The sequence below is a fragment of the Papaver somniferum genome, chromosome 4 (assembly GCF_003573695.1).
Source record: "Papaver somniferum cultivar HN1 chromosome 4, ASM357369v1, whole genome shotgun sequence".
NCBI lineage: Eukaryota > Viridiplantae > Streptophyta > Magnoliopsida > Ranunculales > Papaveraceae > Papaver > Papaver somniferum.
Window position 1 is genome coordinate 138,582,891 of NC_039361.1, and position 59,253 is coordinate 138,642,143.

Below are 59,253 nucleotides of genomic sequence, written 5' to 3' on the forward strand. Positions count from 1 at the left end.
TCATAAGTTTATTTTCAATAATACCCAATTTAAAACGTTAAAGATTGTTTATATAAATAGCGCCAGTAAGGACAGGAACAGGTACCTTAGTGATTTTCAGTTTGGGTTTGGGGTTCCATGCTGAGGTGAAGCCATTTTTCACTCAGTCAACCGTATTCTGAGTGAGAAGAGTACACTTACTTCAATGTCTATGTTGCTGGTGGACTTTCGACATGCCTTTAATCTTGTTGATATAACTACTATGATACTTGATTTTTGCTACTCAAATCCAGCTAGGTTGTATTATGGTGCTACCACTCTCTTTTCAGCACAAGGCGTACAATAAGGAGATCCTTTTGGGCCTCTTCTCTTTGCTTTAACTCTGCATCCTGTGGTTTTAAAGATATCACAGTCTTGTAACTTAGATTTACAGGCATGGTATTTAGACGATGGAACCATCATAGGTGACACGCTCATGATTTCCCAAGCTATGCAGATTATTAGAACTGAAGAGAGGTTTGTTGGGCTTGATCTTCTTAACATCCAAAAACTGAGCTTTCTGGCCTACAACCAATCCGAGGAGTGCACCGAATTCTGTCTTTCCTTTATACATTCATAGACCGAATGTTAGGGTTAAGCTCCTTGGTGGCCTTGTTAGTTCGGATCCCAACTTCTGTAGCCAAAGGGTCCTTGCTCGTGTCAACAAAACTGTGCATTTGATGGAGGCTATACACAGATTAGATGATCCTCAATGTGAGCTACAGCAGTTACATAATTGTTCTGGTGTCCCAAGGATTTATTCACCTACGTACATCTGCTCCAGCATTTGTGAAATATGCGCAATCTTTTTTTTGATAGCTATCTTTTTAATTTTGTTCTGTAGTTGGTAACCGGAGATGGACTAGGCTTTGGTTGCCTGCAATTCCATATTGCTTCCTTATTAATCAAGAAAGGTGGACTTGGTTTGTACACTATGAAAGATACCATACAATACTGTTATTTAGCTTCTTATTATAAACTCAACATCTACAAGGTGAAATATTACGCAACTCTGAATCTCCGGTAACATATATTCTTGCTTTGGATACATTTTCTTGTGCCTATGGTTTTGATCCATCATCTTTCTGCGTTGATGAGACTTTCCACATCCCATGAGTAAATTGACAGTGTTATACTTCGACCCCATGATAAATGAGATGCCCAAAAAGTGCAGTATGACCAAGCGTGACCTGACACTATGGCAAAGTAACAAGACTAAGCATACACAAGATTATCTGATAGCCATCCCAATTGATAACTTAGGCGAGAAGATTGGGTCTCGTCAATTTAGTGTTGTTCTTGGATATAGACTTAGAGTACCATTATTTGTTAAAGATATTCCCTGACCCTGTTGTGGTAAGGATATGGATGTTTTCGGGAATCATGCCCTACACTGTGCACACGAAGTTGGTCTTAAATTTCGACATGACCTCGATCGTGATACCTGGTTGATGTCTGTTTCATAGTTGGGGTACATGCCAAACCGAGGCATCCTTGGGATTCCTTTCTAACGACGGTGGAGAAGCTAGACCTGCTGATATCCTGGTCTACAACTGGGAAAACTGACGTGATACTTGTTTTGATATGACTGGTGTTTCACTTTTCATCGTCAATGATCTGCAACATTTTTCCCTGGGGTGACTGTGTCTCGTGAACGTAAGCGAAACAAAGTATATTTTCATCAAAAGTTTATTATATCTAAAGTTTATCACCAAATTTTTCTTTAAAATTCAAAATTAATTCTACATACACGCAAGTAAAAATGTAAAACTTATACATGAAAAGTAACTACATGAGTTTAACAATCGAGTGGATCCAATTACGAGAATTATTTGGTTTTATATAGATTTAATAACCATGTGTAATTTGGTAGCACTGGCAGCAACATTGTATAGATGTTATTTGCGTTTCAGAGATAATGATGATCCTTTTTTTTTCTTCATAAAAGAGGCAAGCCTCATATATTCATGATTAAAGGGTTGATTCAAGATCAAAGTACCAACATTATCACATGATTTTCTCCACAAAAACTAATTATGAGAATCAACTGATTCTACTAATCTAAGAAAACAAGAACAATGTAACATGAAGTTTTTCTACAGAGAATCAAATGCAATTCTAGAGTTTCATCGTCATGATTTAAAATCCAAAAAAAACAGAGGAAAATAAACCAAAAAAACCACATGAGATGAACTCTAAAACGGGACCGGCTGAAAAAAAAAAGCAAACTTAAATCTAATAACAAAAGGGTAAGTGAGATATATCAAACTCTAATAGCTAAAACAACAGACTTAGAAAAAACAAGTTAGTTAGGGTTGAATCTAAATTAATTAGATTCATGACAAAAATTGAAAGGAAAATGAAAATGCTGAAATAATATAGAAAAAAAGTAGAAATTAAGATGGGTTGAAGTTGTCCTGCTCAGTTTGCTAAGGTTGTCGTTGGAAGTTTTTGAGAGAGATAATGATGTTCCAAACACCTCATGGCCCATAAATAATGATGGAACTTTGTTTGTTCTTAGCCATGTATATCTTATCACTTTCCATTGCACACATTTTCACACCAAAAACACTGATCATGGGTTAGAATTAGAGTCAAAATGGGTTCCAATCCCAGATAGTATTTAGGCATGGATAACACATGGTCTTCATGGGATCTATCATTTCCAAAAAAAATAAAATCCTCAATTTTAGACCCGGCGTTTAGTTTGTATATATGCAATGCTGCACTTAGACTAATTAAATTAATCGGCTTGCCTCTAAGCGCTTTCTTTATGACAGTTCTTATGGTAATATGCAAGAAATTTTATTTTTTTTGTCAATACACGTGGATGATCAAAACAGGTTCTCCACTGTGGAAAGTGTGATCAGAAAACAAAACTTGTTCGAATGGCACCATTATTACCTCTGCCCCATTAGGTTTTTCCTAGCAAAAAAAACATATTAATATAATATATCCGGATTTATAAAGTTTATATAATATAAAGGTGGAAATTTCTGAGGAACCCAAATTTGGTTTATCTCTCTTCCATGAACCCATCATTGAGATGGGATATATATGTAGCCCAATATGTAAGGTCAACGACTAAGAACAATAGTTTAGATTAGATTTACTTTTTAATGTTTGAGTATTAGACTAATTTAACCTTAATTATTCAGGAATTGTTAACATAAATATTCAAAAATAAATAAATTTGTTCAACGAATTTGTTAATTTGTTATCATACTTCTCGCCAATTGAAGTTATTCCCATTAACTTTCGGCTAGTTAATTAGTTAAACATATTCTGGAAATTTGAAGATCCATGATATCACTTTTCTTCTCTCATGCCTCATGAGTTCGTTTCTCTTTTTCTCTCACGAGTTTGTTTCTCTAGCTAGAACAACCTGATGTCCTCACCAATTATTATATTTTTTTCTCATTAGATTACGTATACTCCTAATTATGAAGTAGATTACCATAGTCGTGGTGTTCAGATTACACCTTTTTAATTCATTATTCATTTTCATGGAGTTTTTTTTTAATTTTGTGGTATCTAGAATTTCTTTTATTTTTTATGTTTTACCTTGAATGTACATCGGTGATAATTATGATTTTCAGGAATATCACCTACGGTAATAAGTGGAGTTTTTCCTTTGAAATTTTTACCAATATGTGAAAACTAGAATATCACCAATCTCGCATGTGAAACCTTGAGTTTCATCATTGGATGTTTCACATGGTGATAATCGGACTTTTTTCTGGGGTGATAATTAATGTTTTAATTGGAGTTAATTTAGAGTTTTTTTTTTTAATTCAAAAAGTTGTTTTCATTGATCTAAATATGTTAGTTACACATGGTAAAATCTTCCTTTACCCAGTCCAACATATACTGAGAAAGATTAGCAATGTATTCAAAATCTACCTGATCAGTTCTAGTTTTTTTTGCTATTTTATCAGCTAGACCATTCTTTAACCTATTAACTGATTGACAAAAGTAAATTCATGACCCTGTAATAAGAACTTAATATCAAGGCAGTTCCTTGGTTCATCCAGTGAACACAAAAGGATTGTTCATTTATTGACTTCACTATCAGATTTTAGAATAACTTTGTTGTATCCTCTAGCATTTGTCCATTCCACTGCGAGTTTCATAGCTAAACATTCCAGCTGCACCACCTCCTGATCAGCTATCATTCCTCCATTAAAAAATTGTCCTTTGGCTCCAAGGCATTGACCTGCAAAATTCCTTGCTATTAGTACTATGCTCCCTGTGCAATATATCTTATCAAAAGATGCATCAATATTGATTTTAGTATAGTCTCTATCCGGTGGATCCCATCTGAGTGCTTGCACTTGAAGATTAGTGATAGAAACAGTATTACTACTGTGAATAGCTTTATAACTTTCATCCAGAGAAGCAATATTGCTTATGGAGATCATTCTGTTTGGTTTGATATTCTGGAAAACAACATTACATCTATCTCTCTAGACTATCCATAATGTAATCATAAGAAAATTTAGTTTATGCTCTTTATCAGCAGGAGAGTTGTATCCTTGATGAGCCCATGTATCAAACCAATTTAGAATCCAATGCAACAAGTCACCATGAACAGTTAGAATATTACTAACATTAACATTTACTCCAAGCCATATAGACCTAGCATAAGGACACTCTAGGAAAAGATGCTCAGTTTTTTCAAAAGTTGCATTGCAAAAGATACATTTAGTATCTATTTCATGCTTATATCTAAAAAAATTGTCCCTAGTTGGTATAATGTTCTTAAGAGCCTTCCAAACCAGCAGTTTTACTTTGTGAGGAGTTCTACATTTCCAATGGGCTTACACTAGTAACAACCTGAGGAACAACATCATCATTATCATAGTTACACAGTACTTTATAAGCGCCTTTGACAGAAAAAATTCCTTTTCTATCAGGTAACCAGATTAAAGTATCTGAGCCACCCAAAGGGACCTGCATTGACAGAATCTTATTCGCAGTATCATTAGAGAAACTATCCTGAACAAGCTGAACATTCCAAGTTTTAGCTCCTGGTATGAACAGATCTTTAACAAAGGTAATAGTGGAAATATTTTCCAAATTAACTGGCTCGGGAGGGTGATCTAGTCCTATGATCCATTTATCCTGCCAGATTTTAACTTTATTTCCACACCTAATGGCCCAAAAACTATTATCCTTAATAACTGTTATGCATCTGCAAATACCTGTCCAAATCCAGGAGCTATTATCTTTGAGTTTTTCTAAATGAAGGAAATTATCACTCTGAAAGTATTTATCCTGAAGAATTTGTATCCATAACTCATCCTCTTTTGAGCTTATTTTCCAAACTAGTTTCATGATTAAGGCCTTATTAAAATTTTCTAAATTCCTAAAGCCTAAGCCTCCTAGTTCCTAGGCTTAATGTGATTTGTCCAGGCTAAAAATTGTATACCCTGGTGACTATGATGACCCTACCAGAAATTTCTATGTAAAGTATCAAGCTTATCAATAATGGTTTTAGGAATCTTAAAACAACGCATTTGGTAAGTAGGAAGAGAATTCAAAACAGACTTGACTAGAGTAGTTCTACCAGCTAGATTAACACATATACTTACCCAATTCTTGAGTCTAGCTTCAAATGATTGAGCTATAAGATTAAGCTTTGGAGTGACCCATAAACAAATGAGAACCTAAATAGGTTTCAGAGTCATTAACCAGTTTCATATTAAGCTTCATAGCTAGATACTCACAAGCACATGGATTAAGATTACCACTGAAATAAACACAAGATTTGTCAAAGTTCAAAGTTTGACCAGAGACACTACCAAAATTATGCAGAATATTCAAAATGTTATCAATATTTTCCACACCAGCTTTGGAAAAAATGAGGATGTCATCTGCAAAAAGCAAATGAGAAATGGGTGGAACTCTTCTTGCCACTTTAATACCTGTAATAACTTTGTTATTCTCAGCAATCATTAAGCTTCTAGATAAAAATTCCATTGCTAAAATGAATAAGTAGGGATACAATGGATCAACTTGTCTAATACCCCTAGTTGGCATATACTCTTGACAAGGTGATCCATTCAGCAACACACTTATGCTAGTAGTATCAATACATTGAGGAATTAGATTGCAAAAAGCATCATTGAAACCAAAATGAGACAACATTTTTAATAGAAAAGACCATTCTAATTTATCAAAAGCTTTAGAAAGATCTAACTTAAGAGCCATAGTACCACTTAATCCTTCTTTTCTTTTCATTGTATGAATGATTTCATGAGCAATGATGATGTTATCATGGATAGCTCTACCAGGCACAAAAGCAACTTGGTATGGAGAAATAAGCTTTTTAAGACGTGGCCCTGTTGGCTAGAATTTTTGATACTATTTTGTAAGAAACATTACACAGTCCTATTGGCCTAAAGTCTGATGGCTTAGTAGGGTCTTTAACTTTCGGTATAAGACAAATGTAAGTTTTATTCAGGCACCTAGGCATATGACCAGATTCAAAAAACTTTTAAACAACATCTATAACATCATTTCCAATAATTTGCCATTAAGTTTGATAGAAACCAGTCTGAAACCCATCTGAGCCAGGAGAACTCCAGGAAGGCATGGATTTAACAACATTAAAAATCTCATCAACAGTAGGTATAGCAAGCAAAGTGATATTATCATTATCATTGATAACCTGAGGAATATTTTCAAAATTTTCATCAGTATGAACATGATTACTAGTACTACCAATAGAACTAAAGTGAGTAGTAAGCAAGTTGGATATATCCTCTCTATCATTAAGCCAAACACCATTAGAATCACATAGAGTGTTAATTTATTTCTATGCATTCTCTTGTTAACCAAAGAGTGAAAATACCAAGTATTGTTATCCAATGTCATGAACATGTTTGTCCCTGGATTTTTCCTTATAGAAACTGGTTTGAATATTATACCAGTTTTCTAGATCCTTAGTGATAGTTTTCACTCTAGAGAATTGATTCACAGAATTAGGATCATTTTGGACAGATTCTAACTCATTTCGAAGATTAAGAATATTTTTTTGGATATCATCAAATTCCATTATGTTCCACTGGGAAAGAGTTGTCCTAGCATTTTGCTGTTTATACTTGAATTTATAAGAAGGACTACCATTAACATACACATTCCAAGCATTTTCCATTTTTTTTTTAAAGTATCATGCTCCATCCAAGTTCCAAATAATTTAAAAGGTTTCCAAAGAATCCTAGGTATAGGATCAGTAATTAAAAAAATATTGCAATGATCAGAGGCAATGTGGTTAAGATGAACTTTAGCTTGAGGGAAATCTAGAAACCAATTATTATTCCCTAAAGCCATATCCAATCTAGATTTCCTAGTTCCTGTGCCATAACTATTACTAGTCCAAGTGTAGTCTTTACCTTCATAACCTAAGTCTAGAACACCAGAATTCAACCATATTTTGTATCCAAACATCTGGACTGCTATTATTCTTATGTAAGTGAAAATTAAGGTCCACAATCACTATCCAAGGCTGAAAACCCTCCTCACTAAGGCTATGAATTATTCTTCTTAGGATCATTATAGGTGGAACCATACATGAAAGACACTAGGACTTCAGGTTTACTTGGATCAATTTTAATAAGAGCATGGATAATATTATCTGCAACACAAACAATATCACAAGATATTCCATCCTTCCACATAAGAATAAGACCACCTGCTCTACCAATTCTATCAATACAATCATAGTTGTGGTAATGGACTGATTGAGCTAGGGAAATCATTCTAGAAATATCTACTTTAGTTTCACACAAAAATATGAAATCAGGGCTCTGGGATTTCACAAGATTTTGGAATTGTTGAGATGTGGAATTGTTTGCAATACCCTGGACATTCCAAGACAACAAGTTCATGTTGGAGAAATAATAATTGTTAGTGAAAATAAAATAATTGAAATGCTTAGCAGAAAATAAGGAAGTAACTTTAAAATAAAAAAGTAGTAAGAGGAACCTGTTTCTCCATATCAGTGTTATGACTTTGTTTATCTCCAGTTGTGACCATGAGAGTATTCTGGATGGCAGTGTAGTTATCCAAGTTGATATATTGAGAAGAAACTTCATTATCATCTGCACCATTAGTCACATCTTTATCAACTCTGTGTCTTTTTCCAAGTCTGCTATCTTCTAAATCTTCTGGCAATTTTTGCTTGAGGAGAAAATCCATATTAATGGGAATTCCATCTTTTGGAGGAACAAAAATTGTTGTCTTGACAAATTTTTTCTGATTCTTCTTTGGAGCAGAAGCATTATTAGATGTAACAGTTGAGATATTTTTTCTTATGTGATTAGCCTTCCCAAAAAAATAAGGTTTTTCATGTGCTTTAACCAGATAATTTGCAGCCTCTTTGCAAGCAACTTTACAGTGTTTGATTACATAGCATTCAAAACAAATACTGCTTGGCTGCCTCTCATAGAAAAATTTCTGCCATTTAGTAACTCCAACACTAGTGATACATTTCACTCCCCTTCTTAATGGCATTGATAAATCCACATTAACACAGACCTTAACAGGATCACTTCCAATAGGTATTGCATCTTTTGATTCAATCCCAGAAACTTCCCCCATAACTTCTCCCATTTTTGTTACAGATGCAACATTCATATGCTCTGGAAGAAGGTATTTTAGCTGAATCCTAAACATCTGAAAACCCCAGTGCTTCTCAGTATAGACCATATCAGGAATATAGTCATGAACAACCAGAAGATGCTTGTTGATACTCGATGGTCTTTGCTCAATAATTGTGTTCAACAAATCCCATTTACTGAACTTGAAAATCATGAGATTTGGTTCAACTTCTACTATCCACACATTTTTTTCTGTCATAAATGGCCAGGTGAACTTGATAAAATTCTCCACAGTTTGGTAATTCATTCTCCCTTCAATAATAACCTGTCCAATAACACTTGTTTCCCAGTTGGATTCAACTTCATCTTCTGCATCATTAGCTTGTTGAAAGACCACAACCTCATCTGAATCTCCAAGCTCTAGAGTGGCTTTCTTAAACTTGTTAACCAAATTACCAAGATTACTTGAATTTTCTTCTTCCATTTTACATATGTAATTAGGAATGCTAGGGTTGAGATGTAGAAGAAAAGGTTTAGGATTATAGGTTTTATAAAGAGGAAAATCCCACGAGATAAATTGACAGGAAGAAAATATATTCCGTCGAAAATTAAGGTAACAAGATGAATGGGAATAACTAATATTTTGGCAGTCAAGATAACTAATTTTAGACCGAGAATCTTGCAAATTATGGTAACTATGACAGCTATTGAGTAAACAACCAAAGAAAAGGAGGAAACTAAGGAAATGACTGACTTTCCTTATTTGACTACTGATTTGAATTTTGAAATTGTTTGAATTCTACAAAATGAGGGATTTGATTTGACACAGCGATTTAAAACGGTGTAGAGGCTTCTTTCCACATATCAACACCGAAACCATGGATAACAACCCTTCAAGAACCTCCAACCAAAAGCTTTAAGAAATACTCTGCATACAAATCACAACAACAAAATAGGCAAACGCCATTAGAGACATAACAAACTGCATACACATGATGGAGAAAACTAAAAATTAGTTACTCATGATTCAAAAAAGAACTCTAATAAAGTTGAAAATTTCGAATAATATAGCATGCTTTCAAAATGAGAAAGGAGAAGATTAAACAAGATTCAATGAAAAATTTTAAGATTTGATCATTAGAATTTGAAAAATTTTAAAAACTGAGTTGACTCAGAAATTCGCCCCATCCGCAGAGCACCCTCAGAAACTGGTCTCATAGACTTGCGTTTCTAGATAAAGCGAGTTATTTCAGAGTTGTGAATTAGAGTTTTTCGGTTTTTTTTAAAAGAGAAGTGATATTTTGAGTTTTTTTCTTTCTAAAATTAATTCGACGAGGGAATAATTTGGGAAAGGATTTTAAGTGAGTGATTTGAGGTAAGTTATTTAGGGAGAGCTTTTTTAGGGTTTTAAGTGAGTGATTTCAGGTAAGTCATTTAGGGAGAGCTTTTTTAGGGATTAGATTTAATCTTCCTTTCACCGTTTTTTTTTAAATTAATTAATTTCTTTAATTAGGTAAAAGGTTATTTTAGGAATCAAATCATATTATATCTAATTATGGGTTCTTAATATATATAACTTTATCGAGGGGTTTTTGATATACAAAAATATATAATTGGGCTAGAAAAAAAGTCTCCCTAATATAAAGTGATGTTTATTATAAAATAATTATTCAAAATGCAAAAGTAATAATCATAGAGTAATGGGAATAAATCTAGAGATATCTTGTTTAAAACTTCTCAAGGATTTTACGAGATGCCTCAATAGAAGTTTTTCTTTCTAGTCTCCGATTTCGACTAACAAGTGTTGGTATATGACCAGAAACTGAAATCTATCAAAACCTAAGGTTTATGATCAACAACTCTTGAATGGTTTTATATCATAAGAGAAAACCTTAGAATAGACAAGAGGTGAAAAACCTAGATTACAAGTTGTATAATCAATCACGAAGATTTAATTCAACTTGGCTTTGTGATCCCCAATACAAAGACTTTATGTCACTCTTGTTCACGAAGAACAGAAGACATGGAAACAACCTGCAAAGCTTACGCCAATTTTCCAAAGGGGATAAAAACTGTGTAAACTCACGAGCCCTTTATTTATAGTGAAAAGTTAGCTTGAAAACAAAGGTAGGGTTTTGACTATTTTCCTTTTTCAAGACTCTCCTAATTATAAGATTCTTTTCTAAATATTATGCATAATTAATTAATAATTAAATAGCAAATATTTATTTATATGAATGAATCATATTCTAACTTAGGCAGAAATTAAAAATTATCTCAAACACTTTAATATGATAATCAAATATGTTTGGAATAATAGCCATCTTGCCTGCGTGACGTATTTTATACCACGCGAATAAATTTATCCGCTTGTTCATCCTTTTTTTAAATTTGTTATCTCAAAGTAGGAATAAAATAGGCAAATCTAAAACTTCTCCATCTCATAAATTGCACTTACAGACTAAGCATTGACGATAGTTTTTGTTTGTACATTGTACGGTTAAGAAAGAGTTGGTGTTTCTCGTAAATGCAGAACTACTACGCATCTCGTAAGTCATGCCGACAGGCACAGTGAAATGGAACCCGTCTCAACCAGGTGGTTTAGTAGCGGGTTTAATGTGGATCTCACTCCACTGTGTCTATCGGTATGATCCATGGGATTCATCGTGGGGGAGTATAAATCATTTTCCTTTTCAAAAGTGAAAGTCAATAATCCGTTTCCAAAATTTAAACGATAAAACCAGTTTACTGTATAGATATCCTCGTGACATTTAAAAAAATGGTTCAAAATAGGTGAGAGAGAAAATTCAAACTGCTGATCAAAATAATTCGCAATGGAACTTTCTAAGTCAACATTTTCTAGCATGCATGCCGTGAATACTCATATCTTTGCGATATAACATATTAAAATCTGTACTTATCAACGTAATGAATTTAATAACATTTGAATGAATGTACCTTTCAACTTTAAAGGTTTCAAATTCTCTATATAATTATAATGTACCATGTGTGTACTTCTTCTGTATCTCTCATTCCCTTTTCTAAGTCTAAGAAACAAAATCCTTTCAGACCACTAAACATGAACATGATTCGATCAACAACACAAAGCAGTTCATCACTAATACTACTTTATGCCTTCCTTTTGCTCTCCATTTCGTTAGTAACTTCATCAAGTGAATATGAAGATGATTATAACTTTCTACAATGTCTTTCTCAACATTCTGATCCTTCTATCCTAACCTACACTTCAAAAGACTCAAATTTTTCATCTGTTTTATTTTCCACCATACAAAGTCTGAGATTCTATTCACCTGCAATTCGAAAACCTCGAGTTATAGTTACACCCTTGAAAGAATCCCATGTTCAAGCATCCGTTATTTGTTCCAAAAGACATGGTTTTCAGATAAGAGTTCGAAGTGGAGGCCATGATTACGAAGGTCTCTCTTATGTATCTGATGTTCCATTCGTGGTTGTCGATTTATCTAATCTTCGTTCCATCAAAATCGATGTGGAAAATAGTACTGCATGGGTTGAATCTGGCGCAATAACCGGAGAACTTTACTATAGAATTGCCGAGAAAAGTCGAAATCTCGGATTTCCTTCGGTTTTTTGTCCTACTGTAGGTGTTGGTGGGTCGTTTCAAGGAGGCGGATATGGTAACATGTTGCGGAAATACGGACTTGCAGCTGATAATGTCATTGATGCTCGAATTGTCGATGCCCAGGGTAGAGTTCTTGATAAAGAATCCATGGGAGAAGACTTGTTTTGGGCAATTCGAGGAGGTGGAATGAGTTTTGGGATCGTTGTTTCATGGAAAATTAGACTGGTGTACGTTCCGACTAATGTAACTGTTTTCACGATTAACAAGAACCTGGACCAAGGTGCAACCAAGCTTGTTCACAGGTGGCAAGAAGTTGCGAGTGAACTTCCTCATGAACTCTTTGTTAGAGTCAGTATAAGTGTGGTGAATTCTACTACCAAAGAAGGGCAGAAAACTATACTAGCTTCGTTCCCGTCGTTGTATCTTGGAAACACCGAAAATCTCCTAGCAGTAATGAAGGAGAGATTTCCAGAGTTGGGTTTGGAAACAAAAGATTGTGCAGAAATGACTTGGATTCAATCCCAACTCTACATCAATGGGTTTCCAGTTAATGGTTCTCTAGATATTTTATTGAGCAGAAATCAAGTTAAGCGGTACGCGAAGATAAAATCCGATTATGTGAAAGAACCCATTCCAGAAACAGGATTAGAAGGATTGTGGAAAAAAATACTAGAAGAAAAAAGCGTTGCAAGAATGAATTTCAGTCCTAATGGTGGAAGAATGGCTGAGATTTCCGAATGTGAAATTCCATTCCCACATAGACAAGGAAATCTATACAGTATTCAATATGTCGTGGGTTGGGAAGGAGCCGGTTCCGAGGCAGCTGAGCCACATATCCGTTGGATGAGAGAGTTGCATGAATATATGACGCCTTATGTTTCTATTTCACCGAGAGAAGCGTATTTGAATTATAGAGACATCGATGTCGGTCAAAGCATAAATGGTACAGCTACTTACTTGGAAGGCATGGTATGGGGAAGTAAGTATTTCAAGAATAATTATGAAAGATTAGTACAAGTCAAGAGCAAAGTTGATCCAGAAAACTTCTTTCGGAATGAACAGAGTATTCCTGCGGTTTCATATTAATTCCGGAAAGAAGAAATTCAGTTGGCCATCGTACCTCCTTAGAGCATCTCCAATGCAAGGGGTAAAGGTCTTAAATTAGTATGACATCTAGGATTTAAGACTTTTTGCACCAAAGTTTTATCTCCAACGCAAGGGTGGGGGTCATAGAAAAAGATGACATGGTTTATTGGGGGTAAAGGACAAGGTGGAAATAAGACTTTCTTCATGACCCTAGGTCTTAAGTCCACATCATCTTTTGTCTCTTAATTTAATTAAAAAGTGTAAGATAGTACCTTGTAGATTGGAGATGAAAATTAGGTAGAGAGTGTTATTTTTATTTTTATTTTGTCATGTAGTGAATGACCCACAAACAAAAGGTATAAATAACATCTCCACATAGGATGACCTTGACCTCTAACATTGGAGATGCTCTTATATAAGAAAAATAATGAATAAAAATCTCTAGTGAATTTACCATGTAATTGCTATTGCAGTTCAAGAGATAAACTTGTTTATTAAAATCTCAAATTTTGCATATTCAATGGAATTAATCAATTACAACAAGTTTATCGTATTCCCCTCCAGAGATTGCTTTCTTCATCACAGACAATGGTTTCAAGTCATTCATATCTCCACCTTCTAAAAACAAACTCAACATATTCTTGGAAAACCCACTCACCATTGCAACACCTTTCTGTTCACCAGTCACCAGGGTTGCTCTTGAATCTCTCAAGTTCCAAAACACAATCTCAGGAACAGATATAAACCCTCTCTCTTTAAACTTCCTCTGTATAGTTTGATAATCTGTTTCCCAGTGGTTCTCCGAAGCTTGATCGAATTCCATATCACTAAACACAAACACCCTCTTTATCATTTCATCGTTTTTTAAGTTCCCGTCAACGGCTACTTGCAATATTAAGTCGAAAACTTTCTGGAAATCTGTGGACATTCCCCAATCCATCCTTCTCATGAATTCTGTTTTAGAACGTAAATCATCGCCTTCGATTTTGTGAAGTTGAGGAGTTGTACTGAATGTGATTACATTGCCTTTCCAGGGATCTTCACTCATGTCGGAGATTAACAGACCAAGGGCTACACATACCTCCATTGGAGTTCCACCCATACTACCTGACACATCACAAAGTGCAAGACAGTCTTTTAGTTTTCCTTTTTTTGATAAATCATTCACCATTCTTTGCCATTGAAGTTCTGCAACATCACAACCTGTTCCCTCTGTTACCGTCAAGAATTGATAATAATAATTTGGTGTGTTTATTCTTATTCCATAAACATATATTTATACAAGCCAAGACTTGGGACTCAAGGAACAAAGACTTTCCTAACACACACATATAATTCCTTTTCCTAAACCATATCTAAGACTGTCTATCCGAGTCTTAAACAAATTCCACCTTTAAGAGACTTATATATGGAATACTTTCCATATCAGTCTCAGATACGTGTCTTAATACCCCCGGAGCATGCAGGTCACAAATGCCCATCTTGGACAAAATTCCATGAAACTGAGCTTTCCCTAATGATTTAGTGAAAATATCCGCCAATTGCACTTTGGTAGGAGTGTAAGAAGGTGATATAATCTTCCGCAATGTTGCATCCCTGACCAGATGACAATCCACCTCTATATGCTTGGTACGTTCATGAAAAACTGGATTTTTAGCAATGTACAATGCTGACTGACTATCACAAAGAAGACTCATTCCTTGTGTATGTTGAACTCCCAAATCTCGGAGTAATTCTTTTAACCATGTCAATTCACACGTTGCTGCCGCCATCGAGCGGTATTCTGCTTCAGCTGAACTACGTGACACAGTGTGTTGCTTCTTAGTCTTCCAGGACACTGGCGATTCTCCAAGAAGTACAAACCAGCCTGTTAGAGAGCGCCTAGTTAGAGGACAACTTGCCCAATCTGAGTCACACCAACCTCTCAAGTTTAGACTACTATCCGAGCGCAGCAGAATTCCTTGTCCAGGACTCTTCTTCAAATATCTAACCACACGCAGTGCGGCTTCCCAATGCTCCAGTCTAGGTTTTTGCATAAAATGATACAAAGTATGTACAGAGTAAGCAAGATCTGGTCTTGTGACTGACAGATAAATTAGACGTCCAACCAGTCTTCTATATTTCTCCACATCATTGAGCAACTCACCTTTTGCCAAAGCAAGACGATGATTCGTTTCGATTGGAAATTCCGCAGGTTTTGCTCCCAACAAACCTGTTTCCATAATAATATCCAACGCATATTTTCTTTGGCATATGTAGAAACCTTGTTTACTACGAGCCACTTCCAAACCTAGGAAGTATTTTAATCTTCCCAAATCTTTCATCTTAAAACATTGACCCAAGTATGTCTTAAATTTTGTAAGCTCAACTAGATCATTACCTGTAATAACCAAATCATCAACATACACCAGTACATTAAGTTGCATCTTTCCCTTAACCATAGTAAAGAGAGAATAATCTGAGTATGATTGACGAAACCCATAATTCTTCAATGCGGCTGACAATTTTGCAAACCAACACCGGGGAGCTTGTCGTAGACCATATAAGGATTTTTTCATCCTACACACCATATTCGGATTACCCTTGGCAAACCCAGGCGGTATCTTCATATACACTTCCTCCTCCAAATCTCCATGAAGAAATGCATTATGTACATCCATCTGATGCACTTCCCACTTTTTAGCCGCTGCAACGGCCAGAAACATACGAACAATTGTCATCTTTGCCACTAGTGCAAACGTTTCATTGTAATCTAATCCTTCAACTTGATGATTTACAAAGATTACAAGTCTCGCTTTTAATCGTACCAACTTCCCGTTCTCATTATAATTTTCTGTATAGATCCACTTGCTGCCTAGTGCCTTTTTACCCGGCGGTAACTCTGTCAAATCCCATATACCTTGTTCTTCCAATGCTCTTATTTCTTCTGCCATTGCTTTCCTCCATCCTGGATACTTCATTGCTTCTCTGAAACTTTTAGGCTCAGACTTTGCATTTAGCGCTGCAAGATAAGTTTTATGTACTGCAGAAAACCTATCACAATTAACATAATATGTCAAAGGATAAGGTGTACCTGAGGACGACGATTGTGCGGAATGAGGTTGAGATGGACTATTTTATCGAATGGTGTGCGTCAAAAATCCTTTGAGCCGACTAGAAGGAACCTTCTGACGCTTACCCTTACCCATCTCTTCTTCTGCTGTCACATCTTTGCGACTACCAACATCTTTTGTAGCATCGACATCCCCTTCAGTCGGTTCTGGAGTAACTTCTTGTGTGTCTGCGACCGCGTCTGCGACCTCACCTATGCTCGTGACTGAGCTATCCTCATCATCGCTCCAACTCACATCTGGACTGGATGGATGAGTCCCTGTCACAGCACCTTTTGTATCCGTCTCAATCGAGTCTCCATAACTCGACAGATCCTTGACAGGCGAAGCATTAGGACCCGACTGTCCTTTCTTATTCAAAACACTTTCCATATCAGTCTTATATGGAAACTGATGTTCATAAAACCTTACATCTCTCGACACCAGGAATTGTCTTGTGTCCAAGTCATAAACTTGCCATGCCTTATTACCAAAAGGGTAACCAAGAAATATACATCTTCTTCCTCTACTTGAAAACTTATCTCCTTTACTACTTTGATCATGCACATAACACAAGCATCCAAACACCTTCAACTGATTATATGGAGGTTGCTTTCCAAACAATATCTCATAAGGAGTTTTATTGTTCAGAATAGGTGTAGGTGTACGATTAATTAAGTATACTGCAGTCAGTGCACATTCTCCCCAAAACCGTATAGGCAAATTCGCTTGAAATCTCAAAGCCCTTGCCACATTCATTATATGCTGGTGTTTTCTCTCAACTCTTACATTCTGTTGAGGTGTACCTACACACGATGTCTCAAAGACTATCCCATTAGTCTTGAAATAAGCACGCAATGCATTAAATTCAGTTCTATTGTCACTTCTAAAAATTCTGATTTCTTTGTTAAACTGTCGCTTTACCAGAGCAACAAAATTACGAAATATTAATTCAACCTCAATTTTACTCTGAAGTAAATATATCCACACACCTCTTGAAAAATCATCTACTATTGTCAGAAAATATTGAGTTCCACATGATGAATTTATCTTATATGCACCCCATAAATCTATATGAACTAACTCAAAAATACAGTTTGATTTACTCAGACTCTTAGAAAAACTACTTCTACGATGTTTTGCTCGTGGACAAATATCACAAACATCATTATTCTTCTTTATTAATCTACTCACTCCTTGTAACTTCTGTAAAAAAAATTCTGAAGGATGTCCCATTCGTCTATGCCAGAGCTCATATGTATCTTCACTCACGGCCATAACTTCAACCTGAGGCACACCACAGAAAATATATAGTCCACCTTGTCTCTCGGCCACTCCAATCATCCTCCTCGTCAACCGGTCCTGTATCAGACATAAACTATTAGTACATTGGATAATACATCTCATCTCATCAATAAGTTGTGTAACAGAAATTAGGTTACAAGTTATCTGAGGCACATAAAGTACGTTATCAAGTCTCAATCCACCAGGAAGAATCACAGTCCCTATTTTCTCAGAGTACGCATATTTTCCATCAGGTAATCCAACGGAACATTCCTTAATATCCCTTACATTTAACATGTCACGTATTTCATACGTGACATGGTTTGTTGCTCCTGTGTCAACAATCCAAGAAGTTTTATTCTTTTTACCTTGTAGATGTGAACCAGACTTTCTTGAGTTTAAAAACTTCATCACCTGCTGAACCTGTGCTGCTGTAACTCCCACCAGTCCTGATACATCGGTTGTCAACGCACCACCAGATTGATTTGCTGCTGGAATATGCAAGTTGTGTGCACGAACAGTATTACCACCTTGTCCTCTGCCACCTCTTCCGCCTGCATAACCAGTACGTCCTCTTCCTCCAGTTCGACCTCCTCTTCCACTTTTTGTTCTATCTACCCACCATTCAGAGTATCCGATAATTTTAAAACACCCATCATCAGAGTGTCATTGTCTGTTGCAATGCTTGCAGTGCTTAGAAGGATCATAGGCGCTATCTAGCATACGTTGATCAGCTTGTACTTTGAAAGCCATGATATTGTCTTGTACATCTGCAGACACACCTACATCTCCAATTCTCAGACGCTCCGAGTTGACAATTGTTTGATACGCAACGTCTATTGACGGGAGTGGATCCCTAGCTAACAGTTGTTCACGCACATAACTGTAAACAGAATCCAGGCCAATCAAAAAATAATGCAAGAAATCTTCTTCTCTTAATGTACTTACCTGAGTTGCAATATTACAAGTGCATAGTCCACACTTGCACTTAGGTATCTTCATATAAGTCACCATCTCATCCCATATTTTATTCAATCTTCAATAATATACAGCAACTCCCTCTGTTTTCTTTTGCTTGCAATCACTTAAAGACACTTTTAGTTGGCATATTCTTGTTCCACTCACAACACAAAATCTTCTCTTCAAGTGTGCCCATAACAGACTCGCATCATCATAGTCTCCTAAAGTTGATCTGACTGATGCCTCTAATGTATTACTAATCCTTGAAACTAGCATCGAGTGAACTGCTATCCAATCTTCCAACTGTTCTGGTTCTACAGGTTGTTTGATGGTTCCATCAACAAAACCAAATTTTCTCTTGGCTATCAACGACCTCCGTATGGCTCTAGCCCATTCATCACAATTAGTTCCTCTTAGAATAATTGGCGTGATGATAATTCCCGGTCCATCACTAGATCCTAGATGATATACTGGGTTCTTCTTTTGTATATCATACTCCACCATCTTCCCTTTGGATGATTTTATTTCGTCACCCATCTTTTAGGGTTTGAACGTGTTTTTTTTTTTTTTTAGGTTTTGTAACTGGCTCTTGATGCCATGTCAAGAATTGATAATAATAATTTGGTGTGTTTATTCTTATTCCATAAACATATATTTATACAAGCCAAGACTTGGGAGTCAAGGAACAAAGACTTTCCTAACACACATATAAATCTTTTTCCTAAAAACCATATCTAAGACTGTCTATCCGAGTCTTAAACAAATTCCACCTTTAAGAGACTTATATACGGAATACTTTCCATATCAATCTCAGATACGTGTCTTAATAGTTACGGACTCTATAATCTCATGAGGAAGTAATGCCCTGCAATCTTCGCATCTCCTCTCTTTACACTCTCCAGATACTTCTTGAATCGTTCTTCGTCGTGTTTCATGAAGATTTTCTTGTAGTTCTTCATGGCAACAGAGGCTACTCTGTTGTATGGCAGTGATCCCCACTTGTTCGAACCAATGTACACCTCTGGCAACTCTAAAGCTTTTCGAAGCGGGACGAGGAACTCTTTCCTTAGACGATCGCGAATTCTGTACGCATAGTGAGCTTCTTCGACTCCTTGGTATTCTGGATATGAACTGCCTGGGTAAACTCCTCTGGCAATGCTCTCACATAATAGAGTTGACTTATCGAAAGAAGAGTCCAGTGATGGACACCATTTCGAAGCAAAACTTATCTTACCGAGTTCGCCAGATTTCTTCAATTGCAAATCAGAAATTAAACACTCAGCAAAGAGTTCCGAGATTCGGTCGTGTAGGAATCTGTAATCAGGATCGCGTCCATACCTCTCCAGAGCTCTTCTCAGTATGGAAATCTTTTTCTCCTGTCTCAAGATTCTCGCATTTTCCTTCTCCAGTACAGCCCTTTTCTTCTCTGCTAGAACCCTCTGCGCCTGAGGCGCCAATGTAGATTTCTTGATTCTGGCTTTGGGTGCGACTTCAATTTTGTAATCAATATAAAAGCGCCTTCTTTTGTTATTTTCTTTCCAGTCTCTTTTGCTTCTCGATTTCTTTCTCCTAATTCTCTCTTCCTTGACAAGTTTTCGAACTTCAAGACCTTCATGAAGTCTATATAGAATTTCAGGCAAGTCTTTAAAGTAGCCGAATTCAGCAAACGATCTCAAATTACAAGCAAGGGATTTCGGATGGTTTTTGTGAAGCCATAATGCAGCTCCATAAAAACTTTCCCTATCCGACTTTCCAGTTCCTCTAACTCCTCTCAAGTTGCCTATGAGCTTCAATGTTGTTAACGCATCGTGCTTCCAAGCAAGTTCTAACCTGTGAGTTAGATTTTCACATGATGTATCAGGAAGAATATGGAAGAAGAAATCAAGTAATGGATTTCCTGTGGAACCATAAGTAGCTGATCCATTCTCAGTCCACTGAATTTGTGGTGGAGTCTGAGTATGAGCTGAATTGAAGTTGGCTACCATAAGATCCATAAAAGAAGACTTTGAAGATGAATCAACTGCATGATTTTGTGTTTGTGGAGTGATGGGTTTGTAGATTTCTGGAGGACCAAGGAGTTGAACAACTGCAGAAGACATTTTTGTGTTAGTCGTCGAACTTCGTTCTGCTTCGGCGATGGTATGAGATTGATTGATACCTCAAAAACTTGACTGTGTTTCAGAAATCTCTGTAATCTGCTTTTAAACATGATAATATCCTTGGGGTTGGGGTGCAAGGGTCTTCGGTTCATTATTAATGAATTAAGCATTAAAAAAATGAAATTGACTTTAGAAAATGCTTGGACACCAAGAGTTTTGTCTGGCTTTCGAGGAATTGTTCTTTGAAAACGTGGCTGGGTCCTGCCGGTGAATAGTCTGTCAAAAATGTCAAGACCATGTTCATTGCATCCCATGTTTGATTGAAATTCTATATATGAACAGAGTTTTTCCAAGCGATCTGGATAATTGGAGTTTTTGGTTGGTTCAGGCCCGAACATTTTTTTTGTTTTTAGTAATATTTTCAAAATTTTACCAGTAAAATTTGTAAAAAATATTTTAACCCACAAATATATATCTTGGCCAATAACAAACAAAAATATTTATTACCTTTAACAATTATAAATCCTACAAAAAAATCTCACAACATTATAAAATATATATACTAGAAATATATTGAATTCTAATTATAATTAAATTGAAACTTTTAAATAAAAATAAAATCACATCAAAATATACGTCATTCATCATGATTTCATCAAGAATAATTAATCGATCACAAAATTAAAAAAAAAAAAACAATATCCATCGTTCGATTACACTTTATTAATTAATTAATCCTAATTACAATTCAAATCTATTAATAATTAAACTAATTCTAATTGCAATTTACAATTAAAATTCCGATACAAAAAACTTGAAACAAATTTAAATCAGCAATTAAAGTACAAAATCAAAATACATGGAGTTGTGAATACTTACCAGTTAATCGTTGCGCGCTTTCTTTTCCGCACAAAAACCCAATTATCAACCCTATCAAGTAATTGAAATACAAAGTCATTAATATAAATCGTGATGGACACATTAATGATAATAATAAAAACTATGAGAACGAAAGGAAAAAACGTTAGTAAAAACAGCGATAGACGCAAGTTTCAATATTATTTTTCTTATTATTGCTCATTTTATAAAATAAATATAAAATAATAATAATAACAACAAACTTTTCCTTATCGGGTAAAATAAGAGTAATTTTTCCATAAATATATATGATGGCTATCCATAAATATAAAATTGTATAAATATTTTGAAGTGAATAAGAAATATTATTTATTCGAGAATATTGTGATATTATTGCAAATTTACTTAATATTATTAATTTAGAAAATATTGAGTGCACCAAAAGATACGTTAACTAGATATAATTGGAAAAACTTTAATACAATAGTTAAGAATTTTATATATTGTGATTTTCATGGCTTGAGATTGCCAAAAATAACATAAGGGGTAAATACAGCAAGTCAAAAGTATAGGAATTTTGGATATTTAGACGCTGAATTATATCATATCCAAAATAAATTTTATTTATTTACGGGTTTAGTTATTGGTGTCACTATATAAAAGCATTCGATCAAAATGTCAAATCCAGTTTTTCTCTCCGCTTCTCTTTTTTAATTGTTTTTATCTTTTCGATCTATGTTTTGTTGTCTGATTTGCATCTATTTTGTTTTGCAGAATTTCTTTGACAATGCAAATGTTATTTTTGCATGGAAAATTTGGTATAATCTCTTTGTCTCTATTAAATTTTGGTGTATTCATCGAAAAATTTGTATAATCTCTTTGCCTTTTTTAATTCTTGGTGTATATATATGTATTACAGGAACCAAATCTATTTATTAGTCAAAATAAACAACCCCAAAAGGACCCAAAAAAAACGACATGCGATGAGAGAGAGGCACCACCAAATGTTCTTTCTTCTTATCCTTCTTATTTTTGACATTTTGATGTGGAGCCATCACATAGGTGAGTCTCAAGGCCATATTTTGATGTGTTTTTAAGCTACCAACAGGATTGTTTGATGGTTAGTGGCTTGCAGATATTGTTTCATGGATTGTGCTAATATGAACATAAATTGTTTTTTAGACAAATATATTGCAACTAATAAATTTGGATATCCAAAAATCTAATATTATTTTCCATAAATAAAAATTAAATTAAATTAAAAATTTTCTATTAGTAAAAGATGCTCAATATTTTTTAGCCAAATATATAAAGATGCTCAATATCTTTTAGACAAATATGTAGCAACGAGTAAATTTGGGAATCTAAAATCTGATATCGGCGGATATTGTTTTCTTATACAATTTTTCTTATGCAATTTCTAGAGTAAGGGTGTAAATTTTTCTCATGGAATTTCTTGGTATGGCGAATCTCTATATAAAACGCTTGAAAAGAAGCAAAATCATGGTATATGTTCTTCATTATTGATTTTGTTCTAACGATTTTTGGTTGGTTTTATTTGCATTAACAATCTTTGATTTTTGCTATTGGTAAACTCAAACCCTTTTATTTTTTGGATCTTTTTTATTTGAATACAAGCCCTAACTCTTTTGTTTTATTGTTTTATTTTGCAAGTACACTTTTTCTTTGCACTTGATGAACAACAAAATTCTACCGGTGAACCCTAATTCTTTTGGTTTACTTATCTAATTGTTTTTCTTTCTTTTTTTCCGCGGGAATTTTTATTCTTATAATGGTTTCTTGACGTACAACTTGAGCTCTAATGCTAGCTGAAAAATCATGGGAAAATCTCATGGTAAAGAATTATACTTTTGTTGTCACTAATATCCATTATTTAAAAATTCTATCCATTTCCTTTTGTTACTCTGCTATTCAACACAGTTATTGCAGCTTCTAAAATTTTCATTCTTATGGAGATACTCAATCCAATGATTGTAGAAAAACCTCACAAAGTTGTTGTCGATGCAAACTTTCATTCTAATATTTTCATTATTTGTTAGTATTTCTATTCTTACTTGGTTGTTTATGTTCTTGAATATTTTTGGTGGTTGCTGCCAAAGGATATATAAACCACAATGGCTTAGATGGTTACATGGTGAAGGTTTATGATGGATATATTTAGCGGTTGATCGATTACAGTGTATTAACCATTTGATACCAATTTCCTCCCGTTTACTTGACACCATAAATTAATTGATCAAAAACAAACAAACAATGCATTAGTGTCATTTTCCTTGCTTAAAGATGGAGTGCCAACCATGCTACTTCCTTTCTTTTTTGAAGCATCATGTTATTTCCGATTTTTTTTTCTTTGTTGTGATTGGGGAAATTACAAGTACTCTCACAATTTATGTGCGTAACCAAAATATGTGAGACAAAATATAAAGAATTGTAAAAAGGATAAGTATAGTTAAGTTTTAATCAGACAAGATTGTAGTCAATCACCATCTAGCATCATTGATGCATGTAAGACTGGGGAGACAATACATGTCATCATATTCAAGTCAAATTTGATTAGGAAACCATATTTAACTCACCGTAACATGCATATGCACCATTACAAGCAAAAAATTCTACATACGCCATTGTTATTAATTAAATTTCTTCTCCTAACTTTTACATGTATTTAATATTTTAAACACAAACATCCAATAATAGCCTTGCCGTATGAGCTTACATCCTTGTCGTATGAGCTTACAAATGAGAATGCCAGGAATGAAACCTATGTACGTCCCAAATTGTTTTCTCTATCGATCTCAGATTGATTACTAACAAATAATTATGTCTTGATTTGTTTACAAGGGCGCATCCCTTTTATCATTTCTTGTTTCTAGCGTACGGAACTCAAGATCTTCTTTATTATCTCTATTATATTTGTTCCATGTACATGAAAAAATAAATAATCAAGCCCTTCTTTATCTCTGATAGTTATATGTCGTGTATATTCTTTTTTCCCCTTTGATTTACGCAATGAATGTGTTGCATAAAGTAATGTGTAGTAGCTTTGGTCAATTAATACTCTTTGATTTCCATGGGTGAATTTTCTTTGGTTTCCATGGGAGAATATACTTTCAAATGAATTATTCTTGAGGCATGTGGTTAGTAGAGGTTGATTCAAAAATAACCACGTCTCTTAAAAAGGACAAAAGCTTCAATCCAGCGCCCTATAAATACGGATCATGCCCTATATATTTGTTCCTTAGTGGTGTTAGATGATTAGTAAAAGGTTATTTGAGGCTTGAATAGACAATGACTAAGAGGTCCAGAGGAGTCACTGACATTCACTTTGTTAAATCAACAAGTACTAAAGATTATACGTGTAAAACATATTGAAGACAATGCTCTCCTAATTTCTTACTCTACCTACAAGATCCATCAGATATATGGAGGTCTTAATTGTAACCAGGAACTAAGACTACTGTTTAAATTTCAAAGCTTAACTCTTTATAAGTGTAACTCTTCTCTTTGGATCAGTATGAAATGCGAGGGTAATAGATCTTAGGGTTAATCGTCCAAGTATAAAAGGGATTAGACGAATAATTAACACACAATTAAGCAATCATATGATAAGTTGCAGATAAAGGGTCATATGGACCATCTCCCTTAGAGCGGAAAAACCAGCTAAATATGTACAGAAACAGCACCAAAATTGCCATTATGATTAGGTCAAAAAATAATAATTTTATATAGCATTTTTTATGAAATGTCAAATTTGTATTTTTACAGTTTTATTAATATCTTGTGTTATAAAAATAATAATAATTCAAAAGGACGTGTTAAGTTGGAATTCATCTTTTTGATAAAATAATATGGCTCAAACAGAGAATAAAAGGAATAAACAATAAAAAAAATAGTGGTTTATAGATGTATTTTTACACAATTTAAGGATAAGGCTAAAATGGATTAAGTTTATGCACAAACATTCTTATTTTGTCTGAAACTGGTTATAAATTTGTTATCATGTGTTTCTTTGGTTATAAAAAAAATATAACGAGCTCAAACCGGATTAAATCTCTACAGATAAGAAAAAACTCATCATTTTCTAATTTAGGGTTTTATTTTTCTTTCTTAAAATTAGAGTGTGGTGCCATTAGTGATGATCCAAGACAATATCTAATTTTGACTCCGACCTCTGGCGGTCCAATTTGAAAGTACCCAGACATAAGTTTTACTTAATTTAACTCATAATCGTACTGAGCTGTACATACACTGATTTTATAACAATTCAATTCACACGGGAATTCACACATTTAAGATACATGATATTATATTACGAGAATTCACGGATTTAAATACGCTCGATATATATATGGAATGCACATACACACAGTATGTGTACAATGGTAGCGATATATGGGGTGTGCATGCACTTATATGAAAAGTCCATTATATAAATATCTTAACCAAAAATATGAGTGTGTTAATAGTCATTATAGGTATCCTGGTTTTGATTTTCAATGGAAAGATATAGGCATGTTCCAGAAATCTAGGATTGCATTTCACCAAACAAATACTATGCTCATAATTTTCTTATAATTATCTTTAGATTTTTTTCCCACTTTGTATTTGGTTTTATTTTCTCTTTTGTTACTTGAATGTAATTTATTCAATGTCTGATGACTTACATATAAAAATACTTTTTCATTGAAGCATCTAACATTAATTTTAAGCAATTTAAAGAAAAGGAAAAACAAAAGAAGCTCATTAAACCTGCATAATACAATCACTTTTTCTGATGGCCGAATTATCTTAGTAAAACATCAACGTTATCGAGACGAAGAAATTTGAAAAAAAATCAACCGGCTGAAAGAGTTTTGAATGTATCGTGATCTCGGAGAAACTTCTACCGATAAAGTAAAGGCATATAATGATTGCATGGACCAAAACAGGCAAGAATATATTAAAAACAAAAGTATTAGCTCCAAAAAAATTTAAAAAAAAATATCAAAATTTGGAGAAAAAATATCAAAATTTATGAAATCGGAATAAACATTTTTGCATGTGATAATGTTGTACCGCAAGCCCTTGAATTTTTTTCTTCAAATTAGTTGATTTGTATTTAATTTAATTAGTTTATTAAATGTTTTATTAGCTTTTGAAATTATAAGCTTATCAAAATTTGTATTGTTTTTTTGTTAGTATCTTTTATTTTTTTAACAATATTAATTTTAAAATGTGGATCCATTATATGATGCGAGAAACAGGACCATGCATAGTAATCTTTACAATTTTTTTGGAGGTGGTACTGGTATGGATGCATGTTTGAGCCAGAACAGTGCATTGAAGAGGCTGGTGATGGATACATTTTTTTTTTGTATTTGCAGGATTTGTTGCATTAATTTATTTATTTTTTACATAATTGTATCCCCAATTCTCAATGGATTTCAATCTTCACGATTTTATGTTATCTTTATAATTTATGTTTTTATAACGTTTTTGTTTTGTTTTTTTAGCACAAGGAAGGAGTTGAGGGATAATGTTGGTGGTGATTTTTTTTCCTGAAGCAATGTTAATGATGATGGTCAGGTCGATAGCTTAGTTAGTGTTGTAAAATTATACAGACCATGAAAACTGTAGAAAGTTTGGAATATCATGGCACATGAAGTTTGATGAATAACTAAATCCCTATTATCACTAGTTTATCACACTAATGGGATTTATTGATTATTGTTTTAGGAATCATTGAACCATATCTAGGAGCACTTTGTTTGCTAACAAAGACAACTAAGATGTCATATTTCATTTAACGTTGACATGACATTATTACTTAATGGTCTTTGCTGATTAAGACATGTTTGATAATATTGTTCGAATTTGAGTAACAAGAAAATTGAAGATCTTTTAAAGAAGTCAAAAGAAATTTACCAATATTTAAATCGAGAGCTACCCGTTTGCATTTTTTTTGTACAAAAAAAAAAGTTTAGTGAGTGTTCTAAGATTATTGTAAAACGTATAAATTTTTTTTTATATATTTTAAACATCCAATATATTTTTATTTTAAGCAGTCAAATGGTTCTATAAGACTTTTATTAATCATTATATTTTATCCACATTGTATATTCCCAACTATTCACTGGCCATCAGGTAATGATGCAAAATTGTTTTGGGAAACACCGCAACAGTATTAAAGAGCCTTAGAGGATGAGTATCCAAAGGTTTTTAAGATTAATTTAATTGGTAAATGTCTGTGCTTTTGTTATTGAAAGGATATATGGCAATTGACAACTTAGAACCTTGCGTTCTCCATCTCCAGTTGAAAGTACCAATTTGACTATATACTCTTGCAAGATGGGGATGTTCTGGATTCAAATATATTATACAAGCTACATAATTAGCTAAGAACCAGAGTCAACAGACCTTAGAGATTTCGTTACCTATTAGGTGGTTGATCAACTGGGAAAGGTTCAAAGATAAGAACCAGCAGACCTTACTAGAATTTGTCGCCTATTTGATGATTTGCATGTAAAAAAAATAGATTAATTTGGCGAGAAGAAAATTAAGAAGAATACCATTAAACTAAAAACTTCCATGTACATCACAATTATAACAAAATACCAACATAACCACATGACGTAACTGGGATAGAGGAATTTATATAATATAAAGTTTTTAAAAGAACATTTTTTGAAACTATAATGTATGACAATCTCGGTGACACGTGTACTAATGAAATAATGATTGGGTGGACCAAAAGAGGCACAAATATGTGAAATTCAAAGCAAAAATAAAAACATTATTTCCAGAAATCAAAGAAAATATTAAAAGCTCATAATTTTCATTTTTATTTTGATTGGATTTTTATATTACTACGAATTCAATTAGTTTTTAGAGTTAGGATTCCATTTTTATTAGTGTTTTAATATTTTTTGGTTTTGATGAAAATAATTTTAAAATATGCATCAAAAAGAAACAGATCGCACGGGTGAGAAACTAGTTGGATATAAAAAACTAGTTGGATATAAAAACAAGGCTGTGAATGTAGATGAATTGCTTTAGAGATCCGGTATCAGAGATACAATCCCCCAAAGCAGATTCGGTAGGTCTTTCATAGGTGGTGTTGGTGCCAAAGATTGATATGTTTAATATCAAAGGTGGATTCGCAAAAAAAAAATTTTTTGCTAAAGTTCAGCACTTGAATCAGTACTGTAACATCTGAGAGATGAGTTTCTAATGTTGTGACAAGTTAACTCAGTGTTGAATAATCTTTGAGAAACCTCATTTCAGTACATCGCAGATGGAATTTCAAGAATTAAAACCGCTGTTTTAACAATCCTAGGCTCATAACCCGCAGGGCTTGGATAATAGACCGAGAATGTACATAAACGGAGAAGACAAACATAACCTAGAAGAAACTGAAACCATAATAACATAACAATTACAGATTCTATCTGTATCATAATAATTCTGTAGATTGCATACAACTATCAAGACACTATTTAGGGTTTCAAAAGAGTTTAAATAGATAAAAGCATATATAAACATCCAGCAGATCAGATTAGGCGTACGGTAACATAGCCAGCCAGACAACCAAACTAGAAACAGCAGCAGCACTCCTCCAACACACAACAGCAACAAAGTGCGGCCAAACTGCAAAAAGATGTCGAAGGAATTTTCAGTAAGGCAGTTTAACAGTTAAAGATAAGACTTGGCTATAAAGTTACTTGACGTAAATTTCGAATGGAATTTAAGCCTATGAATTTTAAATAAATCTGCAACAATCTCCGGTCTCAGCCAGACCATATTGTAAAACACTATTCAACTGAAGTGAAGTCACTCGAAAGAGACATTGAAGCCTTTTGACTAATACCTAAAGAAGTAATAAACGTTTACAAAGACTACAATCACAGACCTGACAACAAAAAGAAGAACAGACCTATAACAAAAATGAGTCTCAAATTGATTGCAAACGTATTATCATCACCCCAGCAAGATATCGGTGACAAATTAAGTGGAAAAGTAACAATTTTTTATTAAAGATGATGACAAAACCAATAAAGGTCTGCATACTTTTATATGACTCTACATCCCCAAAAAAGTACATGTCACCCTTCTTCGCTAGGATATACACGATACACATTGTAGGCACCACCTAACTATAAGTATTAAACATCCACACTGAGACATTAATTCAATGACAGACGTTTAAGAATTTAGAACCTATAACCACTGCTAAACCAACTGGTAGCCAATGTCTACTCCTAAATAGTTAAAAGAAGGTTTGAACTGGTTGGTGACTCTTCTTTCCTGGAAAATATGAGAACTTTCTAGGATATATGTGACCATTTAAATGGACAATGGAATGAGAATAAAATTCCTAATTCTAGTGTTCACATACTATTTTACTACGTTGACCAGATCGGATGAGATCAGATGTGTCCATTCGTAAATACAGCCAGACAACCGACCTAGAAACAGCATTCATCCAACAAACAACAGCAACAAAGTGCAGCCAAGCTGTAAAGGTATAAAAGGTATTATCAGTAACGAAGCTAGTAGTTGACGATAAGAGTTGACACAGTTAAGTACTAATCTGAGAACATTTATACAGAATGTTAGCTTTCAAATCTTAAGCCTGCAAATTCTCCAGTTCCCAGCAGATTACATAGCAATACATCGTTCAGGTTAACTGAAGTCTCTTGAACTTCAACAAGGACAGTGAACCCTTTGACTATAACGTGAAAGGACTGGTAAACCAGATAACTTACAACAGTTATAATCCAAAACATAGCACTCTTAACTTCTTAAACTACCTGAAACCAACTTTATTAACTCTACGAAAAAGATATCCATTAAAGGAAAAACATAAGCCTTCTGATCCAGAGAATAGCAAGAACAAGATATTAATAGTTTGCATGCTTCTATAACTGTTCAACCAAGCTAACGCATAAGAACTACATTCGGTATCATGAACAAGGAGTGACCAAAAAAATGTCAACAATCTGAGCTTGAATATACAATTGATACAACTTGCACATGCAACGTAATCTACGAGGTTGAACATCCAAAAACTGAAATACTAATTCAACAACAGATGTTTTGAACTTAGAGCCTATAAGCACTACGAAATTACCAGTTAGCCGATCTTATAATCCAAGGTAGCATAAACACAAATTTACTATATGATCTCTTGTCCTAATTGACATGAACCTTACAAAAACATGAGCAAACAATTGCTAATCAGGAAAATCAGAAACAATTCAAGAAGTTTGCAAGTGCCATACCATCCTCTGAAAAAAGATGAACATCCATCGTCACTTTGATGGTGGTGATGATATTGGTAACCTTGGTATTGTGGTTGTTGTTGTTGTGGTGGTGGATACCCATCGTTATTGAAGTAACCTTGATAACCAGGATTTGGTGGATATCCTTGATGATGTCCAGGATTTGGAGGTGGTGGTGGATACCCATATCCAGGTGGTGGTGGTCCTTGTGGATACCCTGGAGGTGGATAGCCTGAACCATACCCTAATTTACACAAATTCACCAGAAATTCAATCAAAAAAATCCCCAAAAAATACAAAGCCAAAAACACAAAAGAAATTCAAAATTTCAAATCCTTACCGGGTGGGGGGTAAGGGTCTTGTTCATGAGTATGTCCATGAACATAACTCATCTTGATCTTTGATTAAGGGAATTACGCAGAGGCTAATTGGTTGTTGTTGATGATCACAAAGTACAAAGAGTCTTCGGTTAGTAATGTGAGGTTTTGAGGTCTTTTTATTTTAATTGACTTTTATTTGATGAGCGTAAAAGGTTCTGTTGTGTTGATGGGATATGGTTTTCGATGTTCCGTATAACGACGACTTTTCTTAACAAACGGAATGGGCTAGAGTCCAACTAAGGAAGGGCCCACTGAAGCGTCTTTTATCTTATCTGTACCAGCATGATTTTGTCGGTGGCCAACTGGATTCAAAGGGTTCAGATCTGTTTGTATTTCAAATGAACCAATTACCGCTTGAGGGGAAATTTGAACGGTAGAGATTATGCCTTGTCCCGTAATCTTAACACACTCCTTAACCTATCCACGTTAAGTACGAAGAAAAGTAAGTAATTTGCTGCGAATTAGCAAGATCATCCTAATTAGAGGGCAAAGGAAGTGAGAATCCAGTCGCCTCTAATCAGAACCGAAGCAGCACGGAAGTACCCTTCAAAAGCAAAAACCCTTGTTGAACCCATTAAGTAAAGCCAGGAATAGAAGAAATGCTCGAATACACGTTACGGTTACGCGTCTAACAATGAGCGCGAGTATCCATTTTCTGGAACCACGTGTCAGAGTTGGTTGACCAGTCTATCTTTAATAGCAGATTCTAGCTTACTAGCTAAGGAAAAGAAGAGTTCAGAAAAGAAAATTCGACGAATAGTAAAACCTGACGAGAAAATTCTAGCTTACCAGTCTATCTTTAATAGCAGATTCTGGCTTACTAGCCATAAGTTGACGGTATGTTCTTTATCGGCACACCTTGTCGGCCAGATATAGTCGGCATGTTCTTTATCTGTAGATTTTGTCGGCTATAAGTTATCGGCGTGTTCTTCATCCGTACCTTGTAGACTTTTCATATTTTCAGAACTGAAAATGTTGATTCCTTCTATAATTTTGAGTATAAAATCACCCAGTATCTCTACAATCCCATATTTATAAGTGTTTGGGTAATACGATTTTATTTTCGTTACAAGTAGATTTCTCAAAAATAAATCTCAAAAATCTACCCACATGCATGAGTTGAATCTAAAATAATATATAATTTCAAAATTTTAATCAACTAATTAACTAATTAAATTAATTATCCTAATCATATTTATTAGTGTTAATTAATCAAGAGTAGATTAGCCATTTTGATAAATATGTGGATAAGGGACTTTATATTTTACTTCAAAATGACTTTATTTTGTCTCATTTGGTATACCCTATTAATTTGGGTAACCCAATCAAGCCCCTAGTTAGTAAGTTCGCGAATGATTCGCGAATCATTCGTGAATTTTTCCGTATCACGAATTTTAACGTATTATTCGCGTACGTTTGCAACTCCGAACCCAAGTCGCGTATTATGTGGCATTCCCGGATTATTCGCGAACCGTTCACGAATTTTACGTATTCCGAATGATACGTCCGCTTAATTCACCATAAATTCTTTAGCTTTTACTTTTCAAGGACTCCATTTTTTGGGCTTTACTGCCTTCCGAGCATACACGACCGAATATTAGACATGTTGTAATTTTTATGAAACAAAAACGACTGAAGAGATTTGAAGGTGAAGGTGAGAGAGATCTCAAACTCACTAACCAAGCATCTAAACCACCATACGACGTCCTCTTGGATAACTAATGTTGTATATATTATTAATATCATCATATTAAGTTTATTTTTTCTTTAAATAACTCACACATATGCATAAAAATTGGTCTATGACCTTATAAATACAAATATTTGTTATATATAGATACCGAATTTTCAGAGCCGAACTCACATTTATAAATCGAATTATACACGTACGTATGCCGTTCCGAATTACTGACGAATCACGTCCCGTTGACCGAATTTTGGACCGAATCTGGATTTTACAAAACCGTATAATACTCGTATGTTTACCGTTCCGTATGTTTACCGAATCCCGAATTGCTAACTAGGATCAAGCCAGGTAGTAAAAGTGGTATACCCCTATAAATTAAATACAAATAAATATCTTCGTACTGTTGTACCAAGCTAGTAATAAATTTCACGCTTCCCTGAACTCACCAAGCTGATCACTACCATAAAATCTCAATCCTGAAGCTGAAATCACACAAACTCCCATTTCATCCTCTTCCTCGACTCAATCTTCTCCTTGATCACCATGAGCAAATACAGCAAACCTGATCAATCCACCACTCCGCCACCACCACAACCATCTACATCTACATATCCATCTCAACCATTAGATGGGAACGTAGAGAAATGGGGAACCCATGTTATGGGTGAACCGGCAATACCATCATCTCATCCGAACAATCAAAAAGCAGCATCACAATGGAGTGGACAAGATCAACATCCTTATGTCCAATATACCCCTGTCCAAAAACCACCTAAATCACCCGTGGAATCAGCTGTTAATGTTTTCAATTCCTGGACTAATAAAGCTGAAACCCTTGCTAACAATATCTGGCACAACTGTAAGTAAACCCAGATACCTCCGCTACTAATCTTTCTTCCTTTAATTGTATATAAATTCTTGAAACTCAGATACTATATATATTCTGTATTATTTTGCAATTTTGTAGTGAAAACCGGGCCATCGGCATCAGAGGCAGCATGGGCTAAAGTAGGAATACAAGCGAAAGCACTGACAGGGGGAGGGTTTGAATCATTATATAAGCAGACATTCAATACAACACCAAATGAGAAACTTAAGAAGTCATTTGCTTGTTACTTGTCTACCTCAACTGGACCAGTTGCGGGTACTCTTTACCTGTCAAACGTTCATATTGCATTCTGTAGTGATCGGCCACTTACGTTTACTGCGCCTTCAGGTCAGCAAGCTTGGAGCTACTACAAGGTAAAAATGCCACAACTTCGTGCACACATTGGTGTCTTTAGTAAGTTTATGTCTGTGCTTGTGTATAGCATAAATGCTTTTAGTACCATATGAAACACTAATGCAAATTGTTTAAGAAAACCAATTTTGAAAAGGTGAGGCGCTTCCATAAGGCAGTACTGAGGTGTAGCCTCAAATTAGGAAAAATGTTACTTATGTTGAGTTATTTAAGCTAGATTTCTAAGTGTTAGGTACTAAGGAACATAAATAGTGTGGAAGTAGTGCTAGGTACCATACTACTACTTGTGTAGCTAACAAGGTAAGTAATATGCATGTTACAGGGGGTATTATTTTAGCTCTTAGTGAGACGAGCTTCATTGCGTAGCCCCAAAACGCCTGATAACCTTCTGATATCTGAAATACCATTGTTGTTTGATAATAGCCACCGCCGAATTATGTGTTCATCTGGGGTGTATCTTTAATCTAGAAAGATATGCAAACCTTTCTATTAAGACCAAATAGGCGTATTCCTGTGTGTGTGAGCAGATGATTGTAACTCGAATAATTCTGTTTTAGGAAATGAATCTTACAATGTAATAGTTACCTAATCTTCAGGTAGAGACATTGTTCTCTTATTATTTTACATTTTTGTGTTGCTAACTGTACCCCATGTAACACTAATTTGTATTGATTTAAAAGGGTAAGGCGTTGTCACTGAGCCATAGCTTCAAATCAGGGGGAAATTGCTTATTTAAACACTGCAGAAATTCTGGATTTTAGGAACAGAAAACGAGGCTAAGAATAGCACGAGAAACATAGTATTCATGTTATATGTTACAAAGCATACACTGGAGCTGAGAGTTAAGAACCTAGTGAAATTCACACTCCAATTTAGACACAAGCAGATGTGCTCAAAATCTTTAACTGTGGTGTGTGGGAAAATTTGTAATTTTGTATCACAAGGCAGGGATAAGCAGACCCATCTAACTTTTCCAGAAGCTCGGTTGTATCTTAAATTGAATGTCTCGGTTTTAGGAAATTAGTCTCACAAACAAACGCAGATTAATTAGGTTAGGTACGTAATGCAAAAATCTAGTAGCATTTCACTTTTATTATATAATTGGTATTGGTGTACTTCAGAGGTGCTTAATTTTGTTTTTGTTTCTTTGGGTATGGATGGAACAGGTAATGGTACCATTGGCGATGATTAGTGCTGTGAATCCAGTGACCCTGAAAGCATCAGAGAGGTACATCCAGATTAACACGGTTGACAGTCATGATTTTTGGTTCATGGGTTTCGTCAATTATGATAAAGCAGTTGTGCATCTCTGTGGGAGTATGTCTGAATTTGCAGCTCACCAAATGGCACCACCACATACCGTCAGTGGTTAATCAACAGAGTATATGTCCCTTGTATTTGAGGTTACACGTCTATGTGTCACACTACGATGTTTTTCTTTAGTTTCCACTTTCAGTTTATATTTTATTACCAGTTTTCAGTGACTTGTTGTTGTTGTAAATTTATCTTAGTTAATAAATACCAGTGCCAGTATGAGTTTGAGTTTTAGTTGTTTGTTGGCCAAGCAGTAAAGATGTAGGACTAGGACACCTAACTGGTAAAAGACCTTTGTTCCACTGAGTCAAACATTTTTCTATTTTCTTGTGTTTGTGCTAATTTATGATTTCCTTCTCCTATTTCTGATTGATTTCCTTTTTTCTAGTCCTCGTACTGCAGAATTATTGTAGAGGAAAGAACATCCTAATTTGTAATTTATGGAACAACACAAATGATGTTCAAGATCCTAATGCTGGCAGAAGGCGGTCTGGATAAAATCCTGCCCTTCTTCACCTCTTTTCCATCATTGTAGTACCATGAACATCTTGCTTCAGGTTAAGGTACCGCAGTGTGACCATTGGCCCAATCTAGGCTTCTATGGACAACCATTTTGTAAGCCTTGTGTGAAGTCCACCGAACTTACCGTTTTAAAAGAACCTGTTCCCTCCTCCATCAGCCCTAATGTGGTCACTAACATGTTTGGGGAAGTCTAATTAGAATCATGAATTTTCCTTAGCCGCCTACAGAATCAATGTCCTGAAAACAAGACAACCTCTCAAAAGGAGTTGAACACGACAAAACTTTATTCCGGGGAAGGAATCCAGACCAAGAATTACCAACGTTTTAGCATTTTAAGTGCTAGACAAATAAGTGATTGTTATAGCTCATATCTGGCTCTGAATTATTGCACATATATCTTAATGATTTTTACTAAATATCAAAAATTGTTTGGTTCTACTGATTAATCCAGGTTTCCAGGATCAAATTGTATGGTTTCACTGATTAATAATCCAATCCAGAATTCCAGGGTAATATTCATTTAAATCAAAAACAATTTTATCCTGCTAAAAAAATGATAATGTTTTGTTTTGCTTACGCACAATAAGCAAGTTGATGATGTAAAATAGAGTTATCTAACTAATCATTTTGTTTTAGATAATCAAATACCCATTGGCCCAATGCTTCTCCGAATAGCCACTTAGCCAGTCTGTTATCAAGTCTACTTGAATTCTCCTCCTCACTTGTAAAAAAACCCTGGAATTAAGTTTATTGTTGAGACTCAAATGGCGGCAATGAAAATCAAAATGGAGAGACTCACAATTTGTGGAAGGTAGCCAAGAATTTGAAATGTTTAGCTATAAAGTGTTAGACAAACAAGTGATTGCAATAGCTCATATCTGGTGCTGGGCTCTCGATTATTGCGTCTGTTATTGTTCCTTAATAATAAAACCTATGGTAGAAATCAATCAATGATGAACATAAACATAAATCTGTTAGCTTTACATAAAACAAGCAACTGTTTTTCTCTCGAGAATCAAAGATTTGTCATTTCACTAGGAGATAGATGGAGTGATAGTGATACATGAGAAGGAAACTAGAAACAGTCTAGTGAGCGAGAGAGAGAGAGAGAGAGAGAGAGGTGGTCCAATGCGAATTCCCCCCATTGATACAACTTGGGTTTTGATAGGGTTTATAATCTGGGAGCAGACAATAGAACCTTTCTTAGTTGGCAGAAAGGAATCTAACCAGTACACACAACAGGAAAGATATATGCATAGCCATGGTTTAAAAGCAAACCAAAACAAACAGAGAGATAGAAGAAGACTGTCTTCTCTCTGACTCTGTAATTCGAATCTTTTAGGACGAAGTTCTGAGCCTTTCAGCTTCCAAAAACGACAGGATTCAGAGGCACAGACGGAGAGAGAGACACATAAAGAAAAAGCCTGGTCTTTAATATTCGATTTTCGGTATTCTCCTCAGTCTGCCTGCCATTCCCATTCAAAATCCATGAGGATTGAAATTACTTAAACATGCGTATTAGAATTAAATAATCCCCATCTAAAGCACTGCTTAAATTTTAACACCGGCAGTACCAGTTTCTGTAGCGGCCGGTTAGATGATGAAAATCGAGGGGATTTTAACTTATTAATGAAAGAAAATACTCTGGTGAATTATTAAAAAAGGAAATTCGAAAAAGAAAAGAACAAACAAGAAAGTGACAGACAATAAAACTTTACACATCTCAATCTTTACCAAATTTATTCTCTTTTTTTCTTATAAGCCTGTCTGTGACTGTGATGATCAGTGAACAAGACTGTGTAATGGAGCCCATAAATTACCAACAATAATAAGCAGTAACAAATAAACAAAGTGGAAATTCATTGATTAAATCAAACTACATTGTGGAAACAGAGAAAGAAAGAAAGAAATTGATGATCAATCGATGATGATGTTGTTTTGATCAGAACGATGATCAAAATGAAGAAGAAGAGCATTACATTTTGGACATTCTTCAACTCTTTTTGGTAACATGAAATACATTAGGCATGATTTGCAACCAGCAACAACAAGTATTTGGTCTTCATCATCACCATCATCATCCCCATTAGCTTGATGATGATGATCGTTACTTGTATAATAACCATTGCTTTTACTATTATCAGTAGTTGTTGATGAACAAGGAGATGATGTTGATGATCCTTCGTCGCTATCGTATGAACTGTCTTCATCATTATCATTATCAGTATGATAATGGAACAAATGGTCACCTCCATTCCCACCATTAAACATCTTTCTTGGATCTTCTTTTACTCTTCTCCCATTCATCCAGTTCATATAATATATCTCCCCTGTCTAAAACAACAACAAGAACACTGAGTAAAGACAGAGGATTGAATCAAATAAAAAGGTTGAAACTTCGACAAAATCTCGTCAAATTGCAACAAACCCATGACAGTAAATCATCAAGAATATCGAAATCCCGTAAAGTTAAAAGTAATTCCAATCAAGAAAAGTAATTTCACTTTATTTATTTTGACATTTGTTGTGAAAAAGGGAGACAGACATGATTAAAGAAGAGGGAGTAAGAAAAGGAACCTTTAAATCAAGACATTGCTCCCATTGATAAGGAAGTGAAACATGTGAATTAAGTTCTAAACTCCCACTTGAAGTATGATTTTGAGGCGTATCATCAGAAGTGGCAGATAAACCAATCCCACTATCATCCTCATCAGAACTACCGCCAGATAGTGAACAGTTTTGGAATGAAAGCTCTAATGATGCAGTAAGACCCGCCATGTTTGAAGCCTTGTTCTTGTTCGTTTAAAGAAAGAAGAGAAAACAGAGTACTAGAAAATAAAAATGGGAATTTAGAGTGAGAGAGAGAAACAAATGGGGGATATTAAAAGAGGAAAGAAAATCCGAGAGATGTAAATCAATCCGTCTATTGTGGAGATTGGAAGAGAGAATGTTTTTGTGAAGAGAGAGGGGGAGAAATCTAAGGAGAAGAATGAAGAAAGAGTCTTTCCTTTTTATCTCTCTGTTTGCGACTGTGAATTCTCTGTTTTAGAGAGAGAGAAAGAAAGTGTGACTGTGGACCGGTAAAAACGCGATTTCCAAGGGAATTGCTGGACGCCCTGTTTTCTTTTCTTTTAACAGTTTGTTTCGCTTTTGAAAAGAACAGAATTTTTTATAAAGGCGGGGATAGTCAGTTCGGTGGTGCTGATTTGACTCAGTTTTGTGGATCGTCCGAGTTTTACATGACGACGGATTTAACAGATCGTGGTTATTTTAACGTGGCTTAAAAAAATGTACCATCTCTTTCAAACACTGGTCTCGTTGAGGCTCTATTTCAAGTCAAGTACTGAACAAAAGAAATCCTCAAGGCATACAACATGCCTTGAACTCGGGCATGGGCCATTTCAAGCCATCATGCATTGATTTTACTCGTGCCGAGGATGCATTAGTCGGGCTCATATCATACTAGTCCTACATCATCCTTGTGATGCCAATGGCTTATGCAAGATCCCCTAACTTACATACCGACATAACTTATTTTTTTGATCATGTCCAATGCGCATTGGTTCATGCCAACGTCAAACGATTTGATAGAAAATATGAGCATCCAAGGTATTGATTGCGACTTGCCTCATCAAGTATAGCGACTATCATCTCTTGCATCGCCTTACCGATCCAGATGATATGAGTCATGAAAGTGACGCAACCACCTGCAATTAGATTACGGCTGCCCGTGGTTCAGTTTGGCTTGGTTTTGTGCAACACCCAAGAACCAAACCAATGTCTCTTAGGAAAAACCAGAACTGAACCAGAGCAACCTCAGTTTATATTATTAGAAACCAAAACCGTCTCACCGTTTTTTTTTGTTTTTATTATAACTTTGATTTTTCACTACAATTTAAGATTTAATTACTAAGTTTAACATAGTATAAGAAAAAAAAATCATATATTATTCAAAAAAAATAAAAAATTATCCAAATAAACACGGGCACCTAGCTCAGCTGGTCATCCCCGTTTCCCAAAGTTTCATACGTTCCAGGAGGTCCCAGGTTCGAGCCCTAATATTGCAGGAATTAACATGGAAGGTAGAGTTACCTTGCCCCCCTTGTGACACAATCTCAGCCCCCCATCCGTTTCGGCTTCTTTGGCTAGGTTATCCATGAGGCTCGCTGGTAGGCTAGCACAACAACCTGTTCAATTAATGTAGTAGTACGTTGTTGGAGCTTAGCTTGTTAGGCTTCCAACTAGCTAATGCAATATTCTTTATCTAATAATAATTAAAATAATTTACTATATATATATATATGGGTATACTCGTTGAAGTTCATATATTATATTATGATGGAAAATTTGATTTGCTTTTACTTAAATTTTCTTTATTCATGGGTATACTCATTGAAGTCCATATATATTATACTATGATGGAAAATTTGATGGAAAATTGGTTATATACGATTGCGGTTTTTATTGGTTTTTTGGTGTTAACTGTCGGATTTTTTTATTTGTTTGATTTTATTTTGTTTATGGTCCTTTTGCAATGTCAAACCAAAACCAACCAACCATCTAGAATTGGGTTTCCGACTTTTGAGTTTTTCGGTTTCCGGATTTTTCAGTCAATGGTTTTCTGGGGTTTCTTGTTGGTTTGGACCGGGTTCGGTCTGGGTTGAAAACCAAACCATGTGCATCCCTAAATTACATGATATGAGCGACAACATGTTGGACCATCAATGATGCGACGTACCCTATGGAGAAGGGATCGAGTACTGACCATAGTTCATCCTTTGCAAGGCCAAAGCCAAGCAATTGCCTAGTTCGTATACGCCAAAGGGTCCTTTGCAAATGATGTGCAAGAATGTACATCATTGGCATTTCCTTCGTGGTGCACCCCTAGGTCGCAATGCCGCAACTTTAATGCCTAAGCATAATAAAGCTCTCTTGACTAAGCCACGGCCACAATGATGTTTTATTGACATCTTCACTCTATGTACCTTCAACCTCCTACTCCTCCCTATATATCTTTTATTGACATTTGTACAAATAAAAGTTAGGGAGCACTTTGACGCATGCTTGATTCACTATTCACGGTTGTTACCAAGACCAAGTATCGTGATGCGCTATGGTGGTGCGCTACAACGTTCTGGACCATAGTTCAACTTCAATGTTACGCCATGATAGAGCTACATTGCCTCTTCTAGCCTGCTATGGCCTGATGCACCATAGTGGTGCGATATTGGTCCTAGGCGAATATCTCATGCAATGCAACATGGTGGCGCTACTTTGTTCTAGGCCATCCACCAAACTGGCATGATGCGCCATGTTGGTGCATCATTGTACTCGGCCGGCCACCGATTGGCCGATGCACCATGATGGACCAATATTAGCTTTAGGCCAATTATCCTATGCAATTCTCCATAGCGGCGCGATATTGACTCTAGGAAAATGTAACACATGCAATACACCATGGTGGTGCGTTATTATCCCTATGCCAATATTTCTCTTATCACACAACGGAAGCTTGAGATGAAGCTTCATCTCAAGCTAATGACGCATCTTTGAGCATGCGTTATGCAAAAAGTATGGGTATTACATTATTCACACCTTTAAAGAATTTCGTCCCCAAAATTCAAAACAAAAACTATTGTGGACAGTTCATCCAGACTTCCTGAGCATAAATCTCACATCAGATGCTCAGAAATCGCAAAAAGTTACTTCAAATTGTTATGGACAACGATTAGGACCTTCTGTGAAAACGTCCCATACAGTATACTCAAAAATACAAAAAAGTATCCACGATATTACCGTGAGTATATTTTTGGAAAGCGAAAAAGATATCTCAACAAGGTATACAAAGTGGACGTCCCATACCGCACACTCGGGAAGAGTCATCGAAATGACAAGCAATTCTTAGCAGTAATGTGTGGAACAAAATCCAGTGCCAGAGTAGATGTAAGCCTACCGTCCCATATGGTCTTCCGAGTTTCCACTGAGGTAGCGAGAAGCTAGACATCCTGACAACACATATCGTGCCACACGAATGAGGGGGTAATCTGTCCCAATATCAACTTATCGTTCCAAACAGTCTTTCAGATTACCACCGAGGTGGGTCTCCACTTAGGCCCGGAAAACTCACAGTCTTAAACAAGCTCAACTCTATTTGCAAAGTAACTGGCATAGCAGTTACAAGCTCTTTTCTGCGCAAAGGTTGGACTACCCTCCAATTTATCGTTTTCTTTTTTAAAGAAAATTTTGTAGCCTACAAAACACTTATCGACGAGTACACAATGCACAGTCCCTAGAGTTATCTCAGAACTTGCTATGATACCCTGGTGTGTCAGAAGTAATTTTACGGTCCGTCACATACACGGTTCTAGAACCCTGGATCATAGTGTATATTCTTCTGAGTATTTTCAAGGCGAAATTCTCACATGCTTACATGAATTCCTAATTAGAATTTTATCTAAACTGAGAAGATATTTGCTTGAATCTCAAATTATCTTAGCTTGAATTCAAAACCACCTAGAGCCTCGAAAATCTATAAACAAAGAGACTCATGCAACATGGCATCTCAATCTCTGATACTTTTGTGTACTAGTTGCTTGCTAGAGTCGTCCTCTATTAACCTAGATTATCTCTGAGAAACATAATTAGATTTCCAACTTGAATACTTTACTTAGGGATTCGTGAAGCCATGTCCGACTATCTTTTACCAGATAGTTCGGTATCCTGATCGTGTTCTTATTGAACGTTGAGGTTTTCGCTAATCTACGATCAGGAACGAGATATATATACATTAACAAAGTTCCCTTCGTATCAGATTTTGTGATTCTTCAAGATAGATATCTACACTCTTCTTCATCCATTTGTTTAGGTTGTTCTTGAGAGATGTCCAGTAATCATAGCTTCTCAACTAAATGAATGTAAGTGTTCCTGATTCGTGAGGTTTACTAGACTTTGTGTATTGCAAATAAATTAGCAAACCTAGATAGAAATATCAAAAAGGAAATCAAGTAGGGTTATCTGTTGGAGGAAGATTGATATCAAAAGTTTTCACTTACGTTGAGTAACTCTTAGAATGTAAAGTACGTCAGCTAAGGGAATCAACTGCGCAGAACCTTGCAAGGTTTAAGGAGCACGGCTGCAACTAAATTGCTTGAAGGGCTAATATGGTCTCAACTGCATTCCATTCTTAAGTCTGATAGTAGGATAGATTATGTGGTGGCTTAATACAGTTTGGTGTTCAATATTGGACGAGGTATCGGGTTTTTTTTTTGTAGGTGCAGTTTTTCTCGTTAACAAAACTTATGGTGTCTTGTGTTTTTCCTTTTCCGCATTATATTATTTTATCTTTATAAAAGAATCTCACACGTGGTACATAATCTATATAGGTAGTTTAAGTCCTTATCAATTGTGATCAATAACTAGACTTGTTCTTGTTGAATTCGTATCTTGAAAGATAGATTACAAGTTTCATACTTGTCAGAATTCAGGTCTTCTTGATTTGGTTACGACTAGATCGATCTTGCATATTGATTTGTGAGATTGTCCAAGAACTCCTCTGCACAATCAGGTTCACGACCTTCAGTCTAACATATTTATTGTGGAAAAGAAAAAAGAAAAACTCTATATACATATTGTCCAAGGATCTTTAATTTGGATTTACTTGCAATTGTATTAATTTTTTCCCATAAAGGTTGTCGAACGAAAAAGTTAGTGGTGTACTTGGTACCCTCACATTTTCAATTGGTATCAAAGTATGTAAACATCGTTAGAACTAACAAGTTTGTGTTTGTAGGGATCTGATTCTATGGACAAGAGTTCGATATCTATCAACGTACTACCAGCCTTCAATGCCACAAATTATGGTGGAAAATAGTTATATGCTATTTTCTTCAAGCTTGTAATTTTCGAACATGGGTTATTATCTTATAATGGTATATTCCTCCAACAGTTCGAGAAGGTGACAATATTATTGCTAAGGACTATTTGATAATATTGTCGATATATGAGATAGTTAATGCCTCCCATACGCTAGGTATGACTATTTTCGAAAGGGATATTATGATGAAAATTTTGAGATCTTTGCCAACTCGATACGAGTCTAAGAAACATGCCATCACTGAAGAAAACGAACTTTCAACACTTTACAAAAGCAACCTCATTAGAAAGTTAAAGATCTTTGATCATGAACAACATGATAAGTCCGGAAAAGACATTGCTTTCAAAGCCTTGAAAAATACTGAAGTACGTGATAGAAGTGAAAGTGCCATTGCTTCTTAGAAATATTTGATTGATGATTGAGAATTGTCAGATGAAGATCTCGATAATTCTGTGTCTCTTATCACAAGACAACTTAGAAATCTTCTTATAAAGAAGAATAAATGTTTCTCGTAAGAACATCCATCATCATCAAACAAGCCACATAATCGTGTTTCTCTTAAAAACAGGGACTCTAATGATAGTGATGGTGAGGATATACTTTGGTGCTTCAAGTCTAAAGGGTTCAGTCACTTTGCTGAGTGTCCAAACCGCATAAAATACACTAGCAACAAGGGTCTTGCTGCAACACTTGATGAAATATCTGATCAATATGACTCAGAAGGGGAAGAAATTTCTAGTGTTACTCTCTTGGCTGAATCTGTCAATTTTGATAAACCTAGCAATACTCATGTTATTCTTGACAACTTCCTTAATGATTTTTCATCAAATATTCTGGAGGATATGATGGACATTTCCATCATGAATGAAATCTCTGTTACCAATTTTTCAGGACCACCATAAATGTGTTTGTCAGAGATTAGCGGTGTTCCCGAATCTCTCTCCAACCGAACATTCCCTTCCTGTACCACTGAAGAACACCATCTCGAATAGTGTTTCAAGTACGAACAAAAATTAAGGTATGTCAACAAACTTCTGATGTCTTGTGTAATTCCTTTTCCGCATTGTATTATTTTATCTTTATAATAGGAATATCACAAGTAGGGCCCCCACAAGTAGTATGTAATCAATCTAGATAGTTTAAGTCCTATTAGTCGAGATAAAAAAACAAGGCTCGTTCATGTTGAATTCGTATCTTAAAAGATAGATCACAAGTTTCAAATTTGTTATAATTCAGATCTCCTTGATTTTGATACGATTAGATTGATCTTGTATATTGATTTTTGATATCATCCAAGAACTCTTTTATATAATCAGGCTCACGGATTTTGTGTCTAAACATATTGCTTGTGAAAGAGATAAGATAAAACTCTATATACATATTGTGCAAGGATGTTTAATTTAGATCTACTTGCAATTGTATTAGGTTTTGTCCATACAGGTTAGTGAACAAAAAAATTGGTGGCCTACTTGGTACCCTCTCTTTTTCAATTGGTATTAGAGCAGGAAAACACTGTTATACCTAACAATTCTATATTTGTGGCAATCTAAATCTATGTGTAAGAGTTCAATCTCTATTAACGTACCATCAAGTAAAAATGGTGTGCTTATGCATTCGATCAATAAAGCCGGATCTTCTTCCTCCTCTAAAGAAGATGAACGCTTTGTCTCCATAAAACAGCCTTGCGTTGACAATTGTTATCCCTATTATCTCATTGATGAATCTAACTCATAAGTTGAAAAGGAAACAACCAAAGAAAGTGCTAAAATTATTAAGCATTTTGTAATACAAGCTTCTGACGTCCACGGGCTGAAGAAAAAAAGTCAATACTCTCATTGCTAAGGTTAATGAAAGGGATTCACAGATAAAAATCCTTCTTGAAGAAAAGACTTTGGTGGATGCAAATAACTTCTCTCGAGTTGACATTGGAGAAAAATGCATTAGAATTTGAATGTCTACAAGATGTTCTTCCTACTATGCATATCTCTGTCTATGAATCAAAAAAACTAGCGTTATATGTGGATTCTGAAAGATTATGGTGTTAGAAGAAGTGATTGCTAATGGTACCCATGTTCATTCAACTAAAACTCCTTCAGAAGATCATGCTGGAAGTGTCCCTACTTCCTTAAGGAATAAACATTTGAATTTGTCTGGCCAAGAAAAACTGCCTCTCCAAAAAATCAAGATTCGCCAGATGATCCTTGTGAAGATAACTCATTCTGATCCCATCATAACTCAGAAGTTTTGGTACTTCGTAAAATATAAGGACACTTTCATAGGAATTGTAAGATCAGGTTGAAAAACTGACATTTCAAGAATCTACAAGATACCTTGAATCTCATCCTAAAAGGCGTAACTGATATTCGAAATTCTTATCTTATTGATTCAATAATAACGGGTGTTTATCTTCACATCAAGAAAACTTATCCCAAAAATATTCGTTATGCTTACTCCACTAATAAACAGGCTGAAAGTATGAGTATTGGCACAAATTACTCTAAGAAGAACATGAAGAAACCTTCGGAAATATGGGTTCCTAAAAGTACTCATACTAATTCAAATGAATCCAAGGAGATACCGACTAGGGACATGATGATAGTTATGTACAACGATATCATTGACAAGTTATCTTGCAACCTCAAGGAAATGCATACGAACTCAGGTAAAGGTTCCAACTTCGCTTTCCATGATGACGGTAAGTTCTATGATAACTTCTCCAAACCTAAAGGTAGAAGCTCAAAATGAAGAGTCATGCATAAATATAATCGTTGGATTGTATCTCGTGGTGAGTGTGAGAATACCCCTGTGATGTCTAAGCAACATAGCTTTAGATCCTCATCATCTTCAAAAATCCTATTAGATGAAGATTTCTAAATGATAACTCTTCTATTTGATTCAAATAGTTATGTTGTGTGTCTTATAACACTTACAATTCTTAATGTATTTGCACTTAAAATCTCTCATACTGTATCAAGATGTTATGATTCTATCCACTTTATAGAAAGACGAAAATTGACATCTCACTCTGTTGAGCCTCTGCTCCAAATAAATGTATCCACCTTCAAAGGTACGTACTTGTTTGAATGAAATAGTCTAATGACTAAATAATTATTTATCATCGTTGTCTTCTGTGCACCAAATCATAAGTCGTAAACTGACTTGGTGAGACCAAATCATCTGTAAGGTAAAAAATGTAATGACTTGCGGGAATCAACAAATCTTATGCTCTTTGTATTAAATTCACCCCGCCTATCTGACTCCTAAGTAATAGAGGAGAACACGATCCATGGGAATTTCTACATAACAAGCTAATATGTAAGTTATGCTCTTAGATTTTCTAATCATCTAAGTTGATATTTAAACTTAAGTTAAATTGATGGATTGTGAATTTTGATCTCCATAAAAGTAAATTTCACATTGAAAAGATGAGGGTACCAAATACACCATTGATGAGTGCTAAAAAGTGCATATTTCTATATATTTTTCTTGGCATTTAACTCATCTTTTGTGCATTAATTCTACATTTTATCCCATATTCTGTGTTTTCGTTGTTTTCAAGAATAAATATTTTTATTAATTAATTTTGCATTTTTAGGTTGTAAATAAAGTTTGGATGAATTACGGAGAAAAAAGAGCAGAAAAGTGGTGGAAGCCAAGAGGAATCACACAAGGAAGCCGCGAAGAATGTTGTGCGCAAGACCAAAAGGCTAGAACTGGGCTTGAAGAGGAAGAATTGTTCTTAAAGAAGATATGGGCTTGGCATACCCAAGGCCCCAAACCCTCACCCAAACCCATTTCCAATATCCATACCCGCCTTCATCTTCAGCCGTCAGATTGGATCATCTCAGCATCCTACGGCCGCCTCATCGTCGTGCATCAAAATCTGAAGATCCTGCTTCACACTACAGCACCTAACTCTAATCTGCGTCGTTAATTTTGATGTATTATACATCCAACGGTCGCTACAAGCTCCCTTCAATCTCGCCGTCAGATTGATCTATCAATTCCACATCAAACGGCTGAGCTTCGCAAATCATCAAGCTTGCTATCCCCGCCACACACCCAAGCACCTAATACCTATACCCATCAACCAAACACTCCCCTCCTTCTTCTCCATCGACTTCACCTCCCTCACCCCCGTCTGCAGAACCACTCCCCATCGCCTGCACCACCATCATCACCTCCACCACCTTTCTCAACCACTCCACAACCAAACCAACTACAACCCATCTCCTTTCCCATCATTTCCCTACCTCTCTACCTATATATTTCATCAATCTCTCTTCTTTTCTTTCTCTGAAACCCTAGGAGAGAAATTGATGAATTAGGTCGAGTTAGAAAAGCAATTGGAAGGCATGGAGAGGAGCAGGAGAGTCAGAAGAAGAATGGGTCGACGCATGGAGTAGTTATCATTCCATCAAATTAGGTAAATCAGTAACCCTAATTTCTCTAATTTGGGGGGAAATTGTAAACCCTAATTTTGGGTATAAATAGAAGGCTTGTGTGTTGTGTTGAAGATATGCCTGGGCTAGCCAGTGCTTCACCCAAGAGGACTGGAATAGCCAGTGCCTCAAGGGTTAGTTCTTAGTTTAAATTATTTTGTAAATTTCTATTGTATTTGTCCCATCCATGCTCTGATCTTGTTGTGCTTGAACTGTCTAGGATTGAATATCCTTTTAGGTTGTTAAAACACTAAGCAAGCTTCTCTGCGGGTAGTTGCAGTGTGAGAGCCCCAACTACTACTAGGATTAGATTCATCTTAGTGTTCTTAGTAATCTTTCTAGACCAACCCTTAGATGAATAGCCGGCTTTGAACCGCAACTGTCATCTAGTTATTCAGAGAGCCTAGAAGCTGACTGATAACTAACAAGGGACAAGAACATAGTTGGAGGACTTAGCTTAGGAAAAGGGTGGATTCAAGATCCTAGTCCCTTCTATACTTCACTGCCTTTGTTTCTTTATCACTGCCTGTGTTGCTGCCTTGGTTTCTTTGCCACTATCACTCTTTGTCACTCACTGTCACTGTCACTCTTTGCTTCATTAGTTCACTGCTTAGAGAATTATCTTAGGAAACTTCAACTCACACCCTAGTCCCTGTGGATTCGACCCGTATTTGCACAAGCTACAATCGACACCGTGCACTTGCGGTTAACAAGTAGGCTTCCTCTTTGCTCTTATTTTCTTACATCCTTAAAATCCTACAAAGTTTTTGGCGCTGCTGCCGGGGACTGGTGCTGTGTAGTTGAGAAAAAAAAAATTGTGCTCTTGCTTTTCTGTTTTCAAACTTAGCTGTAACCTTAGCTGTAACCTTAACTTAGTATAATTGTTTTAGCTCTTTTAGTGTTTTTAGCTTTTTAGCTGCAACTTTAACTTGGCCTTAGTGTCTCTAACTTAGCCTTAGTGTCTCTAACTTAACCTTAGTGTCTTTAGCTGCATCTTTAACTTAGCTGTAAGCATATTGCATCATTGCATCACTGCATCTGCATTCCATTCACTGCATCTGCATCATTCATTGCATCTGCATCCCCATCTGCATCTGTAGCTGCATATTATCTGTCAAGCATCTTGGCCTTGCCAACTAAAGCTGCAAACTGCACTGCTTTATGTAATTTTCCTTTTTTTCCCTGCCTTTTCTGTGTACTGATCACACACAATGAGTGTCAGGTAGTTGGTGCTGCTGCTGTTTGTCTTCTGTTGCTATGGAGTTGCTGCTGCTGGTGATGAGCCTCTGGTGCTCATAGAAAAGACTATCATCAAGATATGTAGGTATTACCTTATGTATTGATGAACTGGAGAATTTGCCATATTCCTTTTTGTTTGGATCCACTGTCTTCTTTGGTACCCATTTCCATTCAGTATTTTGATCCTCTTTCCTCTTGTGATGTAGTACTCTTTGAGATCCCCTTTGAGGATTTTTGCGGGAACTCTTTGATCTGAGAAAATTAGAGTTAGTATGATTTCTTTCAAAAAAGGTATCTTGTTACAACCTTGATTAGAAGTTGTTTTCTTAGAGCTTGAACAAGATGGTTGTTGACAATCTCTTAAAACATGACCTTGAGTTCCACAATGAAAACATCGTTTGTAAATGCGGTGAAAAACCTTGCGTTTTTAGGGGCCACTCAAAAGGATTTAGGGGCCAACAATAAAACAAAAAAGGTCACCCAAAGGGAAAATGTAGCCAGCCCTTATCTCGCGTAATTCGTAATGGCAAAATTACCCTTATATATTCGGAGGATATGATAACATTTTATCCTCCGATTTCAATCGAAAGACAAAAATTTACCCGGACTTTTGATTGTAGTCGGTGCAGTATTAGAATGATTTCTGTTTCATTTTTTCCATTTCTTTTTCATTTTTGAGTTGTTAGAGTTATAGAGAAGAAGGTGAAGGAAAAAAGGGAAAACCCATTTTATCACTACAAAAATGGATGGATATGAAGAAGAAGGTGAGAATCATGGCGAAGACGATTTGGGGTATATGTTGAATGATCCAAACTTTTGTGGAGAGGAAAACCTAGACGACCCTTTCATGGAAGAAAATGGAGAATCGCCTGATATTGAAGCTAATGATGCATGTAAAACACAGGTATTGTGTTAAGAAACTCAAATACTCGATTTGCATGTGTTTGTGTGCTTTTGTAAACAAGAAAAACCGATTATTGCATGCATTGAATGCCATGAACTACCCAGAGTCGGTAGATAATTTCTCGAATAAACTTACGAATATAACACACTGAGTACCAAATATGTATATTCGGTAGTTCCAAGATAGTAGTTTACTGCCGAATATGAGAAAAAACCCCAAACTGGTTTTCCAAAAAAATCTACATTCGGTAGTTATGTGGAGTTATTTACCTCCGAATGGCCCCAAAAACGAATTCCTCAAAAAATTTCAAAACTCAGTATTCTTATCCTTTACAATCGGTAATAGTTTAACATTATTTGACTGCCGAATATAACAGTGGCCTCAAAATAAAATTTCCGAAAACTTGAAAATCGGATGTTTATCGATTAAAGTTATCTCCCGGTTATTTATATTCGGCTGTTTTACTATATATTTTAGATTCCGATTATATCAATTTTTGCACTCAGTAAACTGTGTACATTCATTTGCATAAATCGGGTGTTTTGGGTAACCGATAGGATTCCGAATATAGTATATTCGGCAGTTTGGCTTATTTAATAACCTCCGATTATTGTATAATAATTTGTTGCTTTCATATGCAGGCCGTTGAAGAGTTTGTTGATGATTTCTATTCGAGGTCCGACACTTCCCTATACTATGCAAACGATTTGGTATACTCATTACTACTTTTCTTTTTTTTTCAAAATTTATATGTTAAATGGTTATGCTTATTAGATTTGTTTTGTTTTATGCACGTTTAGACATTTGGAAGTAAGAGGGAGGCAAAGGAATGGCTTATGAACAAGGCAAAAGATAACATGTGCGTGGTAGTTCAAAATAATCATGTTAGTGACACTCGATTTGAAATGATTTGTGAGCGAGGTGGGACGCGAAAGAGTCACGAGGGAAAGAATAGTAAGTACGTACGGAAGACGAATAGGAAATACCGAAGCAATACCAAGAAGATAGGATGTCCATTTAAGATTGTCTTCTATAAGCCCGATGGTATTAAAGGTAAAGAGTATAAAATGTATAAAGTTGATACTGGTTGTCACAACCATGATGATCCGTTGGATTTAATTGGACATGTAATGGTTGCCAAGTTAAAACCACATAAAATGCAGACAGTGAGGTTTATGCGGATCCAAAAAGCGAGTGCGATCTTAAGTAAAATAAAGGCGGACGACCCCGACAACTTTTCTTCTTTGTCTACAATTAAGTCGGCCCTAGCTACGATCAAAAGGACTGAATGGGATGGTAGAACGGTCATCCAAAAATCGGAGTGGTTAACGGAGTTACACGGCTACACCTTGAGAAGGGAAGAAAAGGATGGTATAGTGGTTCGTATTTTCTTGGCACATCCCGAAATGATCCAATTGGCTCAATGATTTCATCAAATTTTGTTGATAGATGCTACTTATAAGACAAACAAGTATAACATGCCGTTGTTGAACATTGCTTGCCATACTTCGGACAAAAACACGTTTACGATTGCATGGGGTTTAATGGATCATGAGAACAATGTGAGTTTCATTTGGATGTTGGAGACGTTGAGGTCCATTTATAACGGTGATAATTTTCCAAGGGTTATTGTAATGGATAACGATCAAGCCTTAATGCATGCAATAGCAGTAGTGTTTCCGGAAGCCCAAAACTTGCAATGTACGTGGCACATTCAATGCAATCTCAAAACCAATTGCCATCATCATTTCCAAGCTAAAAGACCAAGGAAGGGTACCAAGAGGTCAAAGGAAGAGGATGAGCGCATTAGTAAATTAACCGTGGAAGAACGTAAGGAAGAGGATAGGTTATTTGAAGAAAAGTGGAAGGAGGATGGAATTATTTGGAAAATGTTCATGAAAGCATGGGACAAAATTGTTTGGTCGATGACCGAGGAAATTTACGAATGTAACTTGAAGAAATTTGAGGATGAATACGACACGGACTACCCAAAACCGGTTGAGTATTGTAAAAAACAATGGTTAACGATTAAGGAGAGGTTTGTGTTTGCATGGACATATGAATATTGTAACTTCAAGAACGAGGCGACAAGCATTGCGGAGGGGTCTCATGGTCGACTAAAGAAAATACTAATTGGTAGTCAAAATAGAGTTGTGTCGATCCAAGAAGCAATCCATGAATTCACCAATCGTGATCTCGTAAAGATTAGGAAATGTATGCAATTTAGTGTACACCAATTCCCGATGGAACATATTAAGGAAAAATTGCTTCTAAGGGGAGTTGTTCATAAAGTTTCAAGATGGGCAATAAATCGCATGATGAAACAATTGAAGTTATATAAAACTTATGATGACGAGAATACGTTTGTGTTTGCAAGGATATATAGGACTCCCGTGTCGTCATAAGTTGGGTAGGTATGTTGAAGTGATTGACATCAATGATATTCATCCATTTTGGAAGCAATTAAATTTCACTCCGAACACCCCGGTAGTTGATGGTCTCTTTCTTGGAGTCGGAATTGTGTGCACGAATAGCCGAGCGTTACGCTACATCAAACGGCACCAAAAAGCAAATATTGATGCATAATTTGGAGGAAGCCCTTCACCCTTGTTTAAGGAGGTTGATGAACCTATTAAGCAAAAGAACACCGGTAGGCCGAACACCGAAGTGTCGAGGACCATCCAAAGAAAAGAGTTGAAGGAGTATTTGTCTAATAAAAGAATATTGTCTAGGCACGAGCGTTCGCCGAATTTGAAGATGAGCCGGAACCTAAGAAAAGAGGTCGTCCAAGAAATGATCAAAGTGGACCAACCACCCGACAAGTAAGGCCAAAGATCTCTACAATCTTCTCAAGTAAGTCAACCCAATGTTGTCGAAGAAGTTGTTGAGCAAATGAACGCCTCGCAACAAACCCAACCAATGGAAATTCTTACTATAAAAGAGGACAAAGGTACTCTTCGTTGCCCTAGAGATCTTAATGGAAGACCAAATCGATCCACATATACAATATACAAAGAGTATTTGGAACAACTCCCTCCACTTATCATTCCATTTGTTTTGTCGACCGACGAGGTTGATGGGGATGGAAATTGTGGGTTTCACGTTGCTACGGAACAAATGGGTTACTTTAGAGAGGCGGATATCGAAGATGTCACCCAATGCCAATATTTAAGAAATAAGATGGCGGTACAACTAGTGAAGGACAAGGGTTTTTATATGGAGATGATGAGGCGAGGAGATATATACGACAAAGAACAAGAGTTCAAAGACTTAGTTGCGCGTGTGAAGTGCCGAAAGGGATTGAAGACAATCGGATCCAAGTATTGGATGACAATGCCTAAATTTGGATATCTCCTAGCGGACGTTTTGAATTGCGTGGTACATTTCTTTGTTCCTCCTATGTATGGACTTAGCATGACGTTTGCACCCACAAGAACGGCTTGCGACGAGTCGGTTAAAGATAGAAGAATCGTAATGGCATTTGTGAATGAAATGCATTTTATCGGTTTAAGAGTAAAGAAAGATTGTGTTACCTCCGTTGAGTAAGTGGCACGATTACTTCCCGATGAACCATTGCAAGGATTGGGTGAAACAATATGAGTCCAACATGGTTGATTGGGATCGCGTTATGGACAACAACTTTCCCGCTGAGTTACTCGAATTGATCCCCTCGATGATGACGATGTTTGATCGTTTTTTTTCGAACATGTAATTTGTACAAGTTTTTTGGAAACTTTTTTGTGAAGATATATGATTTAATCGGTCGCAAAAATACAATGTTGTCTCCCGAATGTAGGAATCGGGCTCTTTGATACACGTTTTGATTCCGAATATTATAATCGGTTGGTAATGATACACGTTTTGATTCTGAATATTATAATCGGTAGAACTCTTAAATATCTATCTACCGATTTGGTGGGTATTTCGAGGCACGGCTATAATTTTTTTTAAACTATGTAATCGGAACAACAGTATTATAACACTTCAATCCGATTAATCATATTCGGGAATTCCATATTTTATCAAACCGCCGATTAATATTAAAAATTTGAATTTACAGCACTCAAACATCACATGTTATTCTTTTTTCCCAGTCCGAGATGCAACAATCAACGCGGCTTCGAAATGTAGAAACGACTCTCCTCTCCACTTGGAATAAGCATCTTGTGCCGCAAACCTGTCGTCTCTGTGCCTAGCAAGAATACGGTTGTACTCGGTGCACAATTTTATAACATGGTGCATCCTTGAAGAAACATGGGATGGTTCATAATTGTGGCGTGGCTTCTTGTACTTACCAACAAAAGGACCCAATGAAACGTTAATCCAAAATATACGATCGTCCTGCTGTTCTTTGGGTAGATCTTTCACAATGTAATAATTTTCTATCCATTCGGTCTCTTCCTCAACTTGTTTTAATATTTCTCTATGATGGAATTGTTCTTCACCTCGCTTCTTAGCCTTGATTTCCTCTTCCTCCTCCTTCGTTGCCACTAACGATGGTTTAATTTTTTTGGGTTGTTTGTTCCTTTTTTGTATTTCTTCTTCCATTGCTGCAATTGATATAGTTGTTCGCTTGCATCTTCGAAGTATGTTGTCGATTGATGATGGACTTACCATTGAAAAGGTTTTTCATTCTGATTTTTTACTCAATAATAACTGAGAGGGGTTACCCTCCTTATATAGATTAGAGTTCCAACGGCTCTAATTTTTGAAAATATGGCCGTTGAGGTTTCTGAAAATATGGCCGTTGAGGTTTCGTATCAATGATGCACTACAATCGGTTGCTAACGATACACGTATTCCCTCCGAATAAGACATTCGGTAGCGAACATAAATTTTTATCTACCGATTAGGTTGGTATTTCTAAACACGACTATATTATTCGAAGGATAATTATTTTTTTTTAAAGACCCGAATGTACGATGACCCAAAAATCAAAATTTGGGAAAAACTGATACTTTTCAAATTTTGAACTTGAAATAATCGGAAGTTAACTTAGTTACCCAAACTTCCGAATATGGGTTGTCTAACCTTCTATATTGGCCCTTGGAACCACCTAGAGCCATGGCATGGTTTGTTTTGAACTTGTAGTATTCGGAGGATAATATTTTTTTGTAAAGTCCCGAATGTACGATGGCCCAAAAATCGGAATTTGGGAAAAACTGATACTTTTCAAATTTTGAACTTGAAATAATAGGAAGTTAACTTAGTTACCCAAACTTCCGAATATGGGTTGTCTAACCTTCTATATTGGCCCTTGGAACCACCTAGAGCCATGGCATGGTTTGTTTTGAACTTGTAATATTTGGAGGATAATATTTTTTTGTAAAGTCCCGAATGTACGATGGCCCAAAAATCAGAATTTGGGAAAAACTGATACTTTTTAAATTTTGAACTTGAAACAATCGGAAGTTAACTTAGTTACCCAAACTTCCGAATATGGGTTGTCTAACCTTCTATATTGGCCCTTGGAACCACCTAGAGCCATGGCATGGTTTGTTTTGAACTTGTAATATTTGGAGGATAATATTTTTTTGTAAAGTCCCGAATGTACGATGGCCCAAAAATCAGAATTTGGGAAAAACTGATACTTTTCAAATTTTGAACTTGAAATAATCGGAAGTTAACTTAGTTACCTAAACTTCCGAATATGGGTTGTCTAACCTTCTATATTGGCCCTTGGAACCACCTAGAGCCATGGCATGGTTTGTTTTGAACTTGTAATATTCGGAGGATAATATTTTTTTGTAAAGTCCCGAATGTACGATGGCCCAAAAATCAGAATTTGGGAAAAACTAATACTTTTCAAATTTTGAACTTGAAATAATCGGAAGTTAACTTAGTTACCCAAACTTCCGAATATGGGTTGTATAACCTTCTATATTGGCACTTGGAACCACCAAGAGCCATGGCATGGTTTGTTTTGAACTTGTAATATTCGGAGGATAATATTTTTTTGTAAAGTCCCAAATGTACGATGGCCCAAAAATCAGAATTTGGGAAAAACTGATATTTTTCAAATTTTGAACTTGAAATAATCGGAAGTTAACTTAGTTACCCAAACTTCCAAATATGGGTTGTCTAACCTTCTATATTGGCCCTTGGAACCACCTAGAGCCATGGAATGGTTTGTTTTGAACTTGTAATATTCGGAGGATAATATTTTTTTGTAAAGTACCGAATGTACAATGGCCCAAAAATCAGAATTTGTGAAAAACTGATACTTTTCAAATTTTGAACTTGAAATAATCGGAAGTTAACTTAGTTACCCAAACTTCCGAATATGGGTTGTCTAACCTTGTATATTGGCCCTTGGAACCACCTAGAGCCATGGCATGGTTTGTTTTGAACTTGTAATATTCGGAGGACCGTACAACACAAATCATTGTCATTTGAACTTGTCTAACTTAGTTACCCAAACTTCCGAATGTACAACACAAATCATTGTCATTTATCTGCTCTTCTTTACTTTACGACCGTGACTACCTCCCAGTCCTGCACGACCACGGGTTTGAGCACCTTCAGTTGGAGCACCTTCAGCGCTCGATGAAGCTCGAGTTCTTTTACCCGTCTTTGATACTGCCACCTTGGGCGGATGCCTCTTCGTGACTTTCTCCCCAAACTGGGCAGCATAATCTTCGTTATCCATATTATCAACTAGATCTCTAGCCTCTTTGATCTTCTCAGCTGGCATGGGATCTCCGCTCTTCAGGCATGCAGTTAACATTTTGGAAACACGCTTGAACCTATTCACCTGTTTTTTATACGTAATGACATAACATCAAACGGTAATTACCTAAGATTTATAGGAATAATATAAAATGAACAAAAATATAAGAACATGTACCAGTCTATCATAACCAGCTGGTTGTCTTTGATGATACAATTATAACTTGAACCCGTCGCAGTAGTGTTGGATTTGATTTCACGGATAACCAAAGGATGTGATACCTTGCTATACCAACTCATATAGTCTGGAGAATTTTCATCACCTCGGGTGGTTCGTCTACCAGTGTCGATAATGAAGTCATTCCTCTTATCCCAGTTATCAAGAACAGTAGGTGGGCCTGTGTGAACAATCGTGAGATTATCACCACTAGAAGAGCACAACTTCAACTCCAATTTTTAGTAATCCCCCATTTTCTCCACAGGTTGATGTTGTATATACCCGTGTTGTCGCATCACCCTAGAGGGGTTATACATCACATATCCTGTGGGGTGCCACAATGGTCCAAAATAAAGGGACAAGTCCGACCGAACATTTATATGCCCATTGGCTCGATCTTCCTTGTATGGATCAAAGCATACGTCCGAGGCCTTCAATTGGTCCAAAATCTCCCTCATGCGAATCAACTTCTTCTCTTTTGTCCTAGAACGGTTGTCTTCAAATATATACTTTGTTCCTCTAGGAGTACCTTTGCACCACCCCGGGTTCTCTCCGGCCAACTTCAGGATAGGGAAGTGGTCATAGATTCATGCCTATATACATAAGAAACCAAGTTTTAGTAAATAGATTGTGTATATTCGGTAGTAATTTCCAAACATTATTTCCGATTATATATAATCGGAAATAAAACTGAGTACCTATCCACCGAATACCCAACATTCGGAAATAGATATGGATCATTTCCTAACGAATATGCGTCATTTGGAGTTCAGTAACCTATAGTTTTTCTGGCCTGTATATTCGGTAGTAATATCAAAAGAATATTTCCGATTATATATAATCGGAAATAAAACTAAGTACCTAGCCACCGAATAACCAACATTCGGAAAAAGAGATGGATCATTTCCTACTGAATATGCGTCATTTGGAGTTCAGTAACCTATAGTTTTTCTGGCCTGTATATTCGGTTCTAATATCAAAAGAATATTTCCGATTATATATAATCGGAAAACAAAATAAGTACCTAGTCACCGAATAACCAACATTCGGAAAAAGATATGGATCATTTCCTACCGAATATGCGTCATTTGGAGTTATGAATATGCATCATATGTATTGTCTACCGAATAACTATAGAGTGAGTTATAGAGTTAAAGAAAAACCTGCAATAGAGCCACGTTCCCGGCAACTTGGCAGGTTTCTAGCCTCGAAGCCTTTCTCAACTCTTCCATCAAGAATGCTAGGCATGCAGTTCCCCAATAATAATCACCGACTTCATGGAGAGGATCCAAAAGTTGTATAAGGTTGGCGTCGATCCGGTTGCCAGAAGTATTGGGGAATATGACACATCCCAATACACAAAGGAGATATGCGGTGGCAGCGTGGTTCACTTGCTCATCAGTTAACGTTCCATTCTTTTCCTTCTCCAAGGTGCCTCAGAACATATTCATCAAAGCTGTAATGTTGATCTGTCTTGTTCTGTAACTTGCATGCCTCCTAAACTCTGCTGTTGTTGTCTCTTCATCCCAACCTAAGCACTTTTTAGTTAGAGCATAAAGTTGTGCCCAACTTAACTGCTTTGTGTAGTTAAACTTCACAGCTGTGCCTTGGTCGGGAAGGTTAAGAATCTGCACAACATCATCCGGAGTAATCTTCATCTCCCCAAACGGCATATGGAAAGTATCGGTCTCAGGATACATTCTCTCCACGAACGCCGATATGGCCACACGATCATGTTCCAACAATGAATTCTCGGCGGCATTAGCTAACCCCGAGTTGGAAACAATTGACTTGAACCTTTCACATTCACCGGATAAAGGCCACGCAAGCATTTTTGTTGGTGCGGCGGTAGGTTTGAGTAGACGGACCGCATCTTGATGATCCTAT

General features: G+C 35.9%; 4 protein-coding genes, 1 non-coding gene and 1 pseudogene across 8 annotated transcripts; 2 read left to right on the forward strand and 4 right to left on the reverse strand.

Annotated features, from left to right (window-relative positions):
- The first annotated feature begins 11,667 nt into the window (after positions 1-11,667).
- On the forward strand, positions 11,668-13,939 carry LOC113362803 (berberine bridge enzyme-like 15). 2 transcript variants are annotated; one of them, XM_026605298.1, is made up of 2 exons: positions 11,668-13,349; positions 13,723-13,939. In XM_026605298.1, the coding sequence occupies exon 1, from the start codon at positions 11,701-11,703 to the stop codon at positions 13,306-13,308; it is 1,608 nt and encodes a 535-aa protein (XP_026461083.1). In that variant the 5' UTR covers positions 11,668-11,700; the 3' UTR covers positions 13,309-13,349; positions 13,723-13,939. The 2 variants fall into 2 exon arrangements, with proteins under 2 accessions (XP_026461083.1, XP_026461082.1); XM_026605297.1 differs by having other exon boundaries at positions 11,668-13,345; positions 13,719-13,939.
- LOC113362804 lies at positions 13,084-20,879 on the reverse strand (annotated as a pseudogene).
- Positions 20,880-24,076: 3,197 nt separating this feature from the next.
- Positions 24,077-24,159, reverse strand: LOC113276928. Its single transcript, XR_003324716.1, has one exon. It is a non-coding gene; the product is annotated as a small nucleolar RNA U31b (small nucleolar RNA).
- Positions 24,160-28,931: 4,772 nt separating this feature from the next.
- LOC113362805 (cysteine-rich and transmembrane domain-containing protein WIH1-like) lies at positions 28,932-31,429 on the reverse strand. Of its 3 annotated transcripts, none has more exons than XR_003365856.1 (4): positions 31,220-31,429; positions 30,880-31,123; positions 29,994-30,112; positions 28,932-29,245 (listed from the first exon to the last, which is right to left on the reverse strand). XR_003365856.1 is itself a non-coding variant. In XM_026605300.1 (4 exons), exons 1-3 carry the CDS (start codon positions 31,269-31,271, stop codon positions 30,064-30,066), a joined length of 345 nt encoding a protein of 114 aa, XP_026461085.1. In that variant the 5' UTR covers positions 31,272-31,426; the 3' UTR covers positions 28,932-29,245. The 3 variants fall into 3 exon arrangements, 2 of the variants coding, with proteins under 2 accessions (XP_026461085.1, XP_026461084.1); XM_026605300.1 differs by having other exon boundaries at positions 30,064-30,112; positions 31,220-31,426; XM_026605299.1 differs by lacking the exon at positions 29,994-30,112 and having other exon boundaries at positions 31,220-31,420.
- Positions 31,430-33,339: 1,910 nt separating this feature from the next.
- Positions 33,340-35,734, forward strand: LOC113362806 (GEM-like protein 5). Its single transcript, XM_026605301.1, has 3 exons — positions 33,340-33,805; positions 33,914-34,188; positions 35,353-35,734. The coding sequence occupies exons 1-3, from the start codon at positions 33,490-33,492 to the stop codon at positions 35,557-35,559; spliced, it is 798 nt and encodes a 265-aa protein (XP_026461086.1). The 5' UTR covers positions 33,340-33,489; the 3' UTR covers positions 35,560-35,734.
- Positions 35,735-37,865: 2,131 nt separating this feature from the next.
- LOC113274307 lies at positions 37,866-39,090 on the reverse strand. Its single transcript, XM_026523729.1, has 2 exons — positions 38,600-39,090; positions 37,866-38,356 (listed from the first exon to the last, which is right to left on the reverse strand). The coding sequence occupies exons 1-2, from the start codon at positions 38,798-38,800 to the stop codon at positions 37,940-37,942; spliced, it is 618 nt and encodes a 205-aa protein (XP_026379514.1). The 5' UTR covers positions 38,801-39,090; the 3' UTR covers positions 37,866-37,939.
- Between the last annotated feature and the right edge of the window lie 20,163 nt (positions 39,091-59,253).

Bases quoted from the DNA above. Each gene is read 5' to 3' on its own strand.
- LOC113362806 (XM_026605301.1), top strand. From the start codon at position 33,490: ATGAGCAAATACAGCAAACCTGATCAATCCACCACTCCGCCACCACCA. The intron at 33,806-33,913 runs GTAAGTAAACCC...GCAATTTTGTAG, and splicing joins TAACAATATCTGGCACAACT to TGAAAACCGGGCCATCGGCA. The intron at 34,189-35,352 runs GTAAAAATGCCA...TGGATGGAACAG, and splicing joins AAGCTTGGAGCTACTACAAG to GTAATGGTACCATTGGCGAT.
- LOC113274307 (XM_026523729.1), bottom strand. From the start codon at position 38,800: ATGGCGGGTCTTACTGCATCATTAGAGCTTTCATTCCAAAACTGTTCA. The intron at 38,357-38,599 runs GTTCCTTTTCTT...TTGTTGTTTTAG, and splicing joins AGCAATGTCTTGATTTAAAG to ACAGGGGAGATATATTATAT.
- LOC113362803 (XM_026605298.1), top strand. From the start codon at position 11,701: ATGAACATGATTCGATCAACAACACAAAGCAGTTCATCACTAATACTA.
- LOC113362805 (XM_026605299.1), bottom strand. From the start codon at position 31,271: ATGAGTTATGTTCATGGACATACTCATGAACAAGACCCTTACCCCCCA. The intron at 31,124-31,219 runs GTAAGGATTTGA...TGTGTAAATTAG, and splicing joins AGACCCTTACCCCCCACCCG to GGTATGGTTCAGGCTATCCA. The intron at 29,246-30,879 runs GTATGGCACTTG...ATCTTTTTGCAG, and splicing joins TCATCTTTTTTCAGAGGATG to TTTGGCCGCACTTTGTTGCT.